The sequence below is a fragment of the Strigops habroptila genome, chromosome 1, assembly GCF_004027225.2.
Source record: "Strigops habroptila isolate Jane chromosome 1, bStrHab1.2.pri, whole genome shotgun sequence".
Classification (NCBI taxonomy): domain Eukaryota; kingdom Metazoa; phylum Chordata; class Aves; order Psittaciformes; family Psittacidae; genus Strigops; species Strigops habroptila.
Window position 1 is genome coordinate 27236300 of NC_044277.2, and position 68366 is coordinate 27304665.

Below are 68366 nucleotides of genomic sequence, written 5' to 3' on the forward strand. Positions count from 1 at the left end.
AGTCTCTAAAATATTTGCCTGTCTCCAAAAGAAACACAATATCTATCAGCATGAAAGACTCACTTCAACTAAATACAATATGCTCTTTAAAAGCTTTGTAATGCCAAATTCCCTCCCCAGATATTGCAGTCATCATTAATGCTATATAAACCATCATTTCTCTTAGTAGTGAAATGCTAAACTTATCCTACTCGGCATTTTCAATTGTAGATTTGTCAGCATAAGAAGGCTTTTGTTTTTAATGTGGTGGAGTATTTTGTAGTCTGCGTGATGTTATGTACAGTATTATTTCTAATAACAGTAATGTTTTCATCTGTCAGGGCACTTGACTTTATCAATGCCACTGCCAAACAGAAAATGCCTTCTTCCACTGCTACTTCATAAAATGCTGTTTCTGGTACCTAAGGTAGTTTTAAGCTGTGAAACATTAGAAAAGCTTTGGAAATTGTGGTTTTTCTTACTTAAAGCTTAACATTAAAAGTTCTGTCATGCGCTGACTGTCATGGACTGTTACAGTCCTTAACATAATGTTATGCCTCATGTTATGCACTAGAAATTAAACATGACATTTCCTGTTCAGCTGCAAATTTCACTGTTCCCAGTGTATGTGTTCTGAATAACATTTCTATTTTTCTGTGAATCTGGATTATTTCATGTCTGTAAGAGTATCAAACTGTGCCACTGTGTCAAGTAAGCAAAGGGGATAATGATCCTAAATACTTAACAATTAACATTAATTTAAAAAATTACCATATGTTTATTTATTTTCATTCATTATTAAAAGAAAAATAATTATCCTATAAATTTTATTTTAAAAATAATTTTATTTTTAAATATAATTTTATTTTACTCATCTGATAAGAAAGAAAAGTCAGACACATCAGGTACAAGTGAGAGGGGTATACACAAACATGCCAGCTTCTATTTGCTCTTGTCGACAGAGCTGAATTCCACAATCAATCAGAGGCACCCCATCAGCAATGCGTACGTGGGTTTGCCAACAGCCTGTGGCTCTGAGGGCAGAGGCCAGGGCAGCACACTTGGTGAGCTCATAGATTTGAGCTCTTTGTCACTGTGAGCTCCAGATGCCCTTAGGAAATGACTGGCCCTTGCCTGAATTCACCGTTTAGTCACCAAGTGTAGGTTGAAGCAGGGGAGAGGAGATCCTTCCAGCAGGGTCATGACCCTGCAAGCAAAACCAGCTTCATCCAGCCTTTCATACAGGTCTTCTATTCCTTGTGTTTTGATTACCCTCTTGCCTTCATTAACCTGTTTGGTTGGTACAGAACATAGGTTTTCTGAGGCAAACAATTCCCTGTCTGTATGAAGGGCCTACCATGACACAGCATCACTCATTACGTGGGTTGCTGGGCACAGCAGCAGTAATAAGAGCAGCTGCCTGTTACTGGACATGTAGTATTAAATGATACAGAAGACATCCTGCACTGTGTACACTAATAAAGATGCAGCAGCAACAAGGTCTTTAATTCTGTTGAAGGAAGGTGCATGTGCTCTACTGATATTCTTGTCCGATATTCTGGACTGTAGTAATTCATTGGCATTCATTTCTGCTTGTAGAGAATAGCTGAATGAAAGACACGTTTCTTCTTTTAATCTTTTTGCTGCTAACGTGCAGAAATTGGGGTTCTCACACACACGTTTTGTGTGGCAGAAGAGATAAGAACCAGCTGATAAAATTCAAAACGTCAGTGCAACGACGTTCAACCTGTCCTCCATTTGAGTAAGCGACTTACCAAGAACAGGGAGGAGTAGAGAACACAGCTGCCTTTCCAGATAATGTTCTTAACCTTATAGGACCTTAAAAAATATACTACAAGCATGCCAAGGATTATTTATTTCTCATGTTTACTTCATTTTTTATTGTGACAGAAAGAGAACAGTATCAGTGGCTGACATGCCCTTCTAATTAGGACTATTACAAAACTGAGGAGGTTACAAAGCCAGTCATAATGTTGTCTCCATATCTTGCTGACTACAGAGATGGATCCATTTCCTGTGAGAATAATCTCCTGAAATAGGGCAGGAAAAAACAAACCCCAGAGAGGTGCTGCAGTCCTATCACTTCTCTCTTTCTGCTTTGGGTTGACTTACACTCTCCAGAGGGCATAGAGATTGCAGCTGTGTTCCTGAGAATAGTTGTGCTAGAAAGCAGGAGAGCCCTTGCCCCCATTAACTATGTTGGTTATTACCCAGCCAGTCTGGCCCTTAGGGTACAAGGGCCTCACAAATATGATTTCATAAATGAAGAGCTCAGTTTTTTGTTTATACTACACTGCAAAATATTCCAAAGCCACACTGAAGAACATGCATGTGTTTTAAGGTAGGCTTAGTGGCAACAGTGTCCTATCTAACAGAGAAACCAAAATCAGTGTCAGCATTGCCTTATTCAGAACTGGATAAGAGTTGAACACTGAGTAGGTGTTTGAATATTTATTTCTTTTTTATTAAATTATTTACTTGTCCTTTAGAAGTTATTTTTGTAAAGAATATATCAACATTTGTGGCTATATTTGAGGCAAGGATCACTACTTGAAAAGGTATATCTTCACTTTGCAAAGCAACTGTATTTTAAGTCAAGTAATCGTGCCTATCAAGGGTGAGAGCACTAGCATATTCTCATGTCATTAATAGTACCTATCGTGCCAGTGACTGGAAGACTAGAAGTACATCAGGGAAGTTTACAACATGAAATTGCTCATACCTTCAGAGTTGTCTAGGGAATTACACCGAAAAACAGGTGTTACTGCAGAAGTTTGAGTTCCTCTCTTGAAATCATCTACATGTCCCCATGTTCCTTTTGTATATACTACCAAGTTATACAGATTCTAAAAATGGAATCATAATTGTAGGCAAAACAGAGAAAAAAAAAATCCATCACAACCTTTTCCTTGTAATGACTTCTGAATTTTTTTTTCCTAGTCAAGCTGACATTTAGATTTTAAATAGTGCCTCGATCAAAATCACCCAGGTATGAAATAGTTGTCTTGCAAGGAACAAAAATAGCTTAGCACATACTGTCAATAGAGAAACAAGAGTTTCTGTTACAAAAATTTGTCTTTTGTGTTATTTGGATCTTCACCTCTCTTGTGCAATTCTCAGACTTCTTTCCTCACTAGATTCTCAGAAACTTAACTGACTCGCTACTGGAAACTAACAGCTCTTACACCTTGAACCTGATACTGGGATGTTACACAGCAATTGACCTCTGCTTTTATATCATCTGTATGGTTAATTAGATTTTAGTGTTTCAGAAGTAGTGAGGTTAAACTGGGTGTCATGGTTTAAGACCAGCTGATAACTCAGAACCAGGCAGCCATTCTCCCACACCTCCCCTTTCCCTGGCTCCCAGCAGGATGGGGAGGAGAATTGAAAGAATGTAAATCCCAAGGGTTGAGATAAGAACAGTCCAATAAGTATAATATAAAACTACTAATATTACCACCAATAATAATAATTTTTATTATTTTAATACTATTGATTTATAATTAATTATTTTTATCAATAATTAGTATTTAGTTATTATTTAATAAAATTTATTATTGTTATTGTTATTATTAGGGAAATACTAAGGGGAGAGAATATAAAACTAAAGGGGAAAGGAAAAAACAACAATAAACACAAGTGATGCACAGTACAATTGCTCACCACCCGCTGACCGATACCCAGCCTGACCCGAGCAGCGATCTGGGCCTTCCGGGTACCCCCCCCGCCAGTTTATATACTGGGCATGACGTGCTGTGGTATGGAATACCCCTTTGGCTAGTTTGGGTCAGGTGTCCTGTCTCTGCTTCCTCCTGGCTTCCTGTGCCCCTCCTCATTGGCAGAGCTTGAGAGACTGAAATTTCCTTGATAAGGGTAAGCACTACTGAGCAACAACTAAAACACTGGTATGTTATCAGCACTGTTCTCAGACTTAAGCTGAAACACAGCACTGCACCAGCTACTAGGAAGGAGAAAAATAACTTAGCTGAACCTAAGACACTGGAAAAACTGTGTGAAGTTTTGCCCCCCCCCAGTACAAGAGAGAGATGGATAAGCTGCAGACAGTTAGCACTGACCCACTAAGGTCAGGGGAACAGTGTATGGATGAATGCCCTTCTTTACTGCAGTCTAGCCCAAGAAGCATACAAAATAGGGCCTACACAGCTCCAAACTCTCTTCCATCCAATAGCAACTAAATTGCTCATACCATATCTCTGTCAAAGTCACTGGAAGTGTAATGTCAAATAAGAATCCTATTCAGCCCCAGAACAAGAAAAGAAGCCAAACCACTGCTGGCTTTCTAGGTATTAGCTGGGCAAAATATGACTCATATAAGTGAGTGAATGCTTATGCCGTTAGTTTAAATAATACAATTTTTACAACTTCTTTATGGCTCAGAAAACATCTCTTGGCTTTACCTTAAGCACACACATTTATATATATGCATACAAACATCTATGCATACATATATATGTGTATAGGTATACATGCATACATACATATATCTGTCCATACATGAAGTACACACATAAAGAGATACAGTGTGAGATTCCTACAGTGCTAAGCTTTGCAGAATGTCTGGAAATGGCAAGCTGAATCCTGTCTTCTTTTTACACAAATAGAATTCCTTTTATCCTCGTTCCTGGAAAAGAACATTTTCTGAATTGTTATAGTCTGATAAATACAGTTCATAGTCTTCTGGCAGTAAAAATGAACCTTAGCAGGAATTGTCTAATCTGTTCTCACAACACAAGCCAGATGTGGGCATCAGTCCTGCATATCGCCACTAGTGTTGGTGGTAGAATACACAGACCTCTAGCCTGAGTGTAAAGATTGCATATGAATAATGCCCTGCATTATTCAATGTGAGTTCAATTACATTATTTTCCCTATGAAAACATGTGCAATTTGGCCCTATGGTGAATTTGTTTCATCTTCACGTCACTGACTATGCTTTGGGCATTTTTGCATTACGAACAGTATGAGTCCTAAGCCTCATTAGTTTCATTATTACCCCTGTTTGTTTTATGCACTTGAAACCTCAGAAGGGCTGCCAAAACTGAGTTTTTGAGAAGTCAGTGCAACTTTCCCCCACTGTAGAGCTAGAAGTGCTTCTGATCCCCCAAGGAAGCCTGACATCTTTCTTTTTGCGTGGTCTGTGTGGCATGGTAGTCATTAAAGACTATTAGAAACTAATATTGTTTTTAGAAGTTCATTGGTCTCCTCTTAGTTAACTGTCCATATTTCTGGGGGGGTTGTGGTTTTGGTTTTGATTCACAACTTCTTGCCTACGTTTCAGAAAACAGTTTACCAACTATGACTATTGTTTGCTAGTGGCAGTCTGCAATGAAGTGTAGAGTAACAGTCACAGCATATACAGCAGTCAGGTTTCCAGTGCACATTTAGATTATGTTACTTTCAATCTAATGCTCTGAAATATGAATGCGCTGTCATAAAACTAGGTCCTGGTGGAACGGCATCAGGGCCAAGGAATGAAACTCTCTCCTCTAACTCTGGGTGCACAGAAGTTTCACAAAGGAATCCTGAGCCACCTCAGTCCACCCTGTACAGGTTGACAACCTGCAACTCAGCTGAGCAAACCTTTCCCTGCTTTCTACCACCATTTTGCACATCAGAGAGCAGAGTCTATATCCAGTTTAGCAGAGGAGTCAGTTCTACGCTTAGCCAGTAGCCAAGGGAGGGAAAAACACTCTCTTTTAGCTCAGTCCAAGAACAGCTGACCCTTGGCAGTCTGCATAAAATAGGTTTCTATTCTGATTTGTCCATAGCCACTGGGCTGTTCCTCCGACTGGTAAGAAACTAGTGTGCAGGATGGGGATCCTTTTTTTGAACATACTGGTACCTGAATCTCAAAGTGCAGCTGTCTGTAACCATGGTGAAAGCTATTCCAGTTTCACAAATCCTGTGAATCTCCTGAGTTTCCTGCAAAAGGCAAGGAGGCAAAATGGAGTAGAAAGGGGCAGACTGTCAAACTTTAAGGAACAATAAGTGTGATCTCTGCAACGCTTGGCAGAAACTTCAGTGGGGTTTACACAAAACTGATAGTGCTCCCACAGCGAGAGCTCATCCATTAGGTGGGGCACAGGACAGCTGCAGTGGAGAAAATTAAAGGCATAGCTTCCTTTCATCTCAATCCAAGAATCTGTGATTATTGCCTGCCTGTGCACTGGGAAAAAAAAAATAGAACATACTGGATGTTTGGGTATTAGTGAAGTTCTACAGTTCTCCAGAATCAGGAAGAAAACTGAATTCTACAACTGAAATAACACACACCATTTTCCACCAACAGCAGTGAAACAGGTGGTGAATTTCCAGCTGCTTAGAAAGTGTGTGCCATAAACTAATTATTTAGCACAAATAGCAGGTGCTGTTTCATTTTCCCCTTGAGACAGAGTTTGAGATCAGAAAGAGCCCAGAAGGAGCTGCAGGCCACTTCACTTGCCCCAGCACAGCATTAGGAAGGTACTTGGGAGTTTGGATGAACTTCCACCTGTACCACTTCGAGTGTAGATAGTATATGTTCAGGGTAAGAATTATCTAAATCTAATCAGCTGAAGCTCTTAGGAAATAGTCTCCAGTGAAGCAGCTTGCCTTGAGTTCATCAGCAAAACATGGTTCTGGCTTCTGGCAAGATGTTATGGTGGCTGGATCCTGTTTTCTGGATTCTGCCACTGTACTCAGCACACTAAATGGTGCAGTTCAGAGTATCACTAGAAAAGAAACATAAAAGGCTTTCTTTGTCGCTTACTAAATTCCAGTTATGAAATTAAGCTGAAATTTGTTTACAGGGATTCCACTAAATTGAAAAAAAATCATTACTGGATAGAGTCATAGATTATTAGATGGAATAAACAATGCAGACTAGAGCAGTAATCAAGCAAACCACTTTCCCAGGAATTATTCTCTGTTGTCATCACACTATCATGAGAAACTTTGTGCTATAGTGCTGACCAGCAAAGAAAATTTTCCATAATGCTGCAATACAAAATCCTGGTATTGTCAGGTTGCTAAAGATGCCTTTGAAATATTCTTTGTAACCATGAAACTGTTAATCACCTAATGACAAAATACTTGAAACGTAAGTCTCAGCAGAATTTACGATATTTCTGAGACTCAGTGTTCCTAGGCTTAAGTGAGCTATGCACATTAATTGCACACTAATTTAATATAGTTCAACCATTAAAACAGCAGCCTTGACTTTACTCAGCCAGCAAGTCCTGCCTCCTTGAGAACAGAGCGTATCACACGTAGGACTTCAATGCAACAGTTAACTCTCCATCTGCACAGCTGTAAGTAGAGAGTGTAGAAATCTCTTGGTAGAGACCACTAACCTGTTCTACAGGTACTTGTATCTTTCTCTTGTGCTGTCTGTGACTCTTGCCCCTCCATAGCTAAGTCAGCACAAACATCTCAGTGATGTAGAGTTAACCCCAAATACCCACCAGGACTGATAAAAATCGGCTTTGATTTTAAAGTGTTTTGAATGGAAACATCATCTTGTAGGCTGTAATGTTATTTGCTGGTATTTTGCATCTGATTTCCTAGAGAGCATCCATAATAGTGACTAGAATATGGCTAGAATGTTTTTTTGTTTTGTTTTCCATTAGAAATGTGTGGGGTTCATGCAAATGGGGTTGTTATCACTATAAAACTTTGAGACAACTCCCAGTGATTTGGACGAGCCTTCTGACACGTACCCAGAGGAAATGAAGCATTTTCCTTGGGTGGTTCTTGTACTCAAGGCCTTCATCTTAATCTTCAAAGCTCTTCATTAACTCAATTTTAATTTCATAAAGAGCACCTCTCCTGACTCTCTGTGAGGTTTATTTGTAACAGTTCTACTCCTTAGAAGTGCCAAACCCACTGACCTTAAGCATATAACATGTGAAAGCAGAAAACAAAATTTTCTCAGCTACTTTCTCACATCTCTTTAGCAGAGGGAAATAAGAGTAGCCACAAACCAGTGCACTTTGAGGCCAAAATGTCAACTGCGTTTTTGCAATTGGTTGAATACACACCCACAAGAGTAAAAACAGTGATAAATACATACAGGAAACATTTGTGGGGAGGTGGGGAATAGAAAGTGTTAGCAGAGAAGGGGAGGACTGGAGGAAGAAGGCCACAACTGCTGTGAAAGACAAGCATCAGTCTCTCATGTGCTTCTGAGTGCTCCCGTGATCAATATGAAAACCCAGCAATGAAGAATGACTGCAAAAAGCAGAAGACCCTTGGAGAAAAACACACAGTGAGCAGATACGGAAAAGGTCACAAACATCTTGTAGGACAGGACTTGGACCCTAACCAAAAACCTGGACCCCATAGGCTCTTAGTTGCAATATTTATTCAAAAGTGCTAGCATAGCGGGTGAAGACTGTATCACAAGGATGCAGAACAAAATTACATCTTTTTTTGAGGTTATATGAAAAATGGCCTTTTTAGCAAAACATTTTTTACTGACAGGAGTTGAAAGGTCATTTCTTCCACCCCTAAAACTCCTAACTTTTCAACTAGCTAATAATCCATAGTTGATATGCATAGGTGTCAAATTCAGACATTGAGTGCACAAACTAGGAAACCAGGTAGTTATTTGCATGTGCAGTTTTCATGTTATAAATATTTGTGTCTCTCCTCACTCAGTGTGTGTACATACTATAAAATGAAAAACCCTTCATTTTGCAGAATATGAAATAAAAAAAAAAAAAAGCAAAATCGGTGTTTAGTAACTATTGAGGAAAAGAATGTAATGAGAGATACCAAATACCATACACTTCAGCTGCATTATGCATGAGTTGTTATCAACAACGTCTCTTCAGTAAGAGTTCTATATGCCACAGCTAATAAAATAACCCTAATTACTTAATAGCGTAAGGTTTTTTACAGCTTTTCTAAAGGCAGGGTAGGCACAGATTAGCTGTAAATTATTCAAAGTATCTTTTTTTTTTCCCCTGTCTTTTTACAGTTTTAATGCCTTTCACTTGTATCTGCCTATACACCAATCACTCTTGTCTGGTAGGTGTGTTAGACATCTCTGCTGTCACTAGATACATGCTAATGCTGCTGTATTATCTACTTGAAATGTGAAACCAAGGAAAGACTGGTGATAAAGATCCTACTTTAGGGAAAAAATACACCAAAACCTTGCTCCTTTAAAATAAGGCCTAATGAGAAGAAAAAATGGCAAACTCACACAAATGAGGTTAGTTTACAACAGAAGAAGGACCTGTTCCCTTCCCCGAGTGCTGCAGGTATCCCATGACAAGGCTGAATGGTAAAGACATTTACAGATATCCAAGACATACTCAGCTAATGCTTTTTGCTTCTTGAATGAAATCTTTACTGCTCTGTCACTAGCCCTTTCTGCACTCTACAAACTGCCTTAAAGTACAAAAGGTGAGCAAATTTTCTTTTCCCAAGGAAATCAACACACAATTCAGATACCATCTAACCTTGTGCTAATAGGGATCAGCTGCAAAAGCAGAGGCCACAAGAAGGACCTCTTCCCACACTGGGATGTCAGCAAAGCCCACATTGCACTAGGAAGGGTACCCAGCAATACCTATTGCTTCCCAGCCACAGCATGGGTGAAGGGACCTTCTTTCCACTACTCTGGCAGGTGATGCTGTTCTTGCTCCTCAGACAGGTTTTCCAATAGGCATTGGACCAACATCAAGCTCTCCAGCTGGGATCATTTGAATGTCTCTCTTTTTTTTTTTTTTTTTTACCAAAATCTGAGTGTAGACTCACTATTCTCTGCATTTTCATCAGTTCTTAATTCTTGCACATTTCTGAGCAGCCTTTCTGAAAGTTGCATTTCTGAATGCTTGCTTCCCTTGCCACATGGTGTGCTAGCCCTTGTGCTCCAGGTAGGCTAAGTTGATTTATTTATGTTTTATTGAGCACCTCATAATATCCAGCCTGAGAATGAGTAGAGCAGCTTTGCAGTGTTCATGCTCTAGCCCTCAAATCAAGATAATTCGATTTCATTTCTAAATATAGGACAAGACAAAGTACTTACATGGGAACTGAGGTGGTTTTGTGCTAAATTTGACTTTTTGTAAGAAAAATGAACAAGTGAGGCTTTGAACAAAGGTTAGACCATCGCATGATGAGGTATACCCAGAAAGCTTTTCAGGCAATAGCTGCAATATACTATGCTTCAGAAAACCAAACGCCTATACTTCATACAGTTCTAAAAAGTATCCTGTTTACTTCTACAGTGATAACATAATTTTGTCTGGAAAATAAACCTGATACCTAGCATTAAAGGTTAATAGATAAACAATCCCAGATTTTTCCCCTGCTTTGTCCTTTGCTGTTCTTCAAGTAGTTAAAAGGCAATCATGCTGTATACCTTAAAGAAACATCTGACAAAGAAGGTAAAGCTTTTCATCTAAGAGCTAAATCTAAAAGCTGCAGTGAGTGCATTTAGGATAGACACAACATGAAGGGGTTAAACACAGATCGGCTTGGGTGAAACCTTAGCCCCACCAAAATCCTGTGGTAAAATCCTCATTGATTTCTTACAGCCAAGACTTTGCCCAGCAATCACAGCACAAAGGCAGCTGACAACTGCACAACTTTTAGATGGGGGGAAAAAGATTAAAAACTCCATATTCAGGATACAGTTGAATTTAGATTCAGCTGAACTCTGAGCTGACATCTTGCACATGGTTTATTCAGCAGAGGAAATGGTAGATGTGACAGAATTTAAGTGTGGTATGAAGAACAGTCAAAATGTGGGGCTCTTTTTAAAAAATGCCAGTCTTTGTCTTTAATTTGATGCATAAAAACCCTCTCTATAATCTTCACAGATTATAAGAATTCAAGGCTGACCTTATAATCTGGTCAGCTGTAAAGCAGTCTTCTGAAACACTAACTATGCAATAAGGACATAAGCAACAATGAGAGTGGGAAGGAACTGAGAGGAAGGAATAGGGCAAAACCAGTCTGCACATCTAGGCAAAAAGCAGCAGAGGAGACCAGAGCTCATTTTGGACAATCTTAGTGTATCTTTATGTGTTTGCTTCCTTAACACTATAGTTCTTAACATACCAGAAATACGAGAAAAATACCTATCTTATATGCCTTCTAAGATGCTACAACAGATTAAAGAAGAAATAATAAATTCTTTTGATAGAAAGTGCCCTGAACATACTATGTATCTTAAAGAATAGGGAAGGATGCAAATCATTCAGGGCAGCAAATGCTTCAAAGTTCCATCTGATATGATTGACAAAGGTCCATTGACTTCAGTATTGAGTAAGTATTTAATTGTCTTCTGGAATAGCAGTGCTCCACTTTCTGCTTTGCAGAACACTGGACATTTTGAGCACCCTGGCAATGAAATGGAGAAAGCTGCCTGGATACTGTAGGTAAAGGTTATGCAGAAAATTACTTTCTTAAATTAAAAATGTTCTCCCAGTGAAAATAAGTTTTGTGCAAAAATGATGGTATGGTTAAAGTATTTTTTATTTATACTCTTAATTTCATGGCAACATTACTAGTACTTACACATTTCCAGGGGAATATTGAGATTTAAAATAAGACATCTGAAAAATGATTTTATGGGAGAATTTGATAGATTTTCTATAAGGATATCACAGAAAGAAGAGAAAGTTGCTTTATTTGGAACGGTGTGGAATAAAATAATACTGAAGTTTCCAAATTATTTCCATTTCTGTGTAAGTGTAACATTATATGCCAGTGAGGGCATATTCATTAAGGCCTGATCCTTGTGGAACTTGATAGTACACCTATTAACTAGAAGTACATAATCAATTTCAGTGTAATTGCAGTTAAAATCAAACGTATGCCTCACTGCCCACCCGAAGTAGAGCCTAAGGCTAACTAGATCTTTGGTATGGTTTGGGTAATATTCTTAGAGGAGCCATCAGAGTCAGCACCCGGTGAAGAGCAAAGGAAGGCGGCAGGTTGACTTACGACAGAGGTGCCTGAATGTCAGACAAGGTCTTTGGGCAGGGAGGAAGATTTTGGCTGGCTTCCAACACAAAGGGAAGAAGGAAAACAGTGTCCACAGCACTTATCTGAGAGCAAGGGACTTGGAGGAGCGGGAATTAGATGGATTTGTACATAATGCAGGAGCAGCAAACAACGCAGAGAATTCTACAGAGTATTGGAATTAAACTTTGGGTCTATTGTTCATATAGTTTTGAAATCACTGGGGGATTGGTGTGTTTGAGGAAATAATGCCACAAGAAAATCTAAAATTTCACCATAACAATTAATATTTTCCTTATATTTTCTGTAAAATTGACAGCATTATTTTAAAGAGCCTGTAAGCATGACTGAAAATCTGTTTTACCCAGGGAGTTAGATCTTAGCTCTATGCTACAGAGACAGTCCCTGGTACTTCAGGATTCAAAGAAGGCAAATAGTTTTCCACACATTATGAGCACCATTGCTGAATATTTATTTGGCATGTAAAGATAATTCCATGTATGAAACCTTGTGGTATTGGGCACTTAAAAAATCCTAACCGTAAAAACAGGTGTGTGTGTGGGTGAGATCTAATTCTACATGGGTGGTGAACATTTCATAGCATATGTCAAAGATTGACTTCTGATAGCTTTAAAAAGAAACAAATTCCAGAAGGCAACTCTTTTGTTCCTTTGTATTTTTCTTAAAAGAAATGGGCTGTCCTTCTCTTTCAACACTTTATCATTAGCCTCAGAAATCACTTTGCAATTAATGAAAGTCTGAATTCTTCATGTTCACTGAGCAAAACCTTAATATAAACAAACAGTTACTGCAAACTCATTACATGGTAATTAATAATGCAAGCCTAATTTATAGCTTGTTAATATCTGACATACATCTGTAACAGACAAGATTCTGTTCTCACCGTTGTCTGCCTGTTGCTTAAACTTGTACACTGGAAACTCAACAGTCAGCATTGGTCTAAAGTAAATCAAAAGCAATCTGCAGTAACTATTTTAGTGAAGCCTTTTGTCTGAAGCAGCCAAAAGCAACAGTCATGGTCTTTCTTTAGATTTTGGACAGATAGAAAGCTTATTAGGTTTCTCAGGCCATTTACATTTCTGAATCTCAAAAAGTTAAACCAGAAGGAGAGAATCATCTTCCTGCCAGAACCCAGATCAGAGAGGTTGCCTGCAGCAGCAAAATATTCAGTAGGTGTTTTCATGAACGGTCCTGAAGAGGCAGGGACAAATATCCTACAGTTTCCCCTGAGTAACTGCATAATGCTCCAGGGAAGCAATGCCTTGGTAATCCTGTGTGAGTCAGCATTACAGTGCGTAGGAGAATTGTTCTCTTTTTTACAGCTCACCATATAAATTGGAAAATAATTTGCAAGAAAAATGTTTTCAGATTTACAAGTGCAAACTTCTGTAGAATTTTTTTTAAGATTTCCATTACTTTTGCTGCATGATGGAGGTTTAGATATACATACTGTAGGTATGAACATGGCATTATAACTTCTGCTGTGCATTGGGAATGGGAAAGGAAAATATAATTTACTACACCTGCTCTGTACTGAGAGGGAAGAAAAGATGAGTTTTAAGAAGATTTTAATTCAGTCTACTTCATTTCCAGAGCTCTCCTCAAATGTATGCTATAAATACCATCCCTGAGAGCATTGCCAGGTTTAAGAGAAAAGCAGGGATGTAACAGAGCCTCCAAATCCCTGTCTTTTCTCTGGTGCATCCAACTTGTCCTTTAATGCCTAGTGTCTTCTAATTGTTCCCTGTACCAGAGGAACTACAGGAAATGCTCCAGGAATTGTGACAGAGCAATATATTTTCCTCCTACTATTTGTTGTGTCTAATTATTTATATTGATGACTAGTTACATTTCCAGTAGGATATGCATCTCAAACTCCTTATGTTTACATCCTCACCCCTATTACATTAGTGTGTAATGGTATTACTACATTAAGGTAGTCTATCCATCACTAAATTATGCATGTAGTCAGTAGCTGTTCTGATTAACTATATGCAGATATGGGTTGAATTACAATGGAAAGTTACCTTTGTACATACAGTAAGGGATGACTTTATTAGTGTTATTTACACTTGAAAAGGAAGGGCTTTCAGAAAGAAATATTGGTTGGGTTTTTTCCCCCTGGAAAATGGCACTGTAGGAAATCAGAATTAGTCTTGTGAACAGTGATGAAGAATCACCCAGAAAGCTATTCCACTTTCTGTTTATCACTCTACCTATGGCCTACCTTTTATCGGACTGCATCACATAAACCACTTGAGACTTACATGTGTCCTCACACTGTAACAGATCAGCTTGCACCCTCGTTCACATTTCTTTAAAATTTATTTTAATGTAACTTGCAAAACTTTCTTCTCTGGACTCTTCATCTGGGACTGTAGTGGTAGGACAAGGGGTAATGGCTTCAAATTTAAACAGGGGAAGTCTAGATTGTATATAAGGAAGAAGTTCTTTACTGTGAGGGTGGTGAGGCACTGGAATGGGTTGCCCAGGAAGTTGTGAATGCTCCATCCCTGGCGGGTGTTCAAGACCAGGTTGGACAGAGCCTTGAGTCCTGCCCATGGCAGGGGGGTTGGAACTAGGTGATCTTAAGGTCTTTTCCAACCCTAACTATTCTATGATTCTACAATTCTATAAAAGCAGACTTTTGGATTTTGAAGAAATGTGCATCCATGTGTATGTGTCTGATAAGGATTTCATGAAGCAATAGCTGACAAAGCTCAAGGCATCATCACTGGTAGAGATAAAGAGAAATTTTACAAGTGTTTTCTTACTAGCCCTGTACAACCTTTCCTGCATTCTATCGTGTTTGCCTCTATCATGATTTGGAGTATGCCACAGGAATAGAGCACACATAGGCCAAGTTCTAAATGAAAACCATATACTATGCCAGTGTCACTAATGACAGCTTGCAAAGGAAACTAATTCTGTTAATGCTGTTTAGGTAGCAGCAGTGGCAGTGCATTTCCTAGATAGTTAAATTTCCTGACAAAAGCAATTTGGAAAATTTGACTCTGGTGAAAAGACAATTTCCTCTGGAATTAATGTAGTAATAGTGAGGTTTCTATAGGGAATTATAAAGCTTTGATCTTGTCTACCTTTCTCCTTGTCACCTTGTCTACCTTTCTCCTTGTCACCTTTGGTTTTCCAAAGCCATTCTAAATTCTAAAATAATATATTGAAAAAATAAGCAAAAAGGAGATTTCTTACTGAAAAGTGAATGTAGTAAATATTACTGTGTTTCAAAGTTTCCCCCATAAGCTGAGCAGAACTGAAGAAATGCAGCCTATCGAAAAATCCATGGGCACAGACTAGGACTTTTCATAAGTGCAGTACCTCACTGGGCTATGGAGCGGTCTGAGTGAGGCTAGACGTGAGTTAACTGCTCAGCTTACCTACAGCATATCAGCTGCTGCAGAGCGTTCAGATCATTAAGTACTGATCCCAGGAGTATCAGTGAAAAGATTGTTGTTTACTGGAATGTGCTTAAAAGCCCTGCATGCTGGTGCGTTATCATGTTTAATGATACTCAGGATTTGTAACCTTTTTACGTGCATGGGTAAGCCTTTTGATTTTCTTTAGCAGTTGAGGAGTCGGGGTTACGTAAAGATAAAACACTATGCAATATAAATAACATATATGGTGCTTCCATATATCATTTTTTATATTAGATATTTCATGTAGCTGTTGTCATGTAATGTAGACCTTTAACAACATGGCTCAGTGTATTTTCACTGTGTTTACTTCTCTTTCCAGATCTTGAACCCTTCCTGTTCTGAGCCTGAGACTCAATGATCCTTCTCATGTTTTGGGATCACGTCTGCCATCCATTCTTGTATTTCTACCTTACTGCTTGCCCCATGGGCAGCCACAAACATTGTCATCTGGATATAGGTATAAATGGTCCTCTGGATATAGATATAAATGTCTATCTGCCACAGCCATTGAACTCAGATTGTGGACTAGGTTCAATATTTGTTTTTCCTCCTTCTTTTTGGACCTTAACCAGCACTGACACTTCACCGTGGTTACAATCTTCAGACTCACTTTTTTAACGTATTTACAGCCTCATGTGTCATGATTGAATAGAATTAAACTTCCAGATACTGGAAAAGCTCATGTTCTTTTGAATTAAAGATTAAAAATATTAATGCAGGTTACAAAAGAAAGAAAGAAGACTGGGAGATATTTTTGTATTCATTAGTATAATCTTTATGGTCCGCACTCTCTCATGCTGTCTTTTTAATTTGTGATTACAAAACACATGACCTATTTGAGCATTCAGACACATATACCTAATGCACGGTTCTGACTATTTTATTCAGTATCAGTATAGCATCAATAAGTAACCTTGTATACAAATTATCATAACTACCTAATTATCATTAGTCAGAACATGATCTCCCAGTGTCAGTAGTGAAATGAAAAAGATTAAACTTATTCCCTCTGTATCTATCAAGAAAGTGAAATCTAAAGGCCTTTTAATTTATTAGTGTTGGGTGTTTTACACTAAAAGCCATGGATCCCCGATTATCTTCTGGTGTAAAACAAGTAAAAGGCTGACGTTAATGAATTTGCTTTACTCTAGACTGGCTAAGGTAGCAGACAGCAACTGGTTCTTAAGCAAATGCCATTGTAGGCATTGCTATAATCTTATTTTTCATTCAGTTCTTAAATGAGTGAGATATTACTTCATTTCCTAGACTTGCATCTTAACAGTGATAACTCTTTTACTTGTATAACCCCTCAGAACAGAGCTTGAATTGAACCTGCAGGCCTCTATTAGCCTGTGTTTTGCGACAGGAAAAATTCTTGCACAACTACATATAAATCTTTCACTCTTTCCTTTAAATTACCTTTTCGTTTGCATCCTAGATTATGTTTATCAGAAGCTTGAGAAATTAAAGATGGTGAGTCAGATAGTGTTCAGCACTACATGTTATACTGGAAGGCTCATGTATTGTGCAACAGCAACACATTTTTCAGGTCTTCCTAAGCTTTATTTTCAATTCTGTTGTTTCCCTGCTGTAATAACAAGACTATATTGCAGTGAGGAACACCACAGGGTTATATCAAGGAGATTTCTATTAAATCATAGTGGATGTATATAGATAACAAAACAAGAATTCTGCTGGAAGATAAATCCTATTCTCAAAAGCCAGGTCATTACTAACTTAAATTCGACATGAGCTAGGGAAGATCTACCAACCACGTTAAAGTAATTTCAAAAACATCTGATCATGAGAAATATTTACTGGTTTATTTTTTAAACTGAATAATGGGGTTTGAATTAAAAATACATCACATTCATGAATAACATGTAAGGTGGCATCATCAATCTTACAGCATGGCTGTTTAATAGTATTGGGATATATAACTGTAAAATAATAACATTAAGATTTTATACTTTTAACAGTCTAAAGTTCCTCCTATCTGTAGATAGCCCTTATTTACGGAGTTGAGAGCAAATTATTAAGGAAGCATGAAAAAACACTCAAACATATAGAACACATGCAGTTTTTTTCAAAAAGTTTTTCCACTTATTTAGGTCTCTCTGTTTGCCTTCTGCCAGAAAACATAGGTGATTCAGGCAATCTTCAGACTATCCCACTTTCATTCTTCCTCTTGATTACGTAGCTTTCTAGATTAACATTGAGACATTCTTAACTTCTATTTTAACTAAAAAAAAATAAAATCTTTTGCATAACAATTGAATCCTACTTTATCCTTCCAATTCTTGGATTTAATTTTATCCCTTCTGCCTGTGTTTTTACAATACCACTCTGCAATTAAGAAAAATGGGAATCTAACACCTAACAAGTTCTATAAAATATTGAATTGATGTAGTGAAGCTACAGGTTCACTCCAACTGGATATTTAATTGTGATAGACAAAAGAAAGATGAAGAGGAATAAATATTATTTATGCCTTACAAAGATGTGAAACTTCATTCTTTTTATATTTAATTACGTGACCTAAGCTATAGTTCTTTATGAGAATTTCAGCATCAGCACAGTTGTTCCAAGATTATCAGCTATCAAATAATAGTTTACCTTTTGCCATCATTTTTTCTCTTTAGTTCTTAGCCATTACATATTGTTCCATACATTGAAAATATTACAAAGGTCAGAATACTTCTTAGTCACAAAACTAAATAGTGAGAGATTCTCGGGCATTACTGTATTGTTATTTTAAATGTATTTTAAGTGTAACATTTTTAAGCACAGTGCGTTTACTAGTTACACTGTGTTTTTCTTGCATTCATTTGGAAATCAGAGTGTACGTGTGTTCATGGTGACTAGTTCTGTATCACTGCAGATTGTGGAAGCAGAAATGGGTTTTTCCTGAAACCTCTCAGTTAGTGAAGGTTCAAAATAATATTTTTTTCTTAAAAAAGTTTCCCATTTGAGAAAAGTTGACTAATGATCTCCTGTTGGGATTACATATTGGAACAAATTTGTTAAGCTTACCTAAAGTAAGAGGACACAAGCTAATGTGTCTGGTATAAATGAATTCATTTTCCTTTGTAAACAAAGAAGCTGAAAGTATCCAAGTATTCATTCAACTTTAACAGAAGTTTTGTAACGATAACACCTACTGTTGATTTTCATAGCATTTTACGTTGAATAATTTCCAGCACAGTTGGGGAGCTCCATTCATAAGAGAGAAAAGCAAGTCTGTTCTAGAAAGAAGTATTAAGGAGATATATATACCCTGCATAGAATAGAATCATAGAACAGAATAGAATCAGCTAGGTTGGAAAAGACCTTTTAAGATCATCAAGCCCAAACCTTTATTCTAGGAACTGCCAAGTCCACACTAAACCATGTCAATACTAATCTTATAGTGGTTTCTATTTTTCCTTAGACTACAAAGTTAAATGATTAACAGTTCTATTTACTGGCTAATTACTGAAACAATGCACTGGAATGCAAGATGTTTTTCAGAGGAAGTGAAGGTTTAGGAGTTTTTCTTTAGTTATAGGGTACCAGAAAACAATCGCAGTTTGCAGTAGATTACAGACTAAGTATGAGCAAAAAATCTTCCACTGTAGCTAAGGCAGGCAAATCTGACTCTGGATTGAATTCACAGGAGCTGAAAATGATGTGGGAGGTAATTATTCCTTCCACTTGATTCCAGTAAGATGGGAAATATTTTTCTCCCTTCTGTTGCTGTAAAATGTTATTGTAAAGAAGATGATTATAAATCATTCTTCAGGCCAATGGGGTAAGAAGAAACATAAATTAGCTTGAATTTCACCAAAAGTGATCTTAGTATAAAAGAAGGCTTCTGTTTGCCTGTTAATGCACTGAAAGTACTCTCCTATGGAAGTTGTAAAGTCTCCTTCACTGGCGTATTTAATAAGGTTAGACAAATATCTGTCAGGGAATTATCTTAACACAGACCATTGACCAGCTTCAGTTCAAAGGACTGGAGCAGATGGTCTTCCAAGGTATTTCTGTCTTCTATGCATCCGATTGAGTTTACCACCAGCTGGATCTCTTCTTGTTACACTTGCCATTGCCATAAATTTCTTTTTGTTGTAAAAACTTCATGTTTATAATACTTTGAGTGTACAGAGATTCAATGAACTTCCTGTTACTTCAGTAATCTGACTGCTGCATTTCTGGGATAAATCTTCAGTGCCCCTCTCTAATTACATGTTCAAGTCTGAGCTGAGATAAAGTCAAAGCATGAGCAACTGAGATCCCTGGTGTCCAGTGCAAAGGCTGACTCTTTGCTTCTCTCCTGACTGTGCTCCTACCACCAGAACCAGCAGCCTTCTGCTGCCAGATATCCCATCTCTTCCTTTGGGCACCAGGGATCAAAAAAGATGTGCTATTTTCAGAGTTTCTCCTGTAATACAAGCATGACATAGAGTATGAAACTGCTACTTTTAAACTCCTCAAGGCATTTGGGGAAAGGTTCTTGGAAGCATCAATGTTTCTTTGGATGTGTTACTGTGCTACAGTGGCTCCTCCTAGTACAGTTTGCCACAGTCTGAGTGGTGCCTGCAGGCTCTCTGTGACCTGGTCCATCAGGCTGCCTGACCACAGCATCGGTAGGGACAGCCCCACACGTCCAACCTACCTCATAACACGCCTTACATCGGAGGTGCAGATGATGACAGCTGAGAGCAATCCTTGCTAATTCCATGGAGAGATGACATCCGGGATGCTCTCCCTTGCCATCTGCACACAATCCCTGGCATGTCATCTCAATGCTGAGCATAAGAAAGCTACGGTCACCAGAGGTCTTAAGACTCTTAGTCTGAAAAGTACAGAAGTAATTAACTGGGACTTCAGCTTGTCTTTGCTATATTAGTCATCAAAATGCAGCATTTTGCTTTGCCTTATTTGAGAGTAGTCCAGATCCACAGTCACTCGTGCTCATTAGCAAATTCCCTAAACTTTTACCAGAAATGCCTAATTTTTAGCAATTTGCAGGGGCCAGTTGATGCATAACTCTCTCAAGCTTTGTAGATGAGGTCCCCTCCATCCCTCTTTCTAAACTGACAAGCATTTTCAGTCACATCTATCAGAAAAAGGCCCTGCACAAGATACAGAGGCTGGTTGTAGTGGCAGTACCTCAGATCTTTAATGACCTCCAATAGTTTAAGCCCTGACAGAAGGAGGAACAAGAGTAGAACACATTTTCTAAGAGAGTACCTGATAGTAGGCTGGAGTGGAGTGCTCTTAACTTCCACTTTCCAGGTAATAATTTAAATATTCATAAGGTCAGCAGAAGGAAAGAAGGACAATGAGATTAACACTAAGTGGCTAAGCCTTACGTTTCTTGTGGTACAGAGTACTTCTTTTCAAATATTTAAATTTCTAATTGGAGGAGAAAGAAGGAAGTGAGATTATTCTCCCAGAAGAGAATCATAAGAAAGCCATGAGCTATACTGACGTGTTCACGCTTGTCTATTTTCTAGGGCACAATGAATATTTAACGAGTTTACAAGGATGGATATAGCTTCTACAAGAGCAACTGAGAAGGGTAGCATTGGCTCCAGTGGTTTGGGAGTGGAAAATGTGGGCTCAACCAACCCTATAGCACAAGAATGAAATCTGCTCTAGTTTACTTTTTGCATAAATAAACATATAAGTCCACCTATATGATAAGGCCACACTTTGTGAGAAAGGATTGACAGAAAGGCCTTACAGGAAGGTGCAGTTGGGTGGTTTGAAATCAATATGGGAGGCAGGGAATGCCCCACAGGCTAGAAATGTGATCTAAATCCTATCAGTTTCTGTTGGCTAACATGTGCCACCCACTTAGCTTGCTGGCTTTGGGGGAATCGTATGCCTAGAGCCTACATTTTTGCATGCATCACATGTGAAATAATGCACACAACTAGCTACACAGCTCAGGGCTGAGGTATTCTAACAGTTGGGTCCTTTAATAGGCAGGTTAAAATTCCTTGCGAGCCTAGCTCTGGATTTCACATTTTCAGTCTCCATTGTAGATGGCTGTATTTCAGGAAGGAAAGACAGAAGAATTGTTGCTACTTTATATGGTTGCTAAGATGTCAAAGTTTCTGGACATCTTCCAAAGCAGAGTATTAGCTCAGTAGGTCAGTTGCCAAGAAAATTGCTTCTTGTACATACAGGTTTTACTCTTGTGATTCATGGTGTCATTATTTCAATGGATGTAGCTGTCATGAGAGATTATGGGCAGATTTATACTGTCCTTCCGGTAATATGAATCCAGGGAGCTGAAATCTTGAATGGGAGCTAGTATTTATAATCTGGTCAAATAAAACTTAAGCACCAATTAAGGTCCAGGTGAGCCCTCCTGATAGATGTTATATGTAACTGAATGGCTAACTGGCCTGAAGCCATTCAAGCTGGTTGTTTCAGGGCTATATATAGAAGCCTTTTCTCAACAGTCACAAAATTATGTGGCCACAAATGTGGCCACAAGTCCACACTGGAGAGGACTGTCTGCAGTCATGCGCATGAAAGCAACTCTTTCCTAGCAGTGACTCTTTGAGTACTCAGACACAGAGCTAGACGTTTTCAGTGTTTATTCAGCTTTTCAGGGGAAGACAAACAGGTCCTTGTCAAAATGAAAAAATGTTGGAAGAAAAGAAAATGTTTGTTTAAAAAAAGACTGTCATTTAGAAAAATGAGCTTGAACAAAGCTTCTCAACTTCTCAGAACTTTCTGAAAATGAGTGATTCAGTTCCATATGAAAATATTGTATCAAAGACAAGAATATTATCTTTAATTGCTTCTCCACCATCCCATTTCTGACTCCTCTCCAGAGTTTGAGAAGCAGTCGGCATGAGCGGGGTGAATCATCTGCACTGTGTACAGCCCTGTTTGGCAGGCTGCAAACAACCATCTCCTGGGAATACTCTCCAGTTTGCACGTTTATCCCTACTGGAGGCCCTAGCTAAAATAAGGAACACCACATTTGCAATGTGCATTTATTCACTTCCTGACAAAATAAGAGTAGATGAATATAAAATAGTCTTTGAGAGGTGGAAGGCAGGATGTTTGGGGAATGGGGATATCTGAAGAAGAATCTTTTAAAACTTTCTGAAGTCCGGTGAAAAGCATGAGGCAGAAGTGTGGTCAGCAGAGGACTTTATGTGGAAACTTGTTGGACTCCTTGCAGGAGTCAAAGGTTAAATCCAGGGTGAACTCACTTAAGCAGAGTTTATTCCTTCTTCTAATTTGGGAAGTTTACTCACTTCTCATGTATGCCAAATAAGAAAGTTTATCCACACTTCTTTTTCTGTTACTCAGTTGTTTGCAGAGTCACTAACCTTTCATTGTTTCTTTCTTAAGGATATTGCATTTACCCCAGCACTAGAAACTGACACTCTAGGAATTTTATAATGTGAAATATGCCAGCTACAAAGTGAAGTAACTGTAGTGGAAAAAAAAAGTCATGCTTTCTAAGAGGCTGTTGAGCAGTGTGCAGCTAAATGTGGCGAAGAACAGAATGCTTGCATTTTCCATTGATGTCAGCTCTCAGGACATCATCTTATAAATGGGAAAATGTCTGAAGAAGTATTGCAGACTGGCAATGAGTGGGTAGATTTAAAATAGATTAAAAAATTAATGACATAAGAGAACGCATAGCCTGAAAGGATGATGCTTTTAATGTGTCTTTATACTCCAACTATGTATTCAGAGCTACTCTACTAAGTGTATTGGGTGGTTTTGCAATGTTTATAACCAAAGAGCTCTGCTACATCAGTTCTACAACCCAATTATTTTAATTGTTCTGATGGGCAGGTAATTTTAAGGTTCTTTTTCGTTTTTGAAGTCCTAATAAATAGATAATCAGCATGAGCACATCTCTGATCACTCTTCTGTGACTATCTGAGGTTACCTGATCTAGATAGATGGAATGACATTAGTTCTGTTGCTTCCAAGTTTGTCTCATTGAATCAGTCTGTTCCCTTCTTGGCAGTCTGCTTTCTATATATTACACCCTGTTACAGAACACATTGGACTCTGAACTGCCAACTCTATCTAAAATTACATGAAATCTCTGTTACCTGGGATAGTTCATTCACAATGTGAAAGTCATCTTTAAATGCTCTGAATGTCTCTGATTCTCTCAAATATACACTTGATTCCCTAATCCAGTGATTATTTCTTCTAATGACATGGAAGGGAACACATGAGAAGACCAAAAATGTTAATGATGGCTCACAAGGGGAAATTTCCAGCAGCAGTTTGATCAAGAGAATCTAAGTCAGTTCCCATTTAAGACCAGGAATAAATTGCAGAGCTCTTTTTAGCTATTCCAGCTTGTGACTCACTGTGCAAAGCAGTGCTGGCTCTAAGCTATCTCTCTGTTTCACCCAGCAATAGAACTAGCCCAGGAGCTAAAGAGCAGCAGGATGTAGGGAACTATCAGCTATAAAAAAATCTCACAATTTATGGAACTTTTTAAAATAATTAACTGAAACACCAAAAATACAAAGTTTGGTGGTTTTTTTGGGTGGTATTTTTTTTTTTTAAGAGGCTTCTCATTTTCCCTTATTTCTTCTCCAAATTAAATTTACCACAGAAAACATAGCCATTTTTCAGTTCATTGTAGGTTGACAAAAATGTGCTGATTACTTCTTTGCTTTAGCCTTCATTTTCTTTCATTCCATGAAGGGCTGACATCTTTCGTTCCCCCAAAGGAAGGGTTCTGGATTAGCTAGGATGAGACATTCTCATGGAAATATTCAAATATGTGCTTATTATCTGGTATGTCTTTACACATTTTTAGAGCTCGCTAAGTCATACAATACTCCATTCTCCTGTGGAAAAGCCAGTCTATAATCTTACTTTCCCTCATTTTGTGGGAGACTCTAAGTCAGTTGAGATATGTTCAAAGGGTGTGGGCAATTTAGGTCAAAACCAGGGATGAGGTAAGATGCTTTGTAATTTATGCTTTGCTGAGTGGGTGTAAATTATATGGGATGGCTAGACCCTGTGAGTTTCTGGTAGTCACTGTCCTGAACAAAATCCAGCTGGTTCATGTCAGTGTCTAGAGAACAGCAGCCAGTCTCCGTGCTCTCTTTCCTGTGCTGAGGGGCACTGGCTAAGCCATTGAAAAAAAAAAGTTTTCAGATTCCCTGAAACCACCTGGCTTTACATCAGAGCAGGAGGGAGAAGAGGATCTTAGAGGTCAGCTGCCTGTGCAACTATATGTCTTCTCTCTCCTATGAGAAACATCCACCAAGGGCTTCCCATTCCTGGAAATGCATGGATTTAACAAACCTCTGGCACCTTCAGCTGTAAAAACAGAAAATAACTCTGTCTCTTGTGTGTTACTGACAGGAATCTCTCACACCATTCTTCCCCAGATCTCAAATCTTAAGGATATTCTGCTCCACAAGAGCCAGATGGAGAGATAACTGTCATTATTCATTGCAACATCAATGTAACTGCTTTCTTCATCTCTGTGTACTGTAAAGGAGAAAGGAGAAAGACTAAGCCATAAAGCTTTTGCTTGTCCTTCTGAAATGGAAATATTCCATTCTTTGACTATGATTTGAGTCTTCTCCATGGTTTGTACAATAGATAGTATACAATGCAGCTGATCACATTCATTATCACTAGACTCTCTAACTCCAGAAGATCTCTGCCACTGACTGACAACCAAGATATTTCACAAGAAAGCTTTTCCAGAAGAATGTTATACGGAGATCTCACTAGGGATTACAAAATCCAGCAGAGTATCCCCATGTTGTCAATAAACTTTGACCTAAGAATTATTATCCAGACTACACAGAGGACACCTTAACTAGGGAAACCTAATTCAGTGTTTTTTCACTATTAACTCCTGGCAGTTGCATTGTAGCAGGTCTCTTAATAAACCCTCTTATTAAATGCTTCATGTAGTTTGTGATAGTACTCTGGTATATATTTACCTTATTTTATACCACCTGTCTTCTAAGATTTTTTAATTTTGCAGAAAAAATAATACAAAAAAACCCAAAAATCCCAAAAAACAACTTACAGAATTACATTTAAAAATAGTTTCTAGTCTGGCTTCTGAAGTGAACTTCTAAGTTCCCCTGACTACAGACAGATATGATCAGAGAAGTTTTTTGTTTGATTGTAAAATGTCCATGGAGATATACACAGTGAATGTAACAAGAAGGTGAGGCCACAATGGTGTTATTTTAGTGAATCAACTTGGGGTGCTAAGTGGATATCAGGGAAAAATCTGGTTAAAAGTCATTGTAAAAATCTTTTTTACATGGAAATCTTTTTTCAATTTCTACTGCAGAAGAAATAATATATCTCTGGTAACACTTGTTGAAAAGTTGTTGCCATGAAACTACACAGGCCAAGAACAAAAAAATCTCTGCGGCTTGGCTTACAGAGCTATACAAGGAAACAGAATGCACAAGGCACAATTTTACCCTCTGTACTGCCTGTTCCTGTAAGAGGTTGCAGCCCACATGCAAAAGGGGCTTGTCAGAAATGTTCCTTCAAGTCCTGTTCAAAAGGAGCAAGAGGATAGCAGGCCCTTGACTGCAATCATCCCTATTTACCCAGGGCTAGGTTAAAGTAACTACTATACATTGGCAGGAGAAAAACTGGAGAAAAACTCCCCAGATAGTTCAGTAATACTGGGATTTGGGAAAGGTCTTGTCTGTAACCATGTCCATAAACTACATGCTGCTCCCAGAGGTGAGTACAGTGGGTTCGGGAGTAACAGATTTGGAAAGAAAAGTGGATGTTAATCTGGTACTGTGGCATAGAAGGGGCTGTGCAAGCAATAGGGAAGGGGCCTGGTATTGGGGGAGCAGCTCAACAGGAAAGGCTGAAGATGGGTCTGCACAGAGGCTGGAAAGTGAATGTACTCCAAGGTGGATATTGTTAGGCTATACCTGGTGCCCTTGGTTTATCCTGTTGGGCAGTCTGCCAACTTCCTACAGTTTAGGCATAGACTACAGGTTGGTTTACTGCTCTGCCTTGAAGCTAAACTTTCTGGCCATTGGAAACACTTATTTAATAGAGTGTGCTTGGCTGCTTGGTCAGATAGTGGGAGAGTTCATCTGGTTTAGACAGTTTGCCTTGAGGTTGTTCACACAGTGGGGGGGGTGATTAGAGAAGATAGCCATCATGTGAATTCGCCTTCTCCTCTACTTCTCAGTGAGCTATCTCCGGATTAGAGGTGTTCCTCAAGAAACTAACAGTAGAAGTGGATTTATTAAAAAAAAAAAAAAAAGAAAAAAAAAGTACTTTATTTGGTCTTTTTCTGAAAACTAAACCTTTGGTTTTGTTATGGAAATCTTTATTAATTCCTTGTCCTAAACATATGTGCATCTCTTGGGGATACTTGTTCCCTTTCCCCACATCAGACTGTGAACTTTCTTTAACCCAGCCCTTCCCATTCACGAAAATGCCTCTGTGAGCTGAGTTATAACGCAGTTGACCTTTCTGCCTCCAAATCCCTCATTCATATGCAATTCTTCCAAGATATCTGCATGACACAGGCTATCATTATGGGTTAATATAAAGAGCAGTTAGATTTGACTACCTAGCAAGGATGCCTATGTTTTAAAAGCCCTCAGCATCTGAAATGTATTTTAGCATGTATAAAATAGGACATTGCCGTTGCCTCTCCCAGTGACTAGGCATACCGAGAACTGGAATGGCAGGCAGCCATCCTCACCTTTGGTTAGGTGAAAACTTTGGGGTGAAGATACATGCAGGATTGTGACAAATATTCCTCCTAAAGAAGCAAGCTTTAAAAAAGAAAGTAGGCAAAGCATCCCACTCCCTTCATAATTGTGTACTGTAAACTTTGTCCTTTGGCACAATAAAGAAACCCAAGAGACCATAATAATTTTTAGTTTCCTTGCAGTCTCCCCATATAGAGAGCTATGGACACAGTGCTACACTGTCTTCTGAGCAGGAGACACATCTTGCAGTTTTCTGTGGCGCCAAGCTTAATGGACTTCTAACACTGTCAGCTGCTTTTGGAAAGATTTTTGGGAAGGGCTTTTTTTCCTTCATTGCCATAGACCCTAAATAAACATTTACGTCTAAAAAAAGCTTCTCAAAATGGCTGTATTTTGTGAGTATAATGCACTTGCTTTGCACATACATAAATAATAGCAAAGATGCAAAACAAGGGAAGAAGTTACTCAAACACCTTTTATTTTGAGTAATATCAAAATTGCTGCTACCAGCTGCCATGCAGCATGCAGGTTCCCTACACCTTGCAAAGAAAAAATATGGCATAAGATAGGCCATCAGATAGCCTTTTGGCACCTGATGTTTGATGCCACCATATGTCAGTCTCACATGCTGAGACTTGTTTCCTTCATCTAATATTACCTTTTTTTCCCACTGCTGCTTTTGTAGAAGTCGAGAGAGATCTTAGTGCAGTGGGTGCTTGCACTTGTTCTGCCAGGCTCTGTTTGCTGCAGTAGCATCATTAATACATCTCATTCAATAGCCAAGGTCAAACCATCAAATAAGATCTCCTGTATGTGGTTCTCTGTGGGTAGCTAAGTAAATGAAGATTTCCATAAATATTTGATGCCTTCTGAGAGATGAGAAGTAGCTTGCTTTGTTCTTAGAGAAGGTCCTAGGCTAGCACCAATTTTTAAGGAAACAGACAGTCAATAAGACATGTTGAAAGGCAATTGTCTTGAATCCTGATGCTACAGCACTGGCAGACCTTCATTTAATGGCAGTGTTATTGTTCATATGCTTTGTAGTTCCTGATTAATGAAATAATCTTATTCTGACATGAGCATTTCTCTTTGTCTGCAGAGGCAAGGTTTCCACCCCTGTGCCATTTTCTACGCATGCTCTTGCATGGCTGAGCATCAGCTCCTATTAGCCCTCATGTCATTAATGAGTAATACCTGCAAAGAGTGGCAAACCTTTCTCCAACTAAAACTCCCTGCAAAGACATGTCTATGGTGTGCCATCCCCTTTCTATCCTCATGGGCCCCAATGGGTGCAATCAATTATTCAGGAAATCCCTTGCCTTGAGGGAATTCTCAGATAATAAAGACCCGGCAAAATCATCTCTCTGGACCTCCCAGTCACAGGTTTGTCCCTGAGTAGGAGCCACTGTAGCTGTGCCTGAAGTGTGATTTGATTGTGCCTGGAGTCTTGCCACATATTAAGGTCTCTGGTCGCTATGTTTCCCAGAGGGATTCATTGTTGGGTGACAAAATCTGGGGCCCTTTGGGAATGTATGTGCTGAGTCAGCCATGTGCCAAGGGAGAAAAAAGCAGTATACAGTCTTCTCCCCCAGACTGCTTTGTCCTGTCTCACAGATCAAATATCACAGATCAGTGAGTTTTGACCATGCCAAAATATAGCTCTAGTACAGGATCCAGACTAGAGATTAGTTTAGTTTGTATTGTGTGATCAGTTGTGAAACAGAGCTCTGGCATCTTCTTCTGTTCTGCCTGATAGCAGTGGCAAGGGATGGCCCATACTGTGTGTATGAGAAGCTCGGGTAGCATTAGACTCCACAAGGCAAACTACTTCCCTTTCACCCTTCCCAGCACCCAGAGATAATGGTTGTAGAGGGTCTGTTCACTGGCAGATTACCGCAGGATAAATGACCCAGCTGTCCTTAGGATGCAGATGTTTTGAATTTCAAAACGGGACAAAAGATGCTAATTTGATTGAGTGTGAGGCTGACCTTTGTAGAGAATGCCTAACGCAGATAACAGGCTTTCCAAGGTCAATAAAAAGCATAATTAAATCTCCAGACTTGGAGTACAGGGACCCCAAAAGTGTAATTCATGATGTAATACATATGACAAGACATATGACAAGATTTCAAAATATTTGAAGCATATTTATATGAATGCCCAATACATTAGGAATTTAAAAACAAATATAATGACCGACACCAAAAAAGCTTGCAGTTACTTAACACCCTTTCTGTTTGTTTGTGCCGAAATCTGTAATGTTGTTCATTTTATTACATAATTATTCAATTTCTAGAAGTAGACATTTTTGTGCTGATTTATGTAACACTTACTTACAATTCTGTGTTGAGCTACTGTAGACAGGACAGGTATGTATATCTTCTTTTATGTGCTAAGTCAGAGAAGAAAAGTTGCGCTATCACAAAATGTAGGTGTCTACTAATTGTCATTTAGGCAAATGAATATAGTTCTAAGAACATTATTCTCTTGAGAATTGCAATAGCAGCTCTGTTTCTTTCTGAGTGTAAGTACAAATTCCTGTCAATAAAACAGCACAGTTCTCTCTCATTCCTGTGGCTGGCAGAAGTTTTCTGTTCCAATGAACCATGGAGTTCGTGTCTCAGTTCCCACTGCAGTGTATCTCATATTAGCTTCAGAAAATACTGCATGCCTGAACCTCCATCTGGCAAAACCAAAATGAAATATTAGCATAATCAAGCAAATAAGTACTTCCAGAACATTATAATGGATAAATGTAAATTACCAGTAAATTCACGGTAAGCCACCGAGTGATACTTTTGTTTATAATTGAACCAAAATGGCTCCAAACATTTTATATTAATTTATTCATTTTGTCCGCAATCAGAAAATCGATTTTTCTTGAATTATCTAAAGAACATCCTTTTTTTTCCTGCTCTGAAAATAGGTGGAAGCATTACGATCTTCAAAAAGTTTATTTCCTGGACTGATAAAAACCACCATACATTTAGGCCCTATGTAACAGTCTATCTTTTGAAATTTTACTTTACTTTGTACTGCTAGACTTTACTACTGTGAGTAAAGTTGCTATATCTTGAGATACTGCCAGTCAGGTCTCAGCCTTACGGTTGTGGTTTGTAGTTTTCTAGTTCCAACAGTCACTCTCATCACTGCTGTGTATGAAAGATAAACAGAGAGAAATACAGGCAAATACAGGCTGATTGACCTTGTATTACTTGTTTGTTTGTTTGTTTGTTTGTTTTCTGTAGCAAAATCAAGAAAATCCTTTACAATGTACCTAAGATTCTTAGTGATTTCTGCACTGATACTTTTCTGAAAATTGCCACTCAACTTCAGGTCTTGCAGACTGAGTGAACTGAAGTTGTTTCACAGCCTCCATGGTGTGTAGGTTGCAAAAAAACTGTCTGCAAAAAGGAGGCTGAATCACCAGCAATACCAGGCAGCTTGCAACAGACCTTTAGAAACGAGAGACGTCTTGTACCATTTGCCAAACAGTGGGGAAAGTGTGAAGATGACTAGGATGATTCAAAGCCCTTTTAAAAGCCCTTGCATGCCTCATCATGCTACAGAGAGTAATTTACTCCCACCACATCTTTTTGCTACATTCAAATGAAAACCTGGAAACTGGTGTTAAGTCAGTGTAGTACTAGTGGAAGGTACTAGACCTAATCTTGGAAAGCTTCACTCCCCATGAAGTCTTAATTGGATTCTAGGGGGAAAATGTATTCTAAGAAATTGATTTTATGTTCACCTCAAGAAAGCAGGAGCTAAGCCTTTCTCCATGTCCACGCAGGGTTAGGACACAAGTTCAGTGAAATCTTGATCAGAATCTCAGCCCCTGTCCCACCTCAGGAATTGTCACAATAGATCTGAATTAAGTTTGAATGTGATTATAGATCACAGTCTACAGTAAGACTGGAAAACAGAGAATAGAAAAAAACAGTAAGAAGAGAAAAATTATTTTCTATTGCCTGTTTGGGCAACAAACAATTTTTTTTCTCATCTTACTGGGTTTTTTTCCATTTTGATTGGATTTAAGCTAGTAACTTTCAGCAGGGACTACAATGCTCCATCGCTCATGACCAAACCCCAGCACGGCAGTTACTCCAGCCCATGCATTTTCTAAAAGATAAAGACGAGTATGAAAAAAATGTAGTTACTTTTAATGATGAATTACCTATTTTGTTATCAGTTCAACACACTGGGCAATGTAATGCTATCTAGTTTTAGAACAGATTTCCTACTGGAGTCAATGGTGACCTCTTAAAAACTGACAGCATATTAAGGTCCCTTGTAGTTTTATTCTTGATTTTGGGGTTGAACACCATTAAGTACTGAGGAACTGCTAAAAGTTATTGCCCTGAGCTTTCAGAACACTGATAATGTTTTATCTTTATGGCCAAAAGGAATAACCTCAGGGTATAAAATTTCCTGTCGGTTACCTTGAGGAAGCAATGCAGTTACGGCCATTTGTTTTTCTTTCGTTGGTTTCTCTGTCACTGGTTTGCTACACTCAAGATTTTTTATTGTATAACTGACATATTTAAACATTTCTATTTGTCGCTTTCTACTATATGTTATTCTTTTATTGCTTTCAGTGTGACGATGAAACCATGGCCTAGCCCATGGTAAGCCCAGGAACATTAAACTGAAAACTAAAAGAGATAAAATGGATAATATCCCTTGAAAGTTTATAAACTCCAAGCTTTCTTCAGTACATGTTTATAGATGAACACAATATTTTAGCATAAGAAAATATTAGGGTTGACACTGTCATAGAGTCCTAATTAGAACAAGCCATTCAGTTTGAATAGATAAAATAGGAATGATTGAGTTTTCACTGGGCATTATTATAGAATCATCGAATCATTGAATCATAGAATCATAGAATAGTTTGGGTTGGAAGGGACCTTAAGAGGTCATCTAGTCCAACTGCCTTGCAATAACCAGGAACATCTTCAACTAGATCATGAATCTGCTGAAAAAAACTTAAATTTTATAAAAAAAAAGGATAAGAAACACAACTTGTGGCACTTCATCTTCTATGAAATGAAACAAACAGCACATACATAGTGACAGAAGGCTAGCTGGTGCATGGTTACAGCTGCTGGTGTCCAGAGTGCATAGCAATTATCACAGGCCATGGTTGCTTTTGTTCCAGGGTCTACCTTTATATGCTATAAATAATCATGAAGTCAACCATCATCTTCCACAGTGTCTGATTATGTGCCATACAACAGATCAAGTGTTTCTTGTGCTTACACCATCAGAGTTACATTTGTCTCATTGTAATTTTGCCATCAGTGAATTTACCAGAGATTTTCTCTATCCAGAACAACTAAGAACAAAATCTCAGGTAAAACTACTCCTGCCTTCCATCCCCTTGGGAAACAGGTTTGAACTGGCTGCAGAGGATCTTTTTTGTTTCTCTCTTTTTCTTGATGTTGTGGTTGTAGGAAGAGATTTAGCCAGGTGGTCTGTATGTAGGACTCACAGATGACCAGGGGAGGTAGGTGAAAACTGAAAAACCATTGACAGGCAACACTGACAGCACAGCTCTTACCACAACACCAGCAGGAGCTGGAGCAGACATGAAGCCACAGTCATAAAACTGACTTTAAGATGAATGCATTTCCTGGACCACATTTTAAAACCTAGACTCCTGAAACACCACAAATGGCTCTCTGTGAAGGAATTCCGTGCACAAGCTCATGAGAAAAAGCCTAGATTTTGTGTGAAAAAACCCTTACAGAACTCATAACTGGGGGGAGAGCTAAATAAAGGACCTTTGATAGAGACATGAGAACAGAGGTAGACAGGCTTTAATTTGGCAGTAGCATTTTTATTTGGTGAAATTCCATCACTGCAAATCCCTGTTGTATGCCAGTTTTTGCTGCTAAATCTATTTTTATTAACATTGAAAATGCAAGTAATCTGGAGTAATCTGCCTGGTGTTTCACATACACACGCAATGTTTTCAGATTTGGTGAGAGAAAAATAATACTTGTCTGGAACATTCTCTTGCCTAGCTCCATCCTGCAGTGATTAATTACAGTTGCATTTCAGTCCCTTGAAACAGAGGATTTATAATAGAAATACTGCACAGTGTGCCACTTTTGTCAACCCTGCATATCGAGACTGGGCTTGTTGTGGCAGGTTTCGCTTACATCTTAAAATGCCTTGAAAGAGCTGAAACTGTTGAGGATATTTTCAACCTTATAAGTTTGCAGAGATCTTGAGTCATAGTCTTCAGAAGGCTGGTGGTACATACAGCAGCACGCAGAAGAAATGCTCTGTGGTGCAAAGCTGCCTGTTTAAGCAGAGGCTGCATAAGTGGTAGTGCTACTGCCTGGATCTAACCCAGATTCCCTTGACTGCTTCAAAGGACCAAGAGCCCTCATTCTTTCAAGCATGTATCTATTGCTTTTGCAATCAGTAGCTCATTTCTGACTGCTGGGAAGTAAGAATAGTCTCATAGTTATTGTACGAGCGTTGGGTTTTATTTCTGATTGTACAGAGCATGACTTTGGAGATCACTTTTATTTCTGTGTTTGCTTTTATTTCCCTCATTGTAAGATGCAGGTAATAGTTGGCTATTCAAAATGCTTTCATTTTATCCACACTGCTGTCCAAAGCACTAAAGAAACTCAGACAGGAGAACAGAAAAACAGCAAAACAGACAGGAGAATCATAATCTGCTAACCATGACAAAGGAGCAAGTTGCTGTCGCTCAGCTGCTCTGCTATAGGTTGCCTCTGTGTTGCTTTGTCAGTAGTTTTTGGTTTATTGTCACACAAAGTGTGACTGCTCTTTCCCAGTGCCCCAGTTATCCCAAGCTCTGTATTTTTCAGACAGGGAACATGAGATGGGAATCTGTACTGAGATTATGTAGTAGGTCCAGATCACTGTACTGGGGTCCAGAGGATGGAGGTGTTAGAGGCTGTGGGAGTTGGGAAAGCAAGGAATAGTTGTAGGAGAACTGAAGTAAGGTGCAGTGAGAAAAGTGTCAGTGGTCCCTGCTGAATTAATCCTACACATAAATTTCAGTGACAGAAGGACCAAGGTATTGCGAAAGACCTGAGAAATGTGACAGTTATCTGCCTCCTGAACACCTCGCTTCCCTACTGGAACCTTTGCATGTCTTCTGCTTTATATATGCCTCAGCAATTTTTTCCTGGCAAATCAAAAGGAAGGTGCTGGAGAGTTTTCAGACTCCAAGAAAGAATGATACTGTGGTGGTGTCATTGCAGGTTGTGCATGTCAATAGAGTTTTCCCTTCATGATGCTTTGCAGTGCTGCAAACATTCACAAAATATTACTAGTTGGAAAATAGTATATCTAAGAATCACCTCTTAAAAGAAAATTGTTATTTTTCCCTATCTAGAGAAAATACTATTGGCATTAAAAAGAATTAAAATGTCTTAATCTTCTTCTTATATTTGGTTAGTTTCCTTTCTTTACATTTACTTGTATGTCTTTAGCACTCAGACCAATGTAGGTCAACATACTCTTATGGATTAGCAAATGTCATTTTGAATATACACTAATAACACTGGGGCTTCATGGAGGCATAAATGTCTGTCTGCCTACACTGCACTGCAGAAATAACAGGTGTAGTCAGTTTTCCTTTTTCTCTCATTATTTTCAAGCCTCTGCTTTCACGGTAGCATAAGTTTTAACAAAACACTCAATCTTCTTAGCTGGCAGAACAAGCAGACAACAGAGTTTGAAACTGGATGGAAGAAGTGCAATAACTTTTTCAGAAACCCATAATAAGCTAGATCAGAACATGTTCACAGAGCACGTACCTATTTCTGTCAATACCTGTTACCTTATATTTAGGCTTTTAAAGTCATTCCTGAATCATTCATTAAATGCAGATTAGGCTTGCTGTCTTGCCTAATCAAGCTTGCAGGCGCTGAAATTCCTAAGAGTCTGGTGCCACTAGCTCTTCGGTCACTGTAATGACTAGGAGTGACAGCTGCCTATGACAGGCCTGTTTTTCACTTGGCTCCCTATTCCTTTTGGGCATTTAGCTTCATGTGAGTCCTTGAAACATTTTTTAACAAAGCTTTCTTTACAGCCCTAGTGGGAATCTCTAGTTCCTGTAAGCAACTATAAGCAAATATATGGTGTCTGAAATGCATGGTATTTTTTGTTGGAGCAGACATATAACCCAGTTTTTCCCTATTATTAGCATTGAACACTTCAAAAGGTACAGTTTAGATCAAAGTGCAAAGTGCTGAAGACAAAGATTAAGCAACTGCTAACTAAATACAAAATATTTTGTTTGGCTTGATGTGGATTATTTGTTTTGGGTGTTAATTGGTATACTGGTTTTCTATTTCATATCCTCTCTGAGACAAATGGCCTCAGAAAGACAAAAATAAACACTTTTTCACAGGTTTATATTACTGAAAGCATAACACACTGAAGAAGGAAAGGGTTTTCTTTCTCATGAATTGGGGTTGACATTTATCAAGCAGCCAGATATATTGCAGTATGATGCCCAGGATCTAACAAAACATTGTTCATATATTTTGTTACTGTGATACAATTTTATTAAACACAGAATGGTGGTTGCATGACAGACCAGGTCATTATTACACTGACATAATAATTTTTCAAAATGAAAATCATCTTAATATTACACAAGCTTGGGCTTTTTTCCTGTTTGTTGTTTTTCTTTCTGAAAAGCAAAGATAATTTTATAGTCCCCTCTCTTCCTGTAACATGGATAGCTGCTCATTGCTTGCAAAATCCTTTGAGAAATAAGAAGGGATTTTCACATGGGAATGATTTGACATTTCTATTTACCTAGAGACTTTACAAGGATTAGAGAAATAGATGAAATAGAATTTCAGAGAAATTAAGAGCTGGATCCAGCAAATCATGTAAGAGCATGGTCAGCTTTCTAGACACGAGCAGTCCCACTAGCCCAGCTCACTCTCATTCAGACAGAAGCAATCTCTGGAGAAAGAGATTTCAGCAAGGCTACATTTACCCCGTTACCTGCTAGACTGTGAGCTTGTGAGATATTTGGCAAGTCAAGGTCCTAGTTTGGAAGTTAAGACTATGCAGAGGTCATTTGTTATACAGTGCTTCGTTGGTGACCTCTCTATTGACTCTGTAGGATACTCTGGCAGCCTTAAAAAGCAGGAGCTTGCACCATTCATGGTTTTCTTGTCCTTTAGCTACTACAGTGGCCACTACGCTGGAGTACAAAGCCTGAAAATAGCCCTCCATGTATGTGCAATGTTAATGGAAGTAGTGATGTCCTTGCTTCACATTCACTTCTTTGGCTGTGAATTTGGAAACCCTGTGAAGCTGGAGTTAAAATGAAGAACATTTTCTCTAGCCACCTTTACCACAGGTGATTCCTCCATCCTATTCCCTTCTCAGTATTCCTCAGGATAAATCTCTAAACTGATATTCAAAGGAACAGGACATCTGACCTTTCAGGTATTCAAGCCTCCTAACTCGACTTCTCATGGAAAGAGTGGCCTTTCCTGTGCAGGGATTGTGGCAAACCAAGTGAACTTCGATTAATGGGCGGGGTTACTCATGTCAGTGATTTGTCACATCAGAGTTTCCATCATCAGGCCCTATTTTCTCATATTGTTTCCCTCACACCCTTGATGATGTGAGGAGTTCTTCTCCAGAGGGAGAGAACAATAGGAAATGCAGAGCAGCAGATGATATTTAAGAAGCGACAGCAGATGAATTTTACTCATTCTGGGATTACTGCATTTTATATCTGTAGGCTTTATCATTCATTGAGTGCTTGTTTAGGTCTCTAAATATCATTTAAAATACTTCAGTTTCAAAGCGCTGTCTGAGCATGATTTCCATTACTAGTCAGAAAGTATTTAAGACAGTCTGATGCACTTTACAGAGAGTAGGAGGAAATTATGTTTACCACCCTCTTTTAAGCTCATCTGCAAAATGCTGTCCTTTCAAACGTCTCCAAGAACAGATTCTGAGTTAGGATGGTATTTTATTTTTCAAGCCTTGTTTTTATTATTTTTTTTCCCCTGCAAAATGCTGCTGTTGTTTTCTTTAATATTTCTATCTTCCTTCACAGGGCATGGTGATTAATCAGCAAAAAACCAAAAGACATGTTCAATGCAAGTATATAGGGGCCTTCTGGATTTGAATTTGATTCAAGGGGTGTATTATTTGAGACTATTATTTGAAAATAATGCAATTAGACCATTTATAGTGACTTTTGAAAGAAATACAAATAATAAAGTAGTGAAGAGACACGTCATCCAAATTATGACATCCTCTATCACCTGATGTGAGTACCATCCTATGAAATAGTCTCATGTTCCTGTATCAAGCTCGAGTCAGCTGGTTGAAGAGGAATTTAGGTAGAGGAAAGAGCAAGTTCTTCCCTGGCCTTTGAGTAACTCCAAAAAAGTATTCTGCTGCTACACAGTTTTGCAAAACCAGGATCATTTGCTATCCTTCATCTTTTGCATTAGAAAGGGCCCCCCACTGTCTTTCTGTGCTTAGGTGCACTGGAGCATAGCCAGCTGTGGAGCAGAGAGGGAGAGAAGATCCTATCAGTCCTTACACAAGCCTGCTTTTCCCTGTTTGATCTTGGGGCTTCCAGGACAGGAGGTGGCCAGTACTTTGCAGAAAATGTTCCAGGTCCTTGAATACTAAGTGATGTTACAAGGCTCAGGAAAAATATATAGTTATTATCCACCTGTCTGCTCTAATCACTTGTTTATTGCATATTGTCTTAATGCATTTCTTCTCTGTTTCAGGGCATGGGTTCGAAAGAGTAGTGACTGCCTCTTGTCATACATAAATACAATGCCTCATGACATCCAAGATTATAAAAAACAGGGCTTATAGATTGCCTTTTTCAAAATGTCCTGAGGATATCGTTTTATTGTTTAATATGCTGCAGTGCATTGACATCCCCACTGGATAAAACTGCCTCCATTCTGGGAGGAGCTACATCGTGTTAGCACCCAGCCCTATCGAGCATCTGGAGTGATCAGCTCAGGCAACATAACTATGTTGCTCTGAGCTCTGAACTACAGTGGACTTCCTGAAAGGCCCAATGTTGGATGAACAGGAGAGCTTGGAGAACCACTACACTGTAATCCACACTAGGCTGGGGACATACAAGAACGGCTTTGGTTTGTGGCTTGGATATAAAAGTAGCAAGACTTGTGGTCTAAAATTAGTCAGGGATCCCTGAAAAGTTTTGTTGTTGTACCTCTCTCTCTTTGGTATGGGGCCATAACGACTTTGAACACGTGCCCACTGCACCAACTTTAGGAAGTTGGTGGCTGGGGTTGGCATTGAGGCAGCACAGCCCCTTACCATCATACTGAAAGAGGAATGGGGACAGCAGTGCAGCATCCAGTTGCCAAATAGACATAAAATATGTCAAACACTCAGTGTAAGCAACTGTCACCAGGTGCTACATGACTGTGTGAGAAGCTGTGGTTTGGAAGAGGAAGTGGCTGACGTTAGAGGGTCCATGGGCATTTTTCAGTAAAGCCACTGTCTGTACTTTCATCACTGCTTGTTTCTATAATATGAGATCTGACACAGCTGTTGCTTGCAGGGCTTTTCTTCGAAGAGTTAGAAAATCCTAAATCTGTCATTTAGTGAGCGATACTCTTCTATAAACTATCTGGACTTCTATAAATATTGCTGACTCCATGTAGGGCATTATTATCTAATCTCCCAGGGAACATCTTTAATCACAGTCTACCCGCCCAAGTCAATCTAGGACACAACCAACCCTTAGAAATAGCAGTGGTGAAATCAGAAAATGTTCTAACACATGGAGTTGGCAGACAAGTGCGAGACAAGATCACAAACTGTGCAAAATGAACAGTTTGCAAGTAAATGTGCTTCTCTCTTTCCCCCATTGAAGTGCTGGCTGGGTATCCTATGATGACTTCAAATTAACACACTAGCCTTTTTTCTTTTTTTTTTTTTTTCCCTTCTAAATAAATTTTCCTTTAATCAGAGCTGCCTACTTGACATTAACATAATTACTTGCAGTGGATCATCTTCAGTTCCATGACCAAAGTGGTCTTTTTTTTTCAGTATGAACTTCTATAGTTTTCCAGTTGAAACAGGTCAGAGTGTGATATTAGAATGGGTGTTATTTTAAGTCTGCTGTAGAACAATCACAAGACCTAATTATAACCTCTTCATATGGGTAAATAGTGAGGGAGAATAGAGGCCAGGAAGACAAAGTAGGTGGTTCTATCCACCTTTATCTTAACTGAACTCACCATTCAGAAAATGGATCATGAATGCCAGGGAAATTATCTTAATTTCTGGGTTGGCCTTAATACGTATGTCTTCCTTGAAAAGGCTATCCATTGCACAAGAACATAACTGCAACATGTGAATTTGTGATAAGCTCACACACCATTTTATGCTGGAGAGGTTTTTTTTTGTGAGGATTTTTTGGTCCCTGCTAGACCACCCAGGTTAAGACATACAGCAGGCTGTTCCTGTACACCAGGTATATGACTCATAAACACCAGCTTGCATTGTCTGGCTTAACAGAGAAGTACTTCATATTCATCAAAGGCAAACATGGCACTAGCAACATTCTGGGTAAACAGGCTCGCGCAAACAAGATGATAAATATATGGCTAATGTTGGTTGTCTTTACTGTTACTTATTATTTATGGAGCAGCCTTGAATTACAACAGAGTAAGAGATATGAAACTTTCTATTGCAGCAGTTGTTAGAACTTCACAGGTGTTTCCAGGATTTTACCCTAGCCAGTAGGCAGAAGTTCACATTCTCTGTCACATACCAGCCTGGATACTATTTAAGCTGTACAGGTACCAATGAGATTATCACTTCTCAGAAAGTCTTATCACCTACTAGTCAGGCTATCATAGTTGTCAGGATACAGGCTTTAGATCCGAAGATCTGAGGGTCTCATATTTTGTTTTTTAATTTTAGGAGTGCCAGAACATGTAATCGTTATGTAAAGAGCAGGGTTGCCACCTTTGAGAGCAAGTTCTGGCACATATACACAATTCCAGGAAAAAGTTTACTGTTTTGACTGCTAACAAGCACTTCGCTTCAGCTTCAGCAAAAGCATGCTACTATTAATAAGCGGGTTATAAGCCCCCTTGGAGACTTATGCCACCTGTGCATGGTCCTGGGCAACCTGCTTGAGTAGAAGGGTTGGACCACATTAGCTCCTGAGGTCCTTTCTAACTTCAGCCGTCCTGTGATTCTGTAAAGCATACCCTCTTGGCTTGCATCAGCACCTTAAAGTCACAATGTATTGGATCTCTAATTTTAGAGGTGCAACCTCCCTTGCATTGTTTAGGGGACATGTGGGTAGCACTCAGGCCTGTGGATGACAGTCAGAAAAGTATTCAAACCACTCAACTTGAAGAACCTGAATTAGTCAGCATAGGTATTGTAGGAAGAGACAAGTACCTTTGCAGCTCCATTCAGAAAAGCTGACCTTAAAACAAATTACCTGTGGCAAAGGAACATTTTGTTTTTCTGATCTGGTTTTGGGGTTTGGTGGGGTTTGCTTTGGTGGTTTGTTTGTTTGTTTTTTTGGTTTTTTGGGGGGGAGAGGATGTAAATGGGGAAGCTTTCCAAAGCAGGAGATTTGATAGAGTTTTCTTAAGATGTTTGTATGTGCTCGTGAGAAGGCTTCATTCCCATCTCACCCATTTCAAGATCCCAGGAGTTTCAGAACCTAACCTGCCCAACCGGTATCTTATAAATTACAAAGTGATCCCTGATGGTGTAGGAAGCTCATAATGAATTGCCTTAAAAACTAGGAGCAGAATCCAATGAGATGACAGATTTCAAGATGGCTTTTCTCAAAACAGCCAGGAGCCTGAGAAGCAGGATAGGCCCTTATGGTATTGTTTGGATCCTCCTTATTTAGAACAGAGATATATCTATTGCATCTGTGTTCATGAAAACACAAGGAATCAGCTAGTAAGGATCCAGCAATGGAAGTTATTGGAAGCCATTTTCTGTTGAGCAATATTTATGCTGAAAACATCTTCTGTTGAAATCATTCATATGATATGATACTGTGAGGCTGAAAAACAAATGCTGGCGACTGCTGGGGACAGAGTCTTGAAAGATTTGGTCTAGTTGGACCAAACGGATTGAATAGATGTTCTGAATAAAGATGAGGCACCTTGCTTTTGGGCTGTTACATACAGACAAATGTTTAAGCAACCAGGTTGGAGAAGCCCATTCTTCAGTACGATTTTGTTCAAAATACTTGTGAGGGGATCTTTTACTATGCAGTCAACTTTGATGATAATCTGTAGTGATTGCTCAAAACTAACAGCTCTTTCTGCTGTTATAAAGCAGAAAGATAGACTTTCTGCTGTCTATCAGAGAGTTACTTAGAGAAAATTTTCTAACATATCTATATAGGTTTGCATTCATCTTTAGTGTCATTGAAACCCATTCTCAATATATATGTTTAGTAATTATGTTTAATGTGCAATGATGTTTAATAATGCAAGTTCCCATTATTCAGATTAGTGACTCTTTTCCCAAATTAAAATAACAACATGGAAGCAAAAATATAAGTATAGATTTATTAGAGAAGTTATCTAAAATACAATATTATTTTCCTCCTTAAATTAGAGCATATATTATTTTAGTGAAAAGATATTTTGTATTACTTCTATGGTAATAACAACTTTTAAACATAATACTTAATTTAGGACATTTTTAATTAAAAAAATCCAACACTACCATTAAGACATAATCAAGGTTGTTGATAGCATGGGTAAAAATGTAAAACGGTCTGAAAAAATATTTACATGTCAGTTTCTTAAAATCTAATAAGTCTAATTCTCAATATTCATTTTGCTTCACTTTCTCAAAATACTTTTTTCCTAAATTATATCTAGATTCTGTATTCCTGTGCTTTTCACAAAGCTTCAAGTTATCGTTAGTTATGTGTACTATCATACCAGAGGATGAGGTTTCTTAAAATGGCTTATTTTGCTACTACCACCATATCCTCCCCCAACTAGCCAACATACTGTTTGTTACACCAAAGTGTCAGTTGCAGCAATAGTCACCAAAACACACACAGCCACCCCCCCCATGCCTTCCCAACCCCACACCTTAAGAACCCTTTCCTATTTGGCCAAGAGCCTTTCACATTTTATTAGCTGGCATTTCAGATGCAGAGCGAAAGAAAGAATGGATCTGGGAGACAAGATGTTGCCAGAGCACACATGGCAAAGGTTTGATTTGGGCTTAGCAAAAGGGGCTCCTCACAAACACAGCCATTTCTAACGCACTCAGCGCTGAGTTTACTGGAAGGAAGCTCTGACTTCCCTGCTCTTCAAAGGCTGACATGGGCGCCAGTTGTCCACCATACGGCACACGGGCTCATTCTCAGCATTGAAGCAAAGGCCACGGATTTTACACATCTGTGGAAAAAGGCACAAACATCATCAAATGCATACTCTTGTTTCAGCAGGACTTTCTGAATTGTACACCTTGGGCCCAAGCCAGAGGTCCAACTCAAAGTTTCACCAGCACTAACGGTCTAGAGACGGTGTCACCCCCCCTGTGTCTCTATATTTCATCCACTCCATTTCCTGTCCCCAACACAGGCTCTCCTGTCCACAAAATATCCTCGCAAGAACAAATAAGAACACACAGAAGACAAGGATACAGGCACACATTTTCTGAACTTTGTGCACAAAGAGTTGCTTGTCCTTGATCCAGATGTGAATTGAAATCCTTTCAGAATACTTTGTAAGTTGAACAGTTTTGGGTCTTCTGAAAATTGGATTTTCTTAATCCAATTGTGGGGGAAAAAACCCACAACTTTACCCTTGGATCAAATTAAAATAGCCAAATTCATTCAACATATCTTGATTTTCACATACTGTGAGAGGAAAAAACTGATCCATATGAGTGGGAGCATACTGTAAAGTTTCAGTGTTTGTTCCTAAAGCACAATTGGTGTTTGCACAGTCTGATGTAATAAAAGCACCTTTATGTCTAAGTGGTCGTCTCCAAAACTAGTACAAAGACTGTGACAAAATAACAACTCACCTCAAATGTGATCTCATACAGACAGCTGGAACTGCTGACAGAAATACGTAGGTAGTATAGAGGATTTCATACAAGCCAGGCTGCAGGCCAGGCTTTCCTTCATTCAAGGAGGAAGGCCCCCAACAGTGATTAGCCTAGGAGAGGACTTTACCTTCAGGACCAACCAGAACAAAGTTTGGAGCTAAACCTCTGCCAGGAACTGCTGTGTCACTACAGCAAATGATAATGGGCTCACTATGCCCTGCTGTAATATCCAGCTTTTGTCTATCTTTGAAAAAACAAATCAACTTAAACCCAGTGTCAATACTCTGCTTTATGGTTTCTTGTTTTGATCAGGTTTGGAATGAAGAGGCAAGCTGCTGCCACCACACACTGTTTTGATCTCAAACCCACCTTTGAAATGTCAATGGTAATATGGAGGGGTGTGTGTGGGAGAAACAAGTGGTATCTTTCACCACTTGTAGGTGGTTAAAGTAGGTGTAGTAGGAAAACAACTCTATTTGGTGAACATGCTCTTGTCCTGTAATAAAACCATATTTACAAACTTTGAATTATCAATAGCAATACCAGTAGTTTAGAACAAGTAAACAGTGTCAACTTTAATGCTCCCTTGCAGTTTATTAATCGTAATCATTGCTGTAATTATTATTTCTGATAGTTTTTGTCATTTATTCTGTTTTTATTACCTTAAGTCCTACAACAGCTCAGTTGCACATTTGTAACATCAGCTGAATAAAACTCCTAGAATTATGAGTATATTGTTAGCATGTCTGCCATTGATAAAAGGGATTTAAGAGTTTGAAGAGTAAACTAACGCCCTTCACGGCTGGTTTATATTTATAGGCTCTAAGTTCTATTTATATCTCCCAAGCTCACAGATGTGAACTGAGGATGGAATCTTGCCTCTAAGTAGTTTCACTAATGGATGGTGCAAAACACTAAGGCCAGGAGTGACTTAATCTGCATGAGTTCCTTCCTACTAGGAAGACTCTATCCTCCTCAAGCTGCTCAACAAAGTAAAGGATTTTTTCAGACTTATGGAATCTGCAAGTTTTGCCTCTTCCAAACAATGTAGTTTTGTTGGGATTGTCACAATTCTGCGTGGGATTTCCTAACTCTGTTCTGTGCTGAATAGAACTTGTAAAATGAGCTCTGTGTCTTTGAAATGCTGGAAGATCAACAAACTAACTATAGATCTATGGTGTGAGATGCATGCTTATAAATGCTGGGTATTTTCAGGGCAAGTATACCCAGATGGGTGATGTTTGCATGAACAGCAAACCTGCTGATGCTCACTAACATATGCTAGACTAACTCTGCATATGCAAATGATCCTTTCATGCATGCTACAATTTTCCCAGATTCTACCACATGACAGCTCTAGCCTGTCATGTGGTGAAAATCTGGGAAAATTGGAAAATTTTCTGGAAATCCTGATTAAATATCTGAAAATATCTGGAAATACTGATTAAATTTTTAACCACTTCCTCTTCCCCCTCTCCCCCTGCAAATTTTCCCTGGACTGTGTCCAAATGGAGGATAGCCTTACATTTTACAGCAAACTCTACTTCTACACATAGCAGCAGAGTTCTGCCAGAAGGGGATAACTACTTCAGATATATATATTTGACATGTGATGCTAGCTAATACCCTGCATAGCTCTGCAGTAACATAAACTGCTACTTCAAAGATCACCCAGAGGGCAGAGCTAAGGCAATCAATAAGACACCTGTACGTATCTACTGGCACCATCCTTTATAGACCTACCTGCTCAGGGCTAACAGTGATGGGCTCCTTCAGAACGTGCCATATCACACACTCGAGCAGTGGAGGAGTGGTCAGTGAACCAGGGTATGTCCAGTAATCTCTGCATGCAGGAAGCAGTCCAGTGGGGTCAAAGTTTGTGAAGGAAGCTTGCTTTCCCTACAGTAAAGAAAGTAGATGGGCTAATGTCAGGGGAGAGATCACAAGACACACTGGGCTTGCAGCAGTGAAGTGTCCTGAGGAAAGCTCCATGGTTGGAGAAAGGCAGAAATGGAGTTTGGCATGAAGTGTTGAGTGTGTCCCATAGTATATTTGGGATTAAAGACTTTCAGCAATATATTTCTTATAAGACTTTCAAGACATTGTTTCTCTTGTCAAATGTTGAATTTATGTTCCTTGCTTCTAGAGACATGATTTGATTTTGCTTGAAGCAACAATGAGACTTCAGATGCCAGGAACACTGACTGCACTGGAAACAGAACCTGAGAGATCTGTTTGGAGAGTCCATTGAAGTAAATGGCAATATCCATTTACCTCAAAGGAAGCCTGATAACAAAGATGACAGTGTAGCCTCATTCTTTACCTTTTCTGTCCACATTTCTCAGTTCCACAGAACTTTACCCACTATGAAGGTACCCAACTGCTCAGTAAGTACTTTTAGTTTCCCATTATTCAGCTCCTTAAGATCACACACACACTTCACACAATATTTAAAATACAGAAAAGCTTTTTTCATAAGAGTTATATATCCTGATCAAACTTCTTATGTGGAGTCTCTGTTGAAATAGCCAAGAGAAGCATGCCCTCTTGGAGGAAGGAAATTTATCCCACACATGCAGAGATGAGGGGAAGTGCCTTTTCCATCTGTCATTGCCTAGAAAGGACATCTACCAGAGTAGTTTAGATTAGTAAAATGAATCCTACCCTATAGGTTTAAATGCAGTTAAAGGACAGAGAAATGTAGTCAGAGATACAAAACTATCACTGTTTCTAGTACTCTCTGCCCTCTACCACAAATTCATTCAAATCCCTTTTGCATTTAGGATTACAAGAGCATCAGTACTGATGGAAGGAAGGTTTGTTTTACTTTCATACATGCAGCAGACTAGGAAGAAGTAAAAAATCCACTTTCTGAAGACAACACAGCATAGTTGTGATTGGTGTCAATCAACACAGACAGCAAATATTACCTTGGTTTGAATGGAGTTCAGAGCATCCACAACTTTCTGTATTTCAGGCTTGGCATTTCCTACCTGTAACACAAGTCGTATGAGAAGAAAATAACCATCCACTCTCAAGATACGTTTAGTTTCCTGTTGCAGTTCCCAAGGAAACATTTTCCCAGCACCATCTCATTACATAACAGGAGTACTACAGCAAAAGTGACTATAAAATCATGCCAGCTGACAGTCAGCACAAATGGGTCAGCCAAGGACACTGGACAGAAAAAGCAATTTTCATTTACAGTGTGTGGATTTATTTTTGGACTTGAGCTGTTCTTTTTTCATAGAAGTCACCCTTCTAATAAAAAACCATGAGGCCAGGATGGAATACAAACTGCTGGGGCACAGTCGTCTTCTCCAACCAGCTGCGAAGATAATTCGACTACTACAAAATGCTCTAGACATTTAACAGTGACAGAAAAAGGAAAATAGGTGTTATTTAGCCTGGTCCTACTGCAGATTCATACACACATAACTTTGTCAGCTATGCGTACCACTTTTCACTGGTAAGAGTTATGGCAGTGTCACTGTTGTGATGAAGGCAAATATGCTGCTACAGGGCCGTCACAGTGATGAATGGCAGTCATACTCCATTGCTAGTGTACAATTTTTATATGTAGAGGAAGCCAAGAATTTGAAGCACCACTCAGTTTGCTATGGGTTTAGGCAGTGTAGTATAATGCTGCCTTTTTCTGTATTTTAGACTCTTAGGTCCCTCTGCAACACAATAAACATACTGGACTCATCCAATTAATACAAAAGAAAAAGGTTAACTAACCTTCATGAAGATGCCTACCACAGCCAAACCATCAGGATGCTTCACAGCTTCAGCAAATTTACCATATTTTACATTCCAGTGAACAATATGGAGCTAGGAACAAGAAAACAAAGGAGCACTATGAAGATAATATTCCATCCACAATATTTTACAGATGAGGATGCAGGGAAGTAATTTATTAAACATTAAGAACAGATGGCATTTTACTGCTGAGATTTAAAAATTTTTGTGTGCAGTTAGTTAAGAATTTCTTGAACCATTCATCTACTTTCAAGTTTCATTTATGAAAAGAGGTTTCTGTCATGCATTTTATTTTGCTTCTCACTTTTATTCCCAGATGAGTTTTAAATGCAAACTGTGGTTGTATCGTTCTGATTTTAGTCCAGTGAAACTCCTGTTATCTTCAGAATGAGCTTTTCCTGTATGCAGTCTGCAGGATTTTGATGTAGTATTTTAATGCTATATATGCTGGAGTTCTAACCATCACTGAAATACATGATTGTCAGTTTCAAAGAACCACAGAAAACACATTAACTACATATCTGACCTGCAATTAGAGAGTTTTTAAAAAACAGTCCTGTCCTTTTCTGAAAGCCTTTGAAAAGAACATTAAATGAAGCTCCAGGTCACACTAGCCAGGATGTTGCTTTCTTTTTCATTTCCAAGTTATTTCTAAATTAAGTTCATCTGGCTGTTTCCCCACATCTGCAAGTTGAGTTGAGTGAGTAATTATGGTACTGTGAACAGAGGCAGTGGCAAATTTCTCAGATACGACAAAAGCTTCTGTTTCATGAAAAGCATCAGAGACAATGAATTTGTGGGGCCGTTTCTTTTATCTTTCAATGCAAATCACAGGTGTGTTCAGTCAGTGTGTATTTATGAAAGGGTTAAAGTCTGTCACAGCATCCAGAGGTAGATTTCTAAACAGGGGACAAGAAAAAGTGGGATGCAAGGCACTAAAGTCACTCCTTTTCTGTAGTGCAGCTCTAATAGAGAGTCTTGAAGAGTCCAAGGGACATCTGGAGTATTAAGGATATTAGAAAGAGTGCCTGCAAGGTCTCACTTTGCTATCTGCCCTCTTCACAGCTCCCCTTTGCTTCTTTGCTACCAAAAGATTGAACGGTCTTCCCCAAATTATTCTATTGTTGATATAAATGTCTCTGATGTTAAAAATTGAAGCCAGGAAAAGGGGATGTGTGTGTACAGGGGTATGGAAATTCTATTTCTTCATGATTTTCAAGAGCCACTGAGAAAGCAGGGGAAAACCAGGGATAATTAATGTGGGTTTTTCTGCTTCTATAGTCTTTGACAAGAAGTAGCTAAGAAAAATCTAATTTGATTCTAATCTCTGCTTTTGCAAGGAGTAGGTCTTGGGTGGCATTGTACTAAAATCTTCTATGGCAACCTCCGCAGTTTCTTGCCCTATGAAGATCTGTAAAGAAGTTGCTAATGTGGAGGAATATTAACAAGATAATAAAATATTTATTATACACAAAAGACTGGAAAAGGTAAAGCACATCCTACCTCTGCATCATACTTCACACCATCCACAGTGTGCTCGGACCCTTGGCCCTCACAAGATCCCCAGTGAATGTGAAATTGTGCCAGCCTGTAGACTGTATCCAGTGCTCCTCCTTGCAGGACTGTAAAGCAAAGAGCCTTTATTAGCATCTCCCATAACCATTGTTATCGAGTCTCACTTCAAACTGGAATGTCCATCTCAAATCTTCCATGTGAACTACAGTTCATTGCTCTGCATGCTGTCATGCTACTCCAGATCATCTTCAATGGTACATTGCTGTAATATGCCAAAATCAATAATAAATGTATCAATACATAAGTGAATTTACAGTGAGCATCTCATCAGCAATTTAACAGGCATGCTAATATTACAGGTGACAAGGGGAGAGCTAAGAATGTAACTTTTCTGTCACCAAATAAATAAAAAAAAAAGGCCAACAAAAAGAATAGCCTTTGTTAGAGGCCAATATAGAGTTGTTCTGTGGAAGTACACCAAATCATCCTTCACTTACTAATGTACTCTGTCCCTTCATTTTAGACACTTCATCCATTTAAGTCTTAATCCTGCAAATCCTGTGGCAGATTGGATTGAGCAAAATGCTTTTGGTTCCAAATTAAACCTCAACACCTGTTAGCGTGCATTGCTACAAGGTAAAGTGCTAGGCACAGTGCAAGGCATTGCAGAGATGTGAATTCAAATCTCTTGTCCCTCCCAACCTTTATTCCTAAAGAATGAGTTTAAAAAATGGCGGTGAAAATGGCAATGCCTGCAGAAGCCCATTTTTTAAAACACAGAAACGAGGCGTTTACTTATGCTCTCCACTATCTGAGCTTACTCCTGCTATGGCATTGCTCTAAGTGGAGCGCCCAGTCACACTTTCAATTATACAGGAGTTTCCCTGAGCTCCCTTATTCTGCCTGTTAGTTTTAACGTTGTACTTAAACTGTGCCCAATCACCATTATGATATGCAGGATCAAACCCTATTGCTGCAAAATGCTCAAGGCACAGACAGTGTCTCCTCCAGTGTAGCATTAAGCACAGAACAATAACAAACAGTTCCATTAAAAGGAGCTATTTATCTAAGTTATTAGAGCAAGGTTTCAGACTGTTTATTTTTTTCCTAAGCATCTCAAATCAAATTAAATCTCTAAGATGTTAATATTAAAAAAGAAAGATTATTTAAAAATGTAATTTGAAGTGTTACATGTCTTAGAGATAAATTTCTCAATATACATAAATACATATATACAATAAAGTGACAGAAGAGTGTTGACATCAGATATTACATGTTAAGTGTGCTTTGTGTATGCGCCACAAACAAAATGGTTCCGTGAAGTAAAGATGCTTTCCTCTCCGTCTGCAATTAGTCTAGACACTACCACAATACGTGCAAGTGTGAAAATATACATCAAATGCAGAGAGGAAAAGGTCACTGTCTGTTCAGGTTTGAATAATTCTGATTATATGCAAGCATGGACAACAATAGTTGTGGATACTTGGCAATGAGGTGAGAAGGATTTGACTAAAAAACTGGAATACACGAAAATACAAGATGTATAATAAAACACATTAGTTTCCACTGGTGTGCTTTACACATGCAAAATTTGAGTTCAGTGGAGAAATTTAACATTTGCCTGGGGCTCCCTTGGTGAATATATTTAGAAGTCTCCCAACATGTCTTTCTATTTGAAAAATGTTAATATATGCTCCACTGCCATCTTTGCAATTTCCAATACCGTAGCCAAAACTGAACAGCCAACAGACCAAGACTTGCCCTACCTTGTTGCCAAGCTATGTAATAGAAAGAATAATGGCTACTTAAAGTAATTAAATAGGAACATATCTTATTCAACTTTTATGTTTCTGCATGTGCTAGTTGCCAAGAAGCATAACTGTCAAGCACAGGACTACAGATCAGAATACTTTTTTTCAGAATAGCGACTCTGAATGTGCATTAGTTCCTTTTGAAAATGAAGTAATTGGCTGCTGTGTCTTTACAGATGTAAAATAATTTAATCCACACAATATCGTGTTTCATTTAAAAATTATGCCATGGAGTTGCAATGTTTCAGTTTTAGTTCTTTTGGCTAATGGACTTGCTGCTTGTTGCAGGTACAAACAGACTGAGGTTCCACCATTCCTCAACCTCGGAAAGCACTAGCGCAGCACAGGCTAATCTGCAATTATTAATCAATGGAAAGCATGCTGAAAAGCAGAACCATGCAATCTTCTTAAATCCATTTGCAGTGTTATTTCTTTACACAAAGTTTGCTATAGTCTCATAAAACTCAAAAGATGCACAAAAATCTCTGCAGGTTTTGCTTACTTTTCTCATTCTGTGGTTCTCAGATCCAGCACTAGCTTATTTTGACTCACAGCAGAGCATTCAAAGAAAGTAATAATTAGATTAGTGTGAATGAATACAAATTCAGCAGGCTTAATTACAGAACAGCCCTTCTTGTTCTAGCCTACATTAAGCAGATATTTTTTTTAATACTTCTCAACCTTTTCAAAGAAGTAAAATTTAAAATTAAACTTAAATGGCAAAGTAGAAATGTTAGAGCTTCTTTTTTTTTTTGTTTTCCCCAGCACAACCTTTTAAGCCATGAACAAATGCTACCAGTTTTTGCAAAGTGTAAGTTCTTCGAGAATCGGAGCAACATTCACACCAGGAACTTCCCTGTCCTTGTCCCACGTGACGTGAACATCAATTCAGGCCACGTTGATGATAGAAGTTCAACCTTTCCATCCCCTTTTTTTGAGGGATGGGGAAATTCTGATCCATATTTGACCATTTCATCGTTAGCTCCTTTCTTTTTGAAATTGGTACTAGTGAAAACCATCCTGGAAACACACATGTGGCTGTGCTCCCTTTTGCTACATAGCACAGCTTCAGATGCAGGATGAAGACAACACAAGCCAACCTGGAAAACATATTCTTTTCTTACAGATTCAACCTACATCATAACCTCGTCCCCACAGATGTGTAACAGCCTAAGAGGTGACAGCTTGAAAATATAGTGCTTTTTTCTATGTAACAGTTATTTTAAATGTTACAGTGAGACAAATTTGGAGCTACAAATTTATGTTAAGAAACGGTAACTGTTTTCCATCTTCTACCTTTTACTGGAGAAGTTAATACTAGTAACATCCCGTAACTATATTGCACTGTTATTAAATGATTTAATAAAATTTTCTAAATTAGGTGAACATAAGTATTAGCAGCTCTAAGTTGGAAAGTCAAATAACCACACAAACTGTTCCATTTATGTCTGTGGAATTTCTTGGATAAAGAAGGTGAACTTGATTTGTCTCCATTACACTTTCTTAGGATATTTGGAAACACACAGGAATCAAAGGGGATTTTGCTGCATCTGGGACAGCTGTTTGCTGAGGCCACACAACTTCACTATTCTAGTCAAAGGCAAGTCACTGAGTAGTTACCCCTTCCCACGTAGAACAGAACAGCTTTGTAAAAAGTACTGTGAATCACTTCATTTTTTTTTCAGGAAATGGCAGCAGCCACGTCTGTGAATTTTTGCAGGAATACTGTGGTATTACTGTTATTTAGCTGCCTCCTATGGGATGTTCTCTCTATACAGAGCAGGAGATAAACCTCATCAAAGCAATAAACCCATCAAAGAAAGAATCAAAATGGTTGAACTACAAGATTGTTTCATGAGTGAGAGTGAATTCTTTCCAATCATACAAATTAATGTGCTAAGAAAAATACTACTCTAAAGTCTGTTACTCCGAGAAAATGCAGAATGAGAAAGTGTTCTTCAAACGGAAATCACTGACAGCAAAGCTCCTTTTAAGTAGCTGAAATAATGGGTCCAAACAGATATCCAGAGCTCCAAACTTAGAAAAGTTAGCTCTAACTGAGAGTCTATGTTGTAAAAACCTAGCAGCAGGACATTTCAAGCACGTACCTCTGAGGACAGCCCTCTTGTACACACATTGCTTTGACATTTCCCATTCTTTAGAAAGCCATGCTTTTGCCTCAGCCTACCGCAGATGTGCACATATATATGACCTTGCAGGCATGTGTGAAATATACGCATAGTATATACCTTACTGTTAATGTTTTGTAAGTTTTTGTGCATATACGGACATCTATATCATAGATAAAAGGCCTTGAGGAGACAAAGTAGACAAAGCATTACTTGAAAAAAAATTAAATCTTGAGCATTGTGCATTATTAACTGCACAAAAAAGGCTCTTAGGAGGATGCTCAGGGATTAGCCTTGTGTTCTCATGCAAGGATGGGCTTCTCCATCTGACAGACTGAAGAGTTCAGTTAGGGTGAGCTGCCACTTCTGTGAGACATGGAGTACAGAGCGTCACATTTTGTGAGATGTTTCCTTCTTTATGTTATCTCTTTCAGACATTCCTCCTAGGACACTGACAAGCAAGAGAGCAAGACAGCATGCAAGTATCTGGCTGTAGGGATCATACTTGCAGAGAACATCTGTAATGGGTTTCATCAAGAAAAAACCTACATAACTGGTATCTCATAAAGAAAAACCCTACTCTGGCCTTGCTAGCCTGATAAGGCAACAAGGATGTTCCAGAGAGATAGACCAGAATGAAACACCTGCCAAAATGCAGCAGGTCTGCAGTCATGTGTATCTGCAGCAGGTCAGTGGTTCTGATTCACCTCAGCTGAACTATTTCATCCAGACTGGGTAGCAGCCAGACACTCTGACCTGCTTAAGGATACAGAGTCATTCAGGTTCTTAAGTTTCCTCCCACTGCTGGGACCAGTGGAGTTTATTTCTCATGAAGTCTTTTTAATGGAGATTCTTTAAGAGTCATGAAGTGCTGCACTGAATCCCCAGTCAGCCTTCAATCCTCATGTTTTCAAACTGTATGAGCTGACAATGACTTTGTAAGAACTGAGTTGGAAGCGTTAAAATTCTCTTAAAAGTAAGAATTGGTTTAATTTCTGATGATAATAGCTATAATAGTAATCTCAGTGACTGCTTACAGTACTGAAAACTGTATTAGACATGATGCTTACACTACATTGAGATCTATTGAGGGATGAACAAAACTAAGGTATGAGCATTGCCTCTAAGTACACAGCAGTCCCTCGAGCCTATAAGTAAATCAACAAATATATCAGCTGGGAAGAGCAGCCATGGTGACATCTGGCACACAGCTGCGTTACGTCTTAAAAATAAACTTTTCCAAGTGGCCCAAGCTGATAACAGCTGACTAGTTTCTCCTGGGTTTGCAGTAAAAGCTCCTGTAGAGGAGGAATTTGGAAGAAGGGAAGAAAGTTGCCATGATTGTTAAATGCACAATCCATGTCAAATTTCTGCTCAGAAGTTGCATGCTAAATTAAAAAAAAAAAAAAATTAAAAAAAAAAATGCTGCTATAAGGGAAGAAGGGCACTTTTAGGCTCTGTACAGAAAGGAAGGCTTGAAACGTACAGGACTGATCTCAAGCCCTCTTACCTTCCTTTCCAGTTCCTGGAAACACAAGAGCTATTCTCAGGTTGCTTACATAGACTTTGCAGCTTCCGATGACTCCAGTTCCCAAGAAAAAGGACTTAATGATCAGACACCCTCTGGGACCTCTGACTTTCTAGTCAAGCAGTGCAAAAAAGTACTTGTGAGACATAAGCAGATGTCTGAATACAGTCCCTTAAAGCTATAAGCAATCAGTTCTCTGGTCGATGATTCTGAAGGGTCAACACAATGCTATACTGCATTTTGGACCTTCAATCCATGACTGTCTACTTATAACACACAATATTATTCTGGTATAGATAATATTACATCTTTGGAGCTGGGAAGCCTAAAAATAAACCAGTGGCAGTGACTTTGATTAAGAGTTGTGCCTTGAAGGCAGCAGTCCTGCCTGTTTTTTCATCCATTTACCAGCTGAGGTGGAAGTGTAGGAAGAGCAACAGTAGCACAACTTTCAGAGTAACTCACTGCCAACCAAGCAGTGTTAATGCCCTGGCAAATGAATAACCAATGTAACAAAACAGATTGGTTTGTTTATAGTGAGTCATAATTCAAGACAGCTGAAGCATCCCCATTAATATTTACAATTATAGGAAGAATTGGGTAATGTATTCGATTACAACTACAAAAAGTCTCCCAAAAGGGGGCTAGTATCAAAGTCAATGCCGTATTTTCATTTCCTAGGACTCCTCATAATTTTAAAGTTCTACTGTGATTCAATATTTGAGAAAAAGTCAGATTTACTTGGGAGTCCTTTTGGATTTCAAGATTATCTCTAGCTCAGCGGCAAGGAAGGAAAAACGAAACAATTAAGAGGGTTATCCACTAGCAGAAATTACCAGTACATTTAGTAATGTCTCTAGAGCCTTACACCATAGTTGCAACTCACTTCTTTAATAATTTACACTTTTTTACAGCTAAAATATGATATTTTAGCATTCTTGTTATGGAATAAATTGATGATTGACTTCTTCCTTTTATAAGCTCATTAAACACATGATCAGAAAATACAGAATACAGTGCCTACCGCTATGAACATTTCCGATTCAAATTTCAGGTTTTTGTGAATTCTGACAAGTTTTCTGGGAAACTTACACAGAGAACACATTCTAAGTATGTTTAAAAAATCTTCTTTTGGGCTTTCGAGGCTTTCTTGAGCAAAGTCACTTCTTGTGGTTTTACACCTCTGAGAAGTCGCTGTGTACTTCTGTCTTTTAAAGGGGTGAAACAATACAAAAGTCCTTACAGCAGACTATAATATGAAGTATTTAACATGATAAAGTGCCCTTAATGAGACATTCCTTTGCTATGAAGTTCGTAAAATAAGGTGCATTATTGTAATTTAACAGTTATCGGCACCACTTGCTTCCCTCATATGTGGAAGGTCAGGTCCCGGGATACAAGCATGGATGAACCTGAATTTGAGGTTTTATTCCTCGTGACACTTCTATCATTATGAGTTTACTTTTATTTAAAGTTATAGGAATTTTAAATGTGCATGCCTAAAACCACTTGAACTTTCACTATTATTAGAAGACAGTGGGCAGGAGAACTAAGAAAGCAACTGCAAGAACTGAAGAAGAGAGGCTCAGTAACAACTGGAAGAGGAAGTTCACTGTTTACTTTCTACATACAAGACCAAGAAAACATTCCAAAAGACTGCAAGGAAACAAGAGAGAAGACATCCTTTTATCTAAAAGAAAATCATGGAATTTTAGCATACAAAAGAAATGTTCATAAACACAGCAATGCTGGCTTGTGGATTTCCTTTAGTACACATTTTCTACCAACTAGCGACTGTGAAATATGAAGGAGATTCACTCTGGGAATTGGCTTAGCCTTTAGAAGTGTGTGCTGGAATAGAACAGCTGTCACACAAGCCAAGAAATTTGAAGCCTGTACTGCAAGAACTGAAATTGAAGATTTGGGGGTAATTGCTTAGAAAGAGCATTTTTCTAAGCATGGTTAGTGACATCTAAGTGTATTTAAGAAAATTAACCATAAAGTAAACCAAAGTCAGGTTCTAAAGCTATCACAAAGATTTTAACATCATAGAAATGATGTTAAAACATCATTGTAAGAGAAAATTATATAGGTCATAGGCATAATTACAACCCGGATCAAGAGTTATATCTATAAAGCTCCATGTATTAGTAGAGAGAGCTTCTACGAGCAAGGAAGAAAACATTTTCTTCTGTGAAGATCCAACAGTCACATAAATTGCACATAGATTATTTTTCTTTAAAAAGTTAATATTTTATTTTACATCCTTACTATGCTAAAGAATATAGATGGAATATTGTTTTAAGAAATCCTAATTTTCTTTTAGTTTTTTTAGTTTTTCCACAGATACGAGCAGAAGCTTTTTACAACATATTCTATGCACAAATGTAACGTAACAAATATACATTTGTGGGAAAGAGCCCTTTATTAGGGGATCAACAGTATTCAGATTACATATTTCTGAATCAAAGAGATTATAACAACTACTTTCAAAGAGTTGTATTCAAACATGCATTTTAGCTTTCTTATCTATTTTTATTATGCTATTACTACCTGTATTTTTTATTGCAATAACTCATTTTGTATACTCTGAAGAGCAGGAGTCTAACAGATTTTAATACCCAGAACTGCTGTTCAATTTACTTCAGTGTCATTAGTTATGAGCCTGAAGATTCTTAATGAATGGATCTACTTCTTTCTGTGCAATTACTCATGCCTTCAAAGATTATTCACAAACAATGATCTTATGACTTCATTTTGCGCCTACTACCACAGATAATTCATTACTGCATATGGGAAAGCTCTTAGGAGCAAGCAATACAGCCTGTGGGAAGTATTTACAGGATTTTATTCCATTGTCTTCTGTAAAACATACCAGCACATCACATAATTTCACACCATTTCTCCTTGTGACTGTTGCGAGATGTCTAACCAAGAATTTGGTATACACATAGTCTCAAATTCAGAAATAGGAGTAAATCAAGCACAGTCAAGTCAAAGACAGCTCTATTTTGTGAAAGGAAAGTAGGTTACCTAGTTAACTGAATACAAATGAAGTCATTAAGTGTGCTGCCAGGTAGGTTTTATGCACTGTAATTTTCAATTGGAAGTGTGATACCGAAGGATCCACCCGTACCTGGCTTCAGAGAGATCTGTTTAATGTGGGTTTTTTCTAAAGAATAATCAGTTTCTGATTCACTAATAGAGCTACTGAGAATATTTCTACTTGCATCTTCTACCCTCCCACTCTGAAAGCTGTGTCACTACATATCTATCAGAGGATTCCTGTCACTGATGTTCTGGTTCTGCACTGACTTTCTCATAAAAAGCATTCTTTCTACAGACATTTCTTTAGATTATCATACATTTCTGCCATTTTTTTCCTCCCAAGTTCCCAAATACAAACTAATTTTCAGTCTTTCCAAACTTCTGTGCACACTAAGTGAACATGTAGTAGTTTTTTTATACTGTGAAGACCTGAACCTGTTTCCTTTGGGCTCAGTGAGAGCAGGATGACAGCAAAAGTAGACTCACATGTATCCAAGGAAAACAGAATCCCTTTTTTCCTGCTCTTTTTCTTCCCCATGACACTTAAAAATGTACAAGCATTCGGCTCCTTTACCTCCTCAGTGCTTCAGAAAAATAAAAACTAAGAAGTCTAAACTAAGAAACTAAGAAAACTAAAAAATAAAAAGAATACCTTTTTTTTTAAACCATAAAAATATTAATGTGGATGCTCTGTGTAAGTTATAGATAGACCTATGTGTATTTATACAACTGCGAACACTTACAGCTGACCACTTAATGTTTTTCAGTACAAAGATTGTAATCAAAATACAAATACTTAGTGCATATCTGAATGCCTGTTATACTGTATCACATTACCTGCAAAAAACTCACATTTTTAGTAGGCATGGATCATTTGTTTTCAGCACCATTCCCTAAATGACATTGCCAGCAAAACATTTAGGAAAAATAGGGCACTTACTCCAGCAAGTTAAATCAGGCAGTGCCTAGAGAAGGCAGTGACTTCTTTATGGGATTGCTTCTGCTGTTTACGTTAAAACTGGAGATACATTCATTGTAGCAGGGTGATGATCTTTGTAACTTCAGCCAGCTGAAAAACTACATTTAAAGACAACCTACAAAACCCTTGTTACAACTTAGATTCCATCTGTCCATCAATGCGGCCATTCCTTTCAGTAAGGATTACTAAAAGGGTTGCAGGATTCAGTGCTTAATTTCGCCATACAGTAGAATGAACAGTAAGACACTGCGGAATGACTGCCTGCTAGCAAACTTTGTAGGAATGTGTCAGATACATTATCTTTATCTAGAAAGCCCAGCATCAAGAAATGTCAGAGGTAATACTTGTCTAAACTACAAGAGAACAAAGAAGTATTTTCTAATCATTCCTCTGTTTCTGTACTAACCTGGGAGCATAATGGCTTCAGAAATGTGAAATAATATTTTGATAACCAAAGAAACTATTTCCAAACTATTTCTACTTCAAGTTGTTAACTGTAATCCTTTATTGTTCTAAAGCAAATTTCTTCCTAGGATGCATTTTGCCTCTTCATTTAACCATTTAGTCAGTAGCTTATGATGAGCTATGCCTAAAATTGTTCTTGTCAAATAATCATGGTTTGGCTTTTTTCTCTCCACAGTGGAACTCTTATCCAAATCCTACTGAATTAAACAAAAATAAAGCAATTCACTTTTCTGAAGTTTAAAGTAGGGCAACTCCAAACTGCCCAACTGCCCAGACAGGCTTTGTTTTCTTCTAATGGGACCTCAATTTCCTTTTAGCCTAAAGGAGCTATGTAGGATGCTGAATCCTGACCTTACTGAAGCCGAAAGAGTTTGGTATATTTTTGACTTAAAAAAAAATAACCCTATGGCCTCAGCAAACATTTTAGTAGCAGTGTTAGTAGCAATTTCTCCCACCTCCACCACTGCACACAAAGCTGAGGTCTCACCTGACTTGTCGGAAGAATCGTCAAACTCCACGTTGAAGGAGTGCCCGTTGTTGACAATGGCTTTAGCCGTGCTGGCATCGTAGCTGAAACTGAGAGGCTTCAGAGCAGGATCGTACTTGGCGGTCTTGGTGCAGATGGCAACAGGGGACTGGCGCTCTCCCTTGGCAATGGGGAAGTGCTCGTGCCAGTGAGCGGGTCCTACAAGACAGCGTAGGAAAAGACACGGTGCTCGAGGGATGCAAATGAGATCCCTCACTCTAGAAAGTGGGATGTTCTAACACTGGCATCAGTCTTATTAAGAAGTAATAATGCACCATTTGTGCGGGCTGCCGGTACTGGCAACGCCGACAAGGGGAAATCCCACCTGGGGACCACGGGGGGGACCCAGAGGTCCCTCATCCTTTGGAGACTGAGGATAGGATTTTACCGGGGAGCCCTCTAAGAAGCCACCCCGTCCTTCTCGAGTAGCGCCCCGTCCTCCCCTCCTCCTTGCGCCGTTACCGAAGTAGAGGAATGACAGGAGGAAACCAGAACATGGTCCAGGGAAGCGGTGCGGCGCTCAGGGCCCGCCGCAGGTGCCATCTCAAGGTTAAAAGAGAGAAGCGCCACGGAGCCCGTTCCCGCTCAGGTCGAAGGCTCGGCGCGGCGCGCACGTCCCGGCCGCTGCTCCCGGGGACCTGCTGGCAGGTGTCGTGTCATGTCCCGCACCATGCCGGCCAGAGCCCCACACCCCGGGCACTCACCATCGTGGCTGCCGTACCCCCAGTGGTGGGACATGCTGCGCGGCCCGGCTGTGCCCGCGGAGGCTGTCGCAGTGCCGTGGCCCCGGCGGGCTCTCAGGGGCTTTTATAGGCTCCCGCCAACTCCATGCCCTTCTGCGCGGCCGGAGGAAGGGGTGGAGAGCGCGGGCAGGGGCGGAGGGAGACTCCGCTGGGGGCGGAGAGAGCGGTCCCTTATAACCCGCGATCCGCGGTGGCTGCGGAGCGGTGGCTGCGGAGCGGTGGCGGGCCTGGCCGGCAGCGCCGCCGGGAGCCGGGCAGCGCGGAGCGGCCGCAGCCGAGGCGTCGGCGGTGTCACCCTTTCCCCCCCAACCCCGATCCCCTAGCATTGCGCACCTGCGAGCGTTACGCGGGGCGCCGCAGAGGGAGCGCCGTGACCTTGCGGAGGTGCCGGCGGCCGGGGAGAGCGCAGCGCGGCGGGAGCCGGTGTCGGGCGGGCGGCGGGTGTCGGTGTGTCCGTGTGTGTGTGTGCGCGTACGTACTTGCGGGCGGCCGCAGGGCGGTCTGCTGCTGCTCCCTGCCGGGGGCGCGGGGAAGGCTCAGCGGTCTCGGGGGCAGCGCCGCGCCACGGGGGGTTTGTCCTGGTTGCCGCCGGGTTCGGGAAGGGATTAGCAGGGATTTGGGGGCGGAGATCAGCGGGCTCAGCGAGGGGAGCTGCGGTCACGCTTCCGAAGAACGGGGATGCTCTCGCTTACGACTCGGTAGTGTGTGGGGTTTTTTTTCTCCTCACTTTCGGAGAAGACGTCAGGTAGACCTGTGCCTGCGTCCACTTCTTACCATTTAGGAAGCACATACTTACTGTAAGAGCGGTTCAACCACCACTCCCGAGGGTGGACTTGCGTGAATAAAATTGAGCAATGCATATTTCAGATGTTTTTATATTGCTCAACTCTGGTGTTTTATCGCTGGGCGGGAGGGATCGGACCTTGCCAACCCTTTTACAGGGGCCTGAGTTCAGTCCTGTACCGCCTTGCCCTGTCGCTGTGCTGTAGCGGGCTGCGGGTCCCTGGGAAGCATCTCTTACCCCAGTGGGTCTGCAGAACATCCTTCTTGCAGGCTCTCCTGTGTCCTCTTGCTCCGAGCAATTTTTGGTATGGGAATGACATTGTAATATTATTGGTTTATCGCATTTTTTTATTATTATTATTAAGGCGGTTTATTCAAGTATGGTTTTAATTTTCTTCTGTTGTGATTTGACCACAGGGGTCTAAATTCTGTCGCCAGTGAGGTCATTGTACATCTAGAAAAACAACACCAGAATGACTTCATGATTTACATTCAGCATTGTAAAATGTGCCATTTGTTTCTATTGGGGGGGGGGGGGAAGAAAAGTCTATTCCTACAATGTGGTTACTGTTGCTAATAGCAAAAGGAACCAGCTGGGAAATTACTTATAAAAAATAAAGGCATTTCTCAGACCCCTTTGAGTGTAAGCGGGAAATATTTAAAGCTTATTACTGATTAACACAGTGTGTGTCCTTTCACATTTGCATGCCTTTACTCAAGATGGTTTAGTGACCATAGAATGGAAATGTGAAGACAAAACTGTATATACAGAACTTATTTAGAAGTGGCTGTGGTGCATGTGATGTAGAACAGCAAATGGAAATGCACGTTAGAAATTTACTAGGAATTCCTTGTTTGGTCATTATTAGATACTTTCCAGCAATCACTTTAAATCTGCTAATCCCACGTGTGTTGACAGTCTCTCATAAACACACACATATACAAATCGATGTAGATAAGAAACCTTGAAGAATAAAGCAGAAAGCATCTATTTATGCTGTAGAAAGGAATAAAATATCTGTATGTTTCAGAAGACTTCCTTCCATTTAATCGTACTATAAAAAAATCAATTCACCCTAATTCCTCTGCACTCTCATATGTCAAGTTTCCACTGACGTCAAAGGGAGTACCACATAAACGACAAGTACAGGATTAAACACGACACAATGTTTGGCATGGTAGGCTTCCTAAGAGAACTACTTAGGGTTCTTACCAGGGAAATTAAGTCAGTCAGCAGCACCACTGAGGGACTGTTATTTTAATTACATTAATTTTCATTTCATCCCATTGTTTCTACCACTAGGTATGTGGTACTTGCTAAGCACACACAGACATACATCCAGAAATAGAAAGTCCATTGTTCTTAAACACCCATTTTCTCTGATCATTCAGCAGTTAGTATTTGCAGGCTTGAGGTCATGCCGAGAGGATGCTATGGAGAGCCTGGCATTGCCTTGTGCTCCTTCTTTTCTGTCTTAGGCCTGCATCAGGTTCCTCTAATCTGTGACAGTGGTTTTATGGCAGAATGCAATGCCTCAAAGAAAGTCATAAGCTAGCCTTAAGAAGTTGGATGCTGGAAACAGCACATTACAGACAACACTGCACACTGGTGAGGCTGCTTAGCAGTGACAAAAAGTAACAGCAAAGGACATAATACACATCAGCATGGTACCTGCCCTAGCTCAAGCATTGCACATAAATCCACACTATGTGCCATAAACCTGCCCCTCTCTGCCACAGTTGTGCTGAAATCAGTGGAATGACGCATAGCAGTAAGGCCTACTTGCACATACAGAATGTGTAGGAGCAGTTCCTAAAGCAAATGTTAACAAATCCTGTGGCGACAGAAGCATTATAAATACATTTCAAGCAATACAAATACAGGGAACAGATTAGATAATTACTGTAGCCATTTGATTACTCATGACTCTGACATTAACATTTTGGGTAGAAAAGATGCCAGTGTAATCTTGTCTCCCATTTCTGTCATTACTGGTACCACATACAGTGAGAGTTTTTAGAAACTAATAAGAACAGATACCTTTCTTCATCTCTTAGTTTTAGATCACACCTGAATATGGTAACAAATAGGTGTTTCTAGATTTGATGATACTTTTGAATCATGTTGGTCAATACAAATAGAAGCATCATCAATGGTTTCAATATGTGCAAACTGTTCACTCAGTCAGACACCTCCACATGGTTTATGGTACTCGGTGCTGGGCAAAGGAGAGTTCAAAGCCCATGCATCGTTTAGGCCCCATTTGAATCCCGCTTTGAAAGCTGACATGTCACAGCACATTTGTTGACTGTGTGCACAGGAAAGAAAGCATCCTGTTTGTGTATCTTTTATGAAGTTTCCTGAAATATATTTTTATGATAATTATAATTGTTGTGAAGCACCGCAAATGTCAGTACAGATGGAGAAATGGCACAGATCCTTCCATAGCAAAGGTTTTTTCTACTTAGTAGTCAATTGCCAACTACTAGTAGTATTCTGGCTGCACATCAAAGGTGCATCAACCTGCAAGACGGTTTCAGCAGAAGTGCATATAATGGTGTTGTAAATCCACCTTTTAATTTTCATGGTAGATTTTCAGCTTTATCTGAAAAATCCATTTTTGCAGTCTTTTTTTTTCACATCTTTCATGTTTCTATTTAGCGCTGAGCAAGATCCAGCAGAATCTTGCACCATTCTGATTCATTCTAGTTATTCTGTGAAATTTAAACACAATTATGAAAATAAAAATACTTATTGGTCCTTCCGTGAGGTCAGGTTAGAACCCTTACCTGTATTACAAGAATGATGCTTTGCTACTAATTTCTAATGAGAGAATAATACAAGAATCAACAAAGCAAGCTTCATGACATATCAGTAGAGTAGAAGAAGCCTGCCTGCCCCTCTGCCCCTCTGCTGACTTCTGGATGTTGCTGATACAAGCTGCTTTGAAATATGCGTTTTTATACCCCTCAAAATGTATCATATTTAAGTAGTCTGTTATGTAAAAATGAACAAGCTTGACTATGTGAATAAGCTCAGTTTCCAGACTAAAGCTATTTGTCATGATTCAATGAAATTACATTCACATGATAAAGCCTTGTGCCATGTAAATTTAATGTCAACAGGGGGAAATATCTGTGTACACGCCTTCTCATTCCAGGCTAATGTACTGGTTCACTCACCATATTCCATGATGTTTTGAACTGTCTCACAACCTGGCTTTTACTTGTCTGGTCTCTACAGCTCCAGATGCGATTTCCCAGTTTATGTGCTAGTGTAGCTTCCTCTTTACACATGAATGAGTCAGTGGTCATCACTCCTGACTTCTCACCTATGTACCTTTTGGCAAATATTCTCCATTACTCTTGCAAACTACTGTCTTGTGACTTATGCAATTGGCGTTGCACCACGCGGTAAACTTGCAGCAACTCACACTGGAAGTCCGTTACCAAGGCGCGCATAAGAGTATTGCAAGGCAACAGCAGCAGCAGCTCACCAGCATGACTCAGTACAACACTGCACAAGCAAAGGATTTGAAAGTGGTTTATAAACTATCAAAGCCATCAGCTTCCAGCTGGTCATGACACAAGTCACTTCCTGTTCCTCTGAGGACAAAATTTTGGCAAGAGATGCCAGCACTGTTTGGAAGATACAAGAGATAACCCAAATGGTCACTTTAGAGTTCCTGCCCACTAAGGTCAGCAAGTTAGACGTTTCTCCTTTAAAAAGTCCCCAGAAGCCAAAAGGTTCTTGCATATGATCATCTTTGTCTTTTTTTTCTCTCAGCTATTCAGATACAACTTGTGTTCCTAAAATAACAGAGAACAGCCATCCAACATGTGAGCAATATTAGATGCTTCCCAGTCCAAATATCACAATGTGGCAACTGCTCACAGGGAAAGCTGGTCCTGCACAGGGCTGTGAGATGTCTGTTGTGTGTGGCTGGTTTAGAGGAAAACCTATTATGAGGAAATAATGAAAATGCTCATGGATTGTGAAAAGCAATAATAGGCATGCAAAGGGACTATGACTGCCATGTGTAGAGCAGTGACCAAGGAGAGATTCTACAGGAGTTCTCTGAGCTGCCTGCAGGGTAGGAGATGGAAAGCCTTAGCTTTCAGAAATGGCTTGTGCTTGCACAGGGATGGATGGTGGTGGAATACCAATGACTGCACTGTGCAAAACTGCCAAGTGTCATGTCACAAGGTAATAAATACTCTATTGACTGTGTTAGCTTCTCTGGCTAAAATTTCACATCCAAATGAGCAGGAAATGGGAGAGCAAAACCTATTAATAACAGCAGACATTCACCTAACTTTGTCCAAAAGCCATTTACATGAATTTGTGATTTTTGCCATTGATGGGTGTAAACAAGAATGATGGATATGAACCCTAGCCTTTGATCCAAAGCTTACAGAGGAGGCCTCTAATTCCAATGAAAAATTGCAAACTGGACTGGGCAATCCTAGCAGCTGTGTGAATCTGTCATGGGATTGGATGTGGTTTTCAAAACAGTAATGAAATCTGCCAGAGTTTGCAATACTTAATAAATCAATGAAATAGCTGCATAATACATACCTCTTTTTTGTTTCCTGGGAAAATAATTAGGCTTTGCTTTGACAAAATGCTTGTTGGTTAGTTTAAATTTCTGTCTAGGAGTAACTTACAGTAAGATACTGAGAAATCTATTTTGCTATTTATTTCTGTCCAGCTGCCACTAAATGAAAGCTTCTCCATTCCTAAGAAATTTTCTGATAGGCTGACCTATTGGGCAAAGGACCTTCAGACTTTTTATGGTTAAGTCTGGATTGTAACAGGAACTAAACCTCACACTTGTGTCTCAGAACTAATCTTTCTGTCCCTACACTATTACCCGCTCACTCATTCTCCTCTACCTGGGTAAAAAACTAACATTATTATCCTACTTGTGTCAGCATTGTATTAGATGCTTTACTCAGTGATAAGGAAACAACCTGGTGACCTCATAAAGAATGCTTTGGAACTTTTCCTGTTCTTATGTACTGATTTTCAAAGGCTACACAACTAACAGGAAGTACACACACCATCACAGGCTGGCTTTGTTTATGTTTTCTCTCATCCATTTTATCTTCCTTTCTCTTATTCCAGAAATGTATGAGATGTGCACACACACAGAGACATAACTTTTCAGACTGTTGCACAATTCCAGTCTTGGCCTTTTTTAAACTCTATTTTAGGGAGGGGAGAGCTACACTCCATTCAGCAGTGATGAACAGGGACTTCACTCATGAAAAAGGAAAATAAACTCACCTGCTTAATTTTTAATTCTCCTTTTTTTTTTTTTTTGGTAAGATACTTCAGTATCCGGCAATGGAAAACTTGGTATTGGAAAATCTGGCAGTGAAATATTGTTGATTTAAAAATAAATTCTATCCACTGAAAAAGGAAAGCTCATTATGGGTGCTATGTATGGTTAAGGCTTTGTATCTACTCAGCCAAGGTTTAAGCCTAAATTGGTGGTTTTAAATAGCTTAGTACAACAGCTGCTATCCATCTCACAAAGTTCAAATCAGTTCAACCTTTTCAATGGCATGTGGAGTCAAAGCAAACTGTAAGACAGGCTTGTAGGTCTAGCTAAACTGTTTCCGGCACAGACTGTGAGAAAGTAAAGCAAAGGTGCTTTCACATCATTTTTCCGAGTTCTGACCCATGGGGCTGCTGACGGCTTTCTCGTCCACTGACACAAAGTACCACGATGACAATTTCAGGTATGTTATGTCTCAAACAATTTAAACTGGGATAATAAGTCATTTCCTACTTGGGTCAGAGCGCAACCCCAGAACATCCTCTGCAGACTGGGGGCTGAGGTGGTGTGAGAAGGAAAAGCCGTTCAGAGGTGGCTAAACCAGTTTCCAGTCAGTTCTCTAACAGCTGTCAGGAAGTTACTGAAAAATTCAGCCCCTGTGAGTGGATAACATCACTGGTTAAACCAAACACATTTAAGGCTTTGTGTTGGAATATATTGTCTGCACTCCACTCTATTCCTTTCTGTGGAAATCTATGTGCTCTTCCACCCCAGAGACCAGTGGTGGAGATTTCACGTGATATCTCTTCTACTCACTTAGGATGAAAATCACTGTACAGTTACACTGCAGCCAGGCTAACTAAAGATATTAGTGTCACCCTGCAACACTCCCTGCAAATGATTAAAACATACTAGGGACAGAAGTTATCTCTGCCAGAGCTTTTCTGTGGGAAAGATGGTTTTGGGTAAAGTGAAGTTGGCTACCTGCTGCTATCAGGCGAAAATGGTAATTATCTCCAGAAACAAGCAGCAGGGTGACAATGTTTTCAAACAGCATAGGACAATGTAGGGAAAAACATTCATGGCTTTTAATGTTTTTAGCATTTAAAGATATTTACTTTGGGTACATGACTTAACACACATTAAAAATACTGAAAAGATTCATGTTGGAAGCTCATCAGAGATCCAAATGCTCTACAAAGTCAGAGAGTGTAAACTGCTTCTACAAAGTTCCTTTTGTTTGCTGTGTCTGTACAAACCACACACTTTCATTTTTCAGAAGAAGTAGAAAATGGAGGAAAATTAAGAATTACTACAAAATTTGCCTCTGGTCTACATCCAGAAGACAACCCTACTTGTAGGTGGAATGCAAGGACTTTTGGTCTTCTACAAGAATTAATAGAAAATAGGGGGTTTGAAATTGGATTGATCTAAACTAACCAAAATTGAAAATTATAATGTTATCTCAATACTTCTAAATTATTGTATTTTGATTTTCACATATGTCACAAAATGGACTTTTCAAATCAGAAATCAAAGTTCAGTAACGTAGCTATTATTTTCATATTTCATAATTTTTAGTGACATTTCTCAAATGCAGCTCTGAAAATTTCTATTCAGTAAGCATCAGCAATACTCAATCTTCTTAAGGATTCTGATCGGATTAGTATTCTCACAGGATTGATACACTACACAAAACTGGCTTGAAAATGCAGCTCATTGTAGAAAGCCTTTCAAAATGTACAAATAACTGTACATTGTGTACCAAATTGTCTGCTATTACAGATATCAAGTGCAAATAAATGATGAGCATCTACCACCTATTTTATATCAAAACATTACATATACTGTTTGCCTTTAAATTCTAAGTATCTTTCTACATTGGACTGACAGCAGGATATAAACTCTTTTGCACCACTTGTTTTGACCTGAATGTTCTTCAAAGAATGGAACTCAAACTAAATTCATACCATATCAGCAGGTAGCCAACTCATTGCCAGAGTTCAGAGGAGAAATTGTCCTGATCCTCTGGAAGAAAACACAGATTTCCCGGAATTCAATTACTTGCACTGAGAACAGCTGTACCTTCATCTTCGTGGTCTTGTTGCTTACAAAAGCTGATTTCCACATTTCATTCCATTATGAAGAACATGACTTTTGGTAGTCATGACTGTCTGACAGCAGTTCCCTGGGAAACAGGCTAGGCTGACCAGTTAAACTATGCATGTGGCTTTGTCAGAATGTGCAGCTGACATGTTTCTGAATAAGTTTAATTTTGACATGCAAATTATTGGTTACAAAAATGGTTAAAAACCCCCGCTATATAATAAGTTCACAGCAGTGGAGACACTTAGCACAGTGATGCATTGATCCAGGAAAACGTCCATAATAGTGCTGTATAAGCCATTATAGCTCTTTCAGTGGCAGTGATGTGCTGCAATTGGCAATGCTGGGGAGAAATCCTGTAGAAAGGGATGAAGGTGGAAGGGTAGTAATATGAAGATAAAGCTGTGTACTGCCAGCCTAGAATACAGGGT

The 68366-nt window shown here is 39.2% G+C and overlaps 1 protein-coding gene and 1 long non-coding RNA gene across 2 annotated transcripts; one reads left to right on the top strand and one right to left on the bottom strand.

Annotated features, from left to right (window-relative positions):
• Nucleotides 1-34777: 34777 nt before the first annotated feature.
• Nucleotides 34778-36021, top strand: LOC115617310. Its single transcript, XR_003994563.1, has 2 exons — nucleotides 34778-35339; nucleotides 35415-36021. It is a non-coding gene; the product is annotated as an uncharacterized LOC115617310 (long non-coding RNA).
• Nucleotides 36022-41734: 5713 nt separating this feature from the next.
• On the bottom strand, nucleotides 41735-59945 carry LOC115619372 (carbonic anhydrase 2). Its single transcript, XM_030511465.1, has 7 exons — nucleotides 59723-59945; nucleotides 58980-59177; nucleotides 48521-48639; nucleotides 46997-47089; nucleotides 46186-46248; nucleotides 44999-45154; nucleotides 41735-42597 (listed from the first exon to the last, which is right to left on the bottom strand). Exons 1-7 carry the CDS (start codon nucleotides 59754-59756, stop codon nucleotides 42478-42480), a joined length of 783 nt encoding a protein of 260 aa, XP_030367325.1. The 5' UTR covers nucleotides 59757-59945; the 3' UTR covers nucleotides 41735-42477.
• Nucleotides 59946-68366: the final 8421 nt, after the last annotated feature.

Excerpts from the sequence above, each read along its gene's own strand:
- LOC115619372 (XM_030511465.1), bottom strand. The coding sequence starts at position 59,756 with ATGTCCCACCACTGGGGGTACGGCAGCCACGATG. Across the intron at positions 47,090-48,520 it reads GTGTGAAGTATGATGCAGAG|CTCCATATTGTTCACTGGAA; the intron begins GTAGGATGTGCT and ends TCTTGTTCCTAG. Across the intron at positions 42,598-44,998 it reads TCACTGTTAGCCCTGAGCAG|ATGTGTAAAATCCGTGGCCT; the intron begins GTAGGTCTATAA and ends CTTTTTCCACAG.